Below are 53584 nucleotides of genomic sequence, written 5' to 3'. Positions count from 1 at the left end.
CCCCCCCCCCCCCCCAACACCCACCCCGCCACGTGACCGCGCTATAGCGGGGCGGCGGCCCCTCACGTGATACCGGGCGGGGAGCTGTCCGTGGTGCTGAACGACCGCGGGTGTACAGGGGGCACCTGGTGGCGTGTGGGGAGGGGGGGATGGTGGAGGCACATAGGAGTGCCCAGATGGGAACGTTGGGGGTAGGTGAGGGTGGAGGGGTGAGTGCCTGGATGGGGGGACGTGGGGTGGTGGTGGTGGGGAGATGCCCATGGGAACGCGTGGGGATGTTGGTGGGTGCCTGTGGACACGGGGGCACAAGAGTTGGTTGGTGGTGAGATGCAAACGGAGGCGTGCGGGGTGGGAGGTATTGGAGAGAATTTGTTCGGGATGTATGGAGGTGTGAAGGGTGAGCGCTTTTTATGGGGTCCATAGGACTGGGAGAGTGGAAGAAGGCTGAGTGCCTGTGGGGGGTACGTGGGGTTGGAGAAGAGATCAATGGGTGCCAGGTGTGAGCACTGCAGCTGAGCCCCCTCCACGCTGTGCTCCTGGACACGGACCTGTACCAGGCCCCCCCCCCCCCCAAACAGTCCATGGGCTGCTTCTGCTCTGCACTTCATGGGCGTTTCCATGCGCAAAGTGAAGGCAGCGAACTCCTTGGGGTGAGTCACTGCGTGAGAGCAGCTTACAACTTTACTTCTGAAGCTTAAATACACTTCTGGAGTGCAATATTCCTTCTCTAATAGAGCACAAAAGATGTTCTCCTCCTGGCCTTGTCGCTACACACAGATACGCACCTCTGGCTGCAGGTTGGAGTCATTTGTTTGCCTTTTCCTCCCTCCCTGCTGGAGCTTCCATCAGCAGGCACTTGGAGCTCAGCAATCACTTCATCTTGCAGAAGTGCTGCCTCTAAAATTAAAATTCCTGTATGAGGTATCAATGTTTCAAGAGAAGGAAAGAAAAGCATCAAGTAGAACTTGAGCGCGCAGTGAGAACCCCTTCAGTCACGCTCTGTGCAGAGCTACCCAAAAATGAGGGCTCGGCTGCTTTCGGCAGGTCACCCAAAAGGCCAAAGGATTCTTTGAGGTTGCAATAAAGGGGCTCCCAATGACCCCCAGATGCAGAAAAAGCTCACGGCAGAAGCTGAGCGGCCTTGAGGGCTGGAGGGACGGGGAGCATCTGCTTCCCCCTCACTTTGTGCATGGTGCGTTCTCTAAATTTCTTTATTGAATCATTGAGAACGGCTGCAATGTTCAGTTCTCCACCCAGGCTTGCACCAAGGCTGGGAGCAGACAGAGCTGTCTCGCGCCTCAAAGCACCACCCCAGGGCTGCTGCCGAGCATCTCCCTGATCTGATGGCCACTGAGCACCCCCAGGAGCCCCTAGGAATCAGGCAGTGGTGTTTTGGGGCTGCTCTGCCCCCCAGCCGATGGGGAGTGGCTCAGGCACAGAGTGCTGCACCGTCACAGCCGCGGTGCTCAGCTCGGTTCATCCATCGCCACAGCCCACGGCCAGCACTGGGGCTGGTGATGCTTTGGACCCTTTTTCTTTCAGTCCCCACGCTTTAGGATTCGTTGCTTAATTGTTGGAAAGATGACGAAACTGGTAATGGTGTCTTGTTTGTTTTATTTAGGAAGCTCAACTCAGAAGATATTAAAAAAAAAACAAATAAAAATTATTCTTCCATCATAAGTTACTGACACGTTCAGTGCTGAAGGGCCCCATGTGCCGCCTGGGGACTCATTATTGTCACTCACAGGGATGTCTCTGTCTCTTCCTCCGCTCAGGAGCGATGCTTCAGGGATGCCAGGCTCACCCCCAGCTCCGCTTGTTGCCTCGTGCCGCTGTGCAGCCGTGGCCTCGCAGCAGGGAAGAGGCAGAGCAGCTCCTAATGAGAGGCTCTGGGAGCACTCTGAGCCTCTTGGCTCGTGAGCAGAGAGCCGCAGGTGGGAGCCCCAGCCCTGTGGACCGTGGCAGCATCGGCGCTAAAACCCAGCCAAGCTTCCAGAAGCTTCTCTCAAAGAACGCTGCTGCTTATCTCTGTGTGTTCCTGGTACGTGCTCAGTTCTTTCCCCATCCCCATCCCATCCCCACCCCACAAACGGCCGTGCCAGCGCTCATGCATTTTTCAGCAGCAATGTTCCCTTCATCCCTGGGGCTGCGGGGACGGCGCTGCCCATCCCGCTCTGGAGAAGGCATCTCATGGGCTGACGAACCTGAGATTGACCCTCATGTTTCACCATTCTCAGGTTAGACAGTCCTCGAGGTGCCCCTCGCTCGGGCAGCCACCGCCCCGTGCCCCGCGTCCTGTGTCTCGCACCCACCCAGATCTCCCATCTGTAGGGACTGTGCAAGAGAAAGCAGAGACGCGGCCCCTCAGCTCTGCTGTGCCTCAGCTTCTCTGCATCCGTGCCTGACCATGAGGTTCTTGAGGGGTCAGCTCCTTCCCAAATGCACGCCATGCTTCCTCGTGCAAGCAGTGGTGGTGAAAACCTTTGCACAGCCAGAATGCGGGGTTAACAGCCAGGCTGCTGCATGCTGCATGGACCCAGCATCTCCCCAATAGGCACAGAGCAGCTCGGACCCACAGATACCCATCTGGCCGTGGGCTGAGATGTTGGGACAGAGATGGAGCAGCAGATTCCCTTCCTTTGCTCCCGTTTGCAGATGGCAGCACCTTGGGAGCATCAGAGCGCTTCTGCAAGGCTCGCCCAAAATCTCTCACCCAAAATCTGCAGAGATGCCCTGCAAGATTTGCACCAGGTAACGGGTGGAGTTCAGTTTCCTAATGCTATGGGGTGCTTAAAATCGCTTCTCTGGGGAGGCGGCTCTCATGGCAGAGTGATTTGCCTTATGCGTGGAGGGAGGAATATTAAAGCTTTGACAATTAACTGCATAATCAAAGGGAAGGCTTTTTCAAGTTGGGTACCGTCAATCTTAATGCAAAGCCCATTCAGGCCCAGGAAGCTGTCAGAAAAGGCACCAAGGAATAAGCGATCGGTTTCAGTCCCTTCTGGATTTCTTGCTCCATTTGGGTCCTATCTCCTGTGCTCTGGCATGGACAGAGCCAGGTGCGTCCCCAGGCATGCAAGCTAGGCTGTTCCAGTGGAGCAATGGGGTCAATAGAAGAGAAATCTTTCAGGCAGGAATGAAGGGGACTGCAGAGCCACAGCTTTATCCTCTGAGTTTACTCTATTTCAAATCCATGATCAAGCTTCTGGGACTTTGAGGCTTTGCAGGGAAGGAGAAACCAAACGGAATCCATAGCAGCAAGGCTGGGATGGGGGGAAGGTTGGGCAGAGCAAAGAAGGAGCAGCAGAGCCCTTCCAGCCTGCCCTTCTGCAAGAAGGAGCCCAGCAGAAAGAGGCAGGGAGAGCTTCTAAGAGGAGGGGGAGATCAGCTGTGCAGAGGGGAGTGCTGCCTTACCTCTCACCTGCAGCTCCAGCTCCATCCCTCTGCCTGCTGCGCCCGCGCCGCTTTTATGGCCCTCCCTGTCCTCGTGGCTCGGTGGAGTCAAGCCGGGCTACAGCGAATTGCCACACTTTCTGCTGGCTTCCTGTTTGTGCATCGCGAGCGGCTGTGGTAAAATTTCCATTACACACTGGACAGACACAGGGCGGCAAAGAGAAGTGAAAAAAAATACAAAAAAGACCAAAAAAAAAACCACCCAACCCAATGCAGTGCGATGCTGCTTGAGTCACCCGAAAGCGGCTGCGTTAAGGGGCTGGGGGGGATGGAGGGATGCTCTGGGTGCTCCTTCCCCCAGCCCTGGGGGCACAGAAAGTGAAAGACCTTTATTTCCAACCCTGCCACCAAAAGCTGTATTTCCTAATTGCTGCCCCTCTGAATGGAGGCAGTGGTTGGCCCCGTCAGCCTCATCCATCCACCTCATGCCAGATCCTCCAGCGAGGCCAGCAGCAGAGTGCAGCACGGCTCCTGTTCCTCTTAGCCTTCAGCTGTCGGATCTGGAAGGTATCCGATCTACTGCTGTTCCTGGTTTCCCCTTGGCAGGCCAAGAAGAGCCATGTTGGCCATAGAACATGCAGCCTGCGGATGGAAAACAAAAAGGAAGAGTTGAAAACCTGCTGTGACAATGCTGGAATGTCCCCAGACGTGAAGCACTGCGCTCCTCCTGCGAGGCCACAGCTCTGCGGCCGCACTGGGGACACGTGGCCTTATCCTGCTGCCTCTGCAATGGGCAGCGACCATCCTGCTGCACCCAGCTCTGCTCCAGGCAGCGTTCCTCCCTTGCTCTCCCACCCAAGCTGTGCCCTGCTCCTTCCCCACGTGCCCTGACCCCCAGGTCTTGCTTTTCAGGGGCTTTGGGGTTTTTTCTCCTTTGTGTCAGAGCTGCCCAGGAACCACACGGTTGCTGTAGGGACCTGCTGGTGCTGCTCAGCCCTCCTTTCCTGTACTGTTTGCACAAGAAAGGAACGGAGAGAGTGGAGCATCTCCATGGTTTTTATTTGGTTTGAGTTTGTTTTCTTTCTGTTGGTGGGAAGCAGAGGACGAACACTGCAGATCCAACATTTTCTCCTCGTTTTGATGCCCAACATTTTGGCTGCAGATCCAAGGCTCCTGGTTGCAGCCCAGTGGGGGAACCCCGCTCTGAACTGGGAAGCTGTGGCGCTGCTGAAGGCGTACCAAAACAGGGAGAACCTCCCCAGGGTGCAGCTCTGCGAGATCCCAGATGCTCAGGGCTTGTATTGTGGATGCTGTCCACCACGCTTTCTCTTCTTGCAATTATTCAGTTTTGGGGACAGTGGGGGAAAAATTTGCATTCCTTTGTCTGTTTTTTGCAATATATATATACATATATATATGTATGTATGTGTATGTATTTTAAGTGTCTTTGCTTGTTATAAATGTCTCTGCGGTGAGCAGACAGGACCCAGGGCTGTGAGCTCAATGCAAGGTGTCACTGGAGAAGTTTCCAGTCACTCTTTGTGTTGGTTACAGGTAAACATGTGTGCACAGTGTCTCAGATGCGTTGTCTGATTGCTGTGCTCACATGCACCCCATTTTCCACTGCCATTTTGATGCTGAAAAACCACTTGAGCAGAGGAACGCTTTCAATGCAAGCCCTGCTGCAGGCCGTGTGCTGCCAATGTCCTTGTTTGCAATACACAAAAACTGAGGCTTTGCTTTTTTGGTTCTTTTTTTGCAATTGGATGGAGCTGTTCCTGACTGGAGCTCTGCTGTGCTGCTGGAGCTTGGGGTCGGATGGGAACCCCCACGATGAGTTGTTCAGTTTTGGAATGAGTGGTGGAGAAATGCCCAAATCGAAGCCCTCTTTCTGCACGGATGGGAAATCAATGGGCAGAGAGCTGGAAAGGGAAATGAGTGGTTTGTTCTGACCCGAGAGAGCCCCACCAACGGGCAGTGCTGGAGGGGCCGCAGCCCGGGGCTGGCGGCAGCAAAACGTTTCATCTCTCTCAGAAAAACCCAGGGCCATCTGCTGCAGAAAGAGAAAACACCACCCAAACGCTCTCCTCGCGGGCGCTTCTGCCTCGAAATGAGTGCGTTCGCTCTTTGATGGTCAAGCAGATATTGTTCTCAGGTTGTTTTTTTCTTTCTCTTCTTTTTCTTTTCTTTTTCCCCACTCTGTTCTATTTGCAGTGCTGGGAGGATGGTGCCGAAGAGGCTCTGCTGTCGGTCAGGGTTTGTGGTTTGGGCTGCTCCTGAGGCAGGGCAGGAAGCCCCTGGGCTGTGGGGGGGCTGGAGGTGGGGGGCGCTGCTGGGGGCTGCAAGAGGTGGCAATACACCAATATTGTATGACAGCAATGCAGTTCGTTGGCCGTTTCGAACGGCACGTAGCAGAGCCGAGAGCATGGAGTTGTCTGGGTGTTGAACTGAGAGAAATGGAGATTATTTTCCTCATTACTTGGTACCGCTGGGCATCCGATGGAGGCCATTGGGCTCTGAAGGTGCTGTTCTGCAGAGCATCCCCTGTGCTGCAGGGCTGTGGCCACACTGGTTAACGCTAAGGCTGCCTCTCGCCCATCAGAGCTCGAGGAGCACCTGCAAAAATATCTTGTCCAAAAAAAGTGTTGCTTCGTTCTTGTTTTCATCGCCTGGCCCCACAAGCGGCCATCATGGCTGCCACACCGGGCGGCCTGAAAGGCAGAGGTGGGGAGGAGCCGCCCACCACCCACACGGTGTTTCCGAGGTGGTGTGTTTGCCACCAGCAGCTTGTCACACGCAGAAGAAAGTTGAGCTTGAAGTGATGGCAATGACAGAGTGGGGAGAGGGAGATGGCGGCCTCCCAAGATGGCGGCCTCCCAAGATGGCGGCTCTCAAGGTAGCACCACATCCAGCAGCTGGCCAGCGGCAAGGGTGATGGCAGCAGGGATGGGACAAGGCCACCCGTTGTGGCACGTGCCGCTAAATCTAACAGTTCTGCCGCCAGTGGGGCGGGGTGAGGAAGAAAGGCGCCATGTTCTGTGGGTAGAATTCAGCACTGTGGTGGCCACATGTGAGGATTTGGTGTGCGGTGTGCTGAGGGAAAACAGGGGTCTGGTGGGGGAAAACGTGGATCTGCTAAGGGAAGATGTGCGTCTGGTGGGGGAAACAGGTCTGCTGAGCACAAATGCAGATGTGCAAAGGGAAATGGTCGCGGTGCAGTTAAAGCTGGAGCTGCCCAGAGTGCAGAGGTCTCCAGCAGGTCTGGTTGTTGTGGTTGCCCTGGGCTGTGCCTGCGGGGCAGCTTTGAGTGTTTGGCCCTGAACATGGCAGCCATGGGGCCATGCCGTGCCCTGCTGTGCTGCCATGGTGCCAGCCGTGGGTGCTGCGGCTATGGGGGCTGGGACTATGGGTGCTGCGGCTATGGGGGCTGGGACTATGGGTGCTGCGGCTATGGGGGCTGGGGCTGTGGGGGCTGGAGCTGTGGGTGCCAGGGCTATGGGTGCTGGCACTATGGGGGCTGGGGCTATGGGGGCTGGGGCTATGGGTGCTGCGGCTATGGGTGCATGGGTGGCACTGGGCAGCCTGGACGTGCTGCAAAATGAGATGCGTTGCCTCCCCCTTTTCCCCGAGGTTGTTCTCCACTCCTGTGGTGGAGGGTCCTACAGCTGTCGTGGCGCCCATCAGGCTTGCAGGGGATCACGGATGACAGACACCCTTTGCTGCTGTGGAGGTTCACAGCCCTGCTGCACCCACACTTCTCGCAGCCCCACGGCCGTCCCCGACACGCTGCCTGCTGGGGGCTGTTCTGAGGGAGCAGGAACTGCCGCGTCCATGAGGCCTCCAGGGAACGGGGTGCATGGGTTGGAATGAAGGATGCTGAGTGGGAAAGGAGTGCATTGCTCCCCAGTGGGCCCTTCACCCTTTGGGTGGACCCTGAGAGCAGATCGGGCTCAGGAGGTCTGCAGGAGCCGTACACATGCAGGCTGGTGGGCATTCCTCCATGGGGCTGAGCTGGGCTGCACGGAGGCAGCACTCTGGGAGCAGGCGATGCCCGGTGATGCTCAGCTCCCGGCCGCATGCTGCCCCAGCCCGAAGGCCCATGTCTGCCTCTCCTGTGTTTGTGCTTATGAGCTCTCCTTCCACCTACGCGAGGAGTTATTTTTAGAGGCACTAATCAAGTGCCGGCGCTGGCTGGGAGCGTGGCTTTCAAGCTGAGGGCGTCGTGCTTTCACCGGGCGCTTGCAGGAACTCAGGCAGCTGCTTTCTTTTAAACGCAGTGCAGGTTTACACAACGCGCTGCAGAGCAATGGCAGTTATTTCGGGCTCCTCACTGCCGAGCGCACACCAAGCTGTCACCCAGAGGCCCCATTTTGGCAGCGGCCGAGCACAGCGTCCCCTCTTCTTCTCCCACCCAGGGCTGCCCAGTGCAGAGTGGGCTCGTCTCGGCTCGCTTACTGCCAGCACAAGGATGTGGCATCGGTACTTTGCATCGTGCAGGAAAGGGAAAATGCTCTGTGCTCAGCACAGCCTCCTCTGACTGCTTTCTCCCTCCCACTGAGGTTTCTCTGGCTGCTGGCAGCTTCCTGCAGGCCTGCACCTCCAACAGCTCTGATGCAGCAAGAGCAGGCTGTGCTGAGCGAGATGTGCTTCAGTCCGGCTGCAGAACTGGAAGAAGAGTTGGTGCTTTTTGACCTAGAGTGCAGCAGGATCCAAGCTGAACTTCAGCCTCCTTGCAGGAAGGAGGGATACAGCGGGATCTGGAGTGCAGTACTGCATCCCTAGCATGAGGCTGCAGGAGGAGGGGGCTGGGGAAGAGCGGTGGGTTTTCCTCCTGATGAGGTTCAGCAGGGAGACCTGGGTCGGTGGGGGGGGGGGGGCGGGGGGGTGGGGGGGGGGGGTCACCCTGCCTTGCAGGAAGGTGACAACACCTCTCTGCCCCCAGGAGCTCCCAGGGGGCTCAGAGTGAGCAGGGCAATCCCAATGGGTTATGATTCAGGTGGGACATTAGGAACAATTTGTTCTCCAAAAAAGCAGTGATGCAGTGGCACAGCTGCACAGGGGGTGGTGGGGTCACTGAGCCTGGAGGTGTCCCAGAGCTGCGGAGATTGGCACCAAGTGTGGGCAGTGTGCGCAGTGAGTGAGCTGAGGTTGGACTTGGGGATGTCAGAGGTCTTTTCCAACCATAATGACCCTGTGATTCCTTTGGGGCAGCACAAGGCCATGACAAGCAGTGGCTCCGTTCAAGAAAACCAGAGAAAAAAATTTATTACTTTTCTTTATAAAATATCTCCAATAAGTTATATAGGCAAATAGTTAAATTAAAATAAATTAACTCCACTCTATGCTGGGACACGCGGCTGTCCATAAAGTCACACTAGGATCTGTGTTTGAAAAAATATGCCCTAGATCTCTGATGAAAGATTTGAAAAAAATATATGCTTGGTGAGGAGAAAGGAGAAATCTCTGCAATGGACAGGAGGGGTTAAGGTGCGGTGCTGAAGCTGCCTGGCGCTGGTGGCATCTCCCACCCAGCTAAGTGCTGAGAGCATCCTCATCGTCGCTCCAGTCAGGAGGAGCATCCGTCCCAAAGTACCGATCACCGAAGTTCCCTATGAGGAGAAGGGAGAGAGAAAGCTCTGGAGAGCTTGGACTGGCCCAGCAGGCGAGGAAACAAAACCAGGTTTATCTGACAGCTTGCACGGTAGCGGCAGAACTGGAGCAGCCCGGAGGCTGTTTTAGCACACTGGGGACTGTTTTAGCATTGCCGTGGCAGGGGTGGTTCCTGGCACAGCAGAGGTGAGGACGGAAGGACGCAGTGAGCTTGTTGAGGACAAGCTTCCTTCAGGCAGCAGCTCAGGGAATGAGGCACAGAGCTGCCCCAGCCCAGCTTCTCTACCGGGAGAGGCAAAGGGTCCCTCAGTAAAACAAGGGCAGACTAAAACAAGGCTGAGCTGCTGACAAGCAGGGCTTCACCTCATCTGGTGAGCGGGCCAGAAACACCAAACGTTCCTCCTCAAGTACTCACCAATGCCAGGGATGATCCGGAAGAGGTCATTCACTTTCTTGTCTACAGCTGTGGTGATGATCTTCACCCGGGGGAAGGCGTAGGCAACTGAGTGGACACCCATCTCTGCCATCAGCAGGGAGAGGAGGAAGATCTTGTCTTCTGGGACGTCATGATCCTGCAGGAATGGCAGAGTGTGGGACGGGCTGTGTTATGGTCCATAGTCTGGCACTCGGGGCACTCGAGGACCTTCCTGGAACCACTTTTTGTCCCTGGGTGTAGGGTTTGGTGGGTGTAAGACCAATGAACCACCTAAATCTAAGCTGTTACTATCCTAGGAAGGGCTTTGTCAACGCCTTGGAGACATTCCAGGTCTTGCTGTGACTCTCAACACTCCCCTTTGGAAGGCTCAATGTTAATGCAAGGCCCCCACACACCCGATACCCTCCATACCAGCAGCACCCGCACGGCCATCATGGCTGCAGCTCCTGTGGAGACCGTGCAGTCCATCAGGATGACGTGGTCCTCACTGATGTCCTTTGGCAGCCGCAGGTAGTGGAGCTGGGCAGGGGGAGAGAGGGATCAGCTGAGGGGCCGCAGGCTCAGGGCGCTGCACAGCGGTCTGTCCTCGTACAGAACGGAGGCAACAAAGCAATTCCAGCTCATCTTTAGGAGGAGGGAAGGATCTTTCCACGTTCCCATCACCGCAATCTGAGCTGTTAGCCTGGGCCCAGGCACCGGTGCAGACACCAAACCAGCCCTGCGTGCACATATTTACTGGCGAAACCCACTTCAGAAGCTTTTAAAGCCCTTCCCAAGCACTCACACCACACCCAAGCCAACCCCACGTGGCTGCCCATGGGCAGGAGACGCCATACCTCCGGCTCGCCTGTGTTGCAGTTGGTCTGAATGAGGATGGTCCCGATGCGGACGTCCTTGCAGACAGCTCGCAGTGCTGGCTCCATGGTCTCACCTGCCCGCAGGATGGACACCCCGGTGATCTGCAGTGAGAGCACTTGGGCAGGTGGGGGCACACAGCATTGGGTTTCAACACTGGGAACTTCCAAAGGACAACCCCAAAGTGCATCCCGCCCAGCACAGGGTTGTGCTGCACACCGGTGGCATCTTTGCCCCATTGACACAAGGTACCAAACTCAGGCTTGGTGGGAACCCCAAGATGCCTGTGGTGTTCTTCCCTGCATGCAGAGGGCTTTTAGTGAAGCCCCCCCCCAGAGGTTTGAAAACAACAGCTTTTGCTCCCACTTACTTGCTTCCCACTGTATGTCCTCCCTTCGTAGTCCTGTCCCTGGGGTGTCTGAACAGTGCAACTCTGTAAAAACCCCATGAGAAGCATCACCACAGTGGCTCTCCGTGAGCCCTGCTGCCAGGGAGCCAGGCAGGGGCTGGTCAGGAAAGCTGACCAACCCGTGGAAGCTGAAATGGGACAAAACCTCATCACCAGGTGCAGCCCTGAACCCACCTGGAAAGGGAGAAACGAAAGCGCGTGCTCAATCAGCAACCGCATCAGCCTCTTGGAGTAGAAAATGAACTCGTCCCTGCTGGTCTCCTTGTTTCTGAAAGGCAAAGAGCAGAACTCTGGGGAGTCAGGAACCTGAGGCCAGTCTAGCCCACCCAGCCAAGCCCCCTCTACGCCCCAGGGCCCGTGGTGCCACGCCATTACCTGATGATGGTGTGCATGCCCCGCACCTGAGGGGTGCTCTTCAGCACGCTGAGGGTCTGCGGAAGGGGGTGGTACTGATGGGCAGAGGCCAGGGCGGCCCTGAAACCAAAGACAGGATCAGGAGGGCTCCGGGGAGGTGCCTGAAAGCTGGGGCACAGCACACGGCCGGAGCCGTTCTCCCAGATGTCAGCTCTCAACGCAACCCAAAGCCATGTGGCCAAGCCCAATGAGCAGCCAGCCCTGCCCAGGACCTTCTGAAAAGGCAGGGAAGGGGCGGTCGGTGCAGCCCCAGGATGTGCCCTCCCTGCTGGGTCACTGAGCCATGGCTGACCCCACTGTAGCTGAGTTTCCATGGAGAACTCCAGGAAGAGGACCTGGCGGTGGGACCCCCACTCAGCGGGTGAGGAAGGGCCATCACAGCAGTCTCTGCCCCACAGGACAAAGGCTGGGTGTGGGGCAGGAGCTCAGCACTGTGACGCCATCCCCAGTTCCCCCAGGGCAGTGCTGCAGTGGCGGGCTGCAGTGAGGCTGCTTCTGAGCACATCCGGCCCATTCAGGGCTGGTCGCAGCTGATGCCAAATTGGGAACAGCTTCAAGACTTTGCTGCTGGACGGGGCTGGCTTTGTGTGAGTCATCTCCACATAACTAATAGGGTTGGGAGCTATTCTTGGATCAAGGGAACACCGTTCACGGGGAAGCGCACAATGGGGCCCCATTAGTCACCTCTCTACTTGAGAGCGGCAGTAACGAGATGAAGGTCACATCTTTTTGGCTTCCATGGGGCTGGGCAGGATGGGCAAGTGCCTTCGTCTGGGAGGAGGGCTGGGGTCACAAAGCCACGCATCAGACCACAAATGTGCCATGGCCACAGCTGGGCAGGGAGATGGTGGGGAGGGGGAGAAGGGAGCCAACAGACGGAAGCAGCAGATGAGTAAGATTTCAAACCAAGCAGAAACCTGCGTTAATTGCACACACAAACAGGCACACGAGCAGAGAGGAAGAGAAAGATGACTGGGTAGGAACGGAGGAGGGCAGGGCACGATGGCGTGAGGCCTCCAGCCACCATGGAATTACAGAATGGTCCGAGTTGGAAGGGACCCTTAATGGCCATCTGATCCAACTCCCCTGCAATGAACAGGGACGCCTGCAGCTCGATCAGGTTGGCCAACCAAGGCCAAATGGGACATTCCCAAGGCCTGGGGGTACGTCAGGGCTCCTCCTGGCCAGCAGGCCCCCAGTGCCCAGCACCAGCCCAGCTCACTCCGTTAGTCACCAGAACTCAGGTTAGCTGCTCTCAGAGCTATGCCCACACCACGACCGCACCGCAGCAGCACCGCGTGGCTCTGTCCCCTCCTTCCTGCCACCAACCCCAGCCTGGGGACGGGTCCTGGGGACACAGACATCATCCACAGCCCTGCCTGACCCCTCTGGCCCTGGGGACGCTGACCCACGTGGCGTGAGCCACTGCGCAAGGCGCTGAGCCCTGCCTTTGGCAGATGCGGGTGCCTGCTCCCAGTGCAGAGCCCGTATGCTCTCTCATCCCAAACTGCTGTCCCAAAACCCAGCGCAGCCCTGGGCATTGAGGCACATCCCTGAATTTGCAACCTCTTCCCCCGTCACCGCCACCCCATGCAGGAGGGCAGCTCCATGTGCCCCGAGACCCAGCTCCTGCTCCCACCTCCTGCAGCAGCCCCAGAACACCTCCCCTGCATCTCGAGCTGTCAGCAACCCTCGGGGAATGCTGTCAGCAGCTCCTCACTGCACCTTCTGCACCTCCTGCAACCCCCGCGCAGGGCTGGGTGCGGGATGCAGCCCTGCTTCTTTGGGATGCTGTTCAGCATCATCACTTTCAGGGATGAAGAAAGAGACTTTCGGGTCCCTCCCACCCTATTTTGACCTGTGAAGCCCCAGAGAAGCAGGACCCCGTGTGCAGCCCAGGTTAGTAGCACGCTCACGCTGCACGGCCCTGGCCCCAGCCATGCTGTTAGTGTCACACCCCGAACGCTGCCAGCAGTGGAGGTCTCCTCACATATCCCAGCGTAGCTTCCTCTGGTCACCAGGTGGGAGGGACATTCGGGGAGACAAGACGGGAGACACCAGAGTTTTAGGGGAGAGGGACAAACAGGACATGAAATAAAGGAAAAAGCACTGGCATTAGTCAAAGGGGGGGAAAAAAAGTCCCAGTGGATCGGTGGTTCTTGGAGCTGCCCGAGAATGGCCGCCTGCATACAGACCCCAACGCCCCTTCTGGGGTGACCAAACCGTGTCACCTCTGCTCCCCACTGCACCAGTTCAGCTCCATGCTGAGCCCCATCTGTCACCCAGGGACACTGCATCCCTTTCAGCACCACATTGCAGGGCTCCCTGATGCCTCCAGAGCCCCACAATCCCAAAGCATGTGCAGGAGCTGAAGCCTGCACAACCTCCACCCAGTGTGCACGCAGCGGTGCCCACCTCCTGCAGCCTCGGTGACACCATAAAGCCCAGAGCAATGGGAACAGTGGGAGAAACCCAGCGCTGAGCTGAGCATCACCAGCAGCTGGGAAGACCTCGAGGACCTCCAAGGCCCCCCCTGGACCAGGTGTCCACGTAGAGGACTCACACACCATACATGGACACAGGCACAGCAGGTCATGCAGCCACCAGTGATGCTCCCACCCTCTCCCCAGTGAGGCGGCGGAGCATTCAGACAGGCGGCCATGAGCACGTCAAGAAGACATCTCACTTTGGAAACTTATTTTTTCCCCCCCCCCCAGAACAAAAGGTTTGAAGGTAAAAAAAAAAAAGAAAAGAAAAAGGAAGAAGAAAAAGAAAGGAGAGAAAAGGGGTGGCCATCGCTCAGGAAGGCTTCAGGGAACATCCTCGGCTCTTTGTTGAGCATGCTATCAAACAGGAAGCAGACAAGAGACATCCAGCTACAAAGGAGTGATGCAGTCAAGGCATTTCAAACACGTACAGCGGCTGGCTTTCACAGCTGACATTTCAAACAAGGGCTATCAGACTGCGCCACGGGCTGATATTTAAAGACACAATTGGCAGAGGGCATGCCAAGCTGATCCAGACCTTGGGAGAGGAGGGGGGGAATCGATCGGCGAGGGAAAGTCAGCTGAAACGAGCAGAGGCTCCCTGAGCCAGGCTGATGGCTAAAATGGGACAGCAAACAGGCTGCAGGTGCTGCTGGTCACCTGGCATAGTGCAAAGGGTGGGTAACCACAGCTCCAGCATGTGTGGTTAAACAAGGGGGGCTGGATGGGATGCAATGACCCCAAGACCTGAGCTTCACCCTGAGAGGACGCAGAGCAAAGTGGAGGCTGCCAGTGGTGTGGAACAGCCCATGGGTCTGGGGCACTGCTCTTTTTAACCTCCTCAGAATTCACTCATTGCATAGAATCATAGAATGGTTGGGTTGGAAGGGACCTCAACAACCCCAGAATCACGGTACTGCAGAATGGCTGAGTTGGAACAGACATTACAGCCCAGCCAGCTCCAACCACTGGTTCATGCACAGGGACACCTCCCATAAACCAGGCTGCACAGGGCCCATTCGTGGCTGTGGGCACCTCCAGGGATGGGGCCCCCTCAGCTCTCTGGGCAGCAGTGCTGGGGCCACACCACCTCACCATGAAGCAGCTGAGGTCAGGCAGTGGCACACCAACCTGGCACACAGGAAACAAGAGGATACCTTGAGCTGGGGCCAGGTCTGAGCATCCAGGTTCTGTTCAATGACCTGGCTGCGTCCCCACAGCCAAGAGGCAGTGACACCCACCAGCACTCCAGGAGCAGCAATGGATTTTCACTGGATATTTTTTCCAGACTTTCTGGCAAAGGCACAAATGGGAACCAGGAGCCACTGAACTTAAAAACTTATCCATGGCTGTGGTTACCATGGAGGTACTTCTGAAGGTCAAAGTCACTTCCCTCAGCTGGCTGTCACTGCAATGCTCACACTGACATGCTGCTCCATACGCAGGGAGCACAAAAAGTGCAAAGATCACTTCTACTGAGGGCCAGATTTGATTAAAGCAGAGAATCAGTGGAGAGAAAGGAAATCTGTTGTGGGTATATCTTTCTATATGCACATATATGTACATATGCTACAGAGCAGCTTCCCACCCAAACCTCCAGGCACACGGGGGGCTTACACATGGCACCATATGGACATGCCCCAACGAGTAAGCAAAAAGAATCAAAATAAACCATCCAGTTGCTCAGTCTGGGAAACAAATGGCTTGAGCAGAAGTAAAGAAGAGAGCCTTTCCTGTTCACCTTTGGTATTTTGAAAGCTTTGCCAAATTCAAGTTTTTGGGTGACTTGCCTAAGTGTCTGCATAAAACAGTGAAGATCTAAACGGAAACCTGAGCGCAGTAACGTGCTGCTCTGCCTCCTACACAAATAGCTGTGAACCCAGCTGGCTGCCTAATGGAAAAACGGCCCATCTGGATCCAAACACTGAGGGGAAGTAAATGGCTGCATGCTTTAGAGCATCCACCAGGGGTTGGGAGGTGGGTCTGAACGTTTGTCTTGTGGAAGGGCAATGGGAGCGGATGCCTGAACGCAGAGTGCTGCTGCAGAGCCTCTCCCATGGCCAGGGACGTGGTGGCCTTACACCTGCCTGCAGGTCAGGGTTAGGCCAAGCAGTGCCTGGCATTGGAAATGCCTCGGGCTGCACGGACAGGACAGAGTTAGGGGCTCTTACCTGACACTGAGTTCACGCTGCGGCAGCAACACAAAGACACAATGCAACCGGTATTAAGCATTGCCAACACCAGGGGCGTTTCAAGACAAAAGAAAAGGAAAAATAGGAATATTTTCCTGCATTCACATGTAGGTTTTTTTTTTCCCCTTCTTCCCCTCCCCAAAGAAACGCTAAGCCCCGGCCAAGCCCTTGCTCTGGGCAGGAGCTGCCGTGTTTGCTGGCTGCACAACTCCCAGGGCTCTGGGCTGAGCTCTGTGTCCTAGAAGCAGGGTTTAGATTCCTGCCAGAGTGTATTGCTGTAAACTGGGGAGCCCTGGCAGCAGGGAGTGGGGGCCCAAGGGAAGCTCACACCGTGCCCTAGCACAGAGCAGGCGGCTCTGGGGCTGCATGGAGTTCATCTGGGGCTCAGGAATTTCTGCAGGAATTGAGCCCTTTGCTTATAAAGCCATCAATTTCCCAGAGCATTGCCCTGAGCATCGTCACAGCTTCGACATCAAAGCTACGAGTAGGGTGGGAGGAAGCTGCGTGGCTCAGGGGTGGCAACACACAACCGTGTCCTTTGGTGGATGGGTCACAGGCTCAAGGCCCAGAACCATACAAAATATGGCTCTCTGTGGTCAGCAGTGGAGAAGGACGTGGCTCAGGCTGCAAGTAACCTGTGGCAAAGCTTTGGGTTTTGACACCCGTGGGCTGCACCCAGCATTGAAGTGGAAAACAGAGCTCTGGACTGGGAAGGCTGCAGCAATGGCAGCAGGGGGCGAAGAGAAGCCAGAGCCAGAGAGCAGAGGTGTTGGAGCCAGGCAGGATGCTTTGTCCCTGCATGGCTTGCTGCCCCCAGGGCACTGCACTGCAGTGGGTGAGGTGGGTTTGTTCCCAGCGGACACAGAGAAGCAAGGCACAGAGCAGTTCATGGGGCCGGAGCCAGGACATACCTCCTCCAGCTGGCTGTGCACGTGCTGGACGATCAGATCAATGGCCACCGTGTTTCCACTCCCTGCAGTCAAGCAAAAGCAAAAGTAAACAGTGAGGTGTGGCCACAGTGCCAACCTCCCTGCTGCAGAATCTAGAACCTGCTCTCATTAAACTCCATGCAGCTGATGACTGCCCAGCTCTCCAATCTGTCTACATCTCTCTGCAAGGCCTCTCCACCCTTCATGGAGTCAACAGCTCCTAATTTAGTGCTGTCCCTGGAGGTGTTCCAGAGCTGTGGAGATGTGGCACTGAGGGACACGGTCAGTGGGCAGGGTGGGGTGAGGTTGGACTCAGGGATTTGAGAGGTCTTTTCCAACATTAATGATCCTATGCTTGTCAGCAAGCTTGTTCACAACACCTTCCATCCCTACATCCAAGTCACCGATGAAAACATTAAAGAGAACTGGGGCCTAAAAAGGAGCCCTGGCGGAACCATAAGGAGCGTGGGGTACCTCGGGGCACGACGATGTCGGCCAGCCGCATGGTGGGCTGGATGTACTGGTCGAAGGCGGGCTTCACAAACTTGTTGTACTGCTTGATGACTCCCTCGATGTCACGGCCACGCTCACTGATGTCCCTGCGCAGGCGGCGCACCAAGCGGATGTCCGAATCCGTGTCCACAAAGATCTTCAGGTCGAGGAGCTGCAAGGAGAGCAGTGGGAACGAATCGCATCAGCTGAAGCTGCAGCCAACCCCAAAACCCGTCCTGCTCCACGTCCCGCCCTACATGCAGCCCCAGCGCTTTGGGGGATGTCGTTTCTGGGGGCTGGGATCCCTGCTGCTTGCCCTTGGCTGAAGGATGAGCGGAAAGAAAGCTGCTCGGGGATGCACTCAGCTGTCCACTGGAGGTCATCGTTGCTCCAGGAAAGTGCAGTACAAACGTTCCCTTGGCAGGGAAGGGAACTTCCTAGACTGAGCTTGGCTATGCTTGTGCATGGCTATGAGCCTATAGGGTTCTCACGCAGCTGAGCACTTCTCAGGAATGCCTGAAGTGCTGGACGAGGTCAGCCTGGGAACACCAGGCTCTGCAGAGCATGGCTGCAGCCAGCTTTGCTGCAAGCTGAGCCGGGCAGCACGAAGGTACTTCTGGTCATGTTGATACACCTTTGCTGCCAAGGACCAGGTCACAGCTTGGCTCCAAATTCCTGGGAAGGAATGGCTGACACACGGCCCTCTGCTCCACGTCTGCCCGGGGCTCTTCCCCTGCTGTGGAACATCAGGATGGGGCATGCAGGGTGGGCATGCAGGCGATGCTGATGCAGCATGAGAAGACAGTGCACCCAGTGCCCCACTGCAACCAGGACACCCACTGCAACTGGCACACTCAGTATGCCCACTGCAACCAGGACACTCAGGACAATGTGTACACCCAGCATACCCACTGCACCCAGCAAAGCCCAGGCTGCAGGATGGGGCTGCCTCACCTTCAGCAGCTCCTTGTCTGCGAATGCCATGATACCTTCAAAAATAATCACATTGGCACCATAGAGGGTTTTCTGCAGAGGCAAAAAATCGATGTGGTTGGACAGAGAATGCGTGCAGAGATACCACACTCCAGGGAAGATGATAACACAGCGAATGATTAGCTCCTCTATTTCCTGTGCCTTGCAGTCACTTGTAGGACTCAAAGAGCTCTCAGTGACACAAGCACAACCCATGGGTTTTCTCCTCCGTGCAGCCCGCTGCCCTTGCAATCTACTGGCAGGCTGTACAGAGGTGGCAGCCCCCCACCTCATCCCATGTCCCTCGACATCCCATACCCATTCCTTCTTCCGGCTGTGGGTGGTGAAGTCGTAGATGGGGATCTTCACACTCTTGCCTTGCTTCAGCTTCTTCAGGGTGGCAATGATGAGGTCAAAGTCAAAGGCATCGGGGTGGTCAAAGTTGAAGTCATTGCTGGCTGCCTGCTCCTGCTGCTGCTTGGTCAGCACCTGGCCCCAAAGATGGGTCAGTGAGCAGCCATCCACTCTGCAGCCCCAGATCACCATCACCCCACTGCTGTGCCACGTCTCCTCCTGCCCCAACGCCATGGGGCCAGGGGAAAGCAGGAGGCTGCTGCCTCATCCCCACCACGTTTCCCCATCGGGCTGCGTGGCCTCACCTTGTAGAAGGAATCCATGGAGAGCAAAACCACCCAAGGGACATCCAGAGCCTCGATGATCATGGTGGCCACTGTGGTCTTCCCAGAGGCGCTGCCCCCTCCCAGACCTGCCAGAAAGAAGGGATGGGGCTACGGAGCCCTGACCTGCCTCCAAGGCCGGCTCCACAGCACCCATCACAGAATGCCTTGCATTGGAAGGGACCTTAAAGACAACGCAGCTCCAACCCGGTTGGACCGGATGATCATCTCCAACCATCACGACTCTGTGACTCCACAATTCTGAGGTTGTGGGAGCACAGCGATAGCAGGAACCCTCCCTGGCTCCCCCTGCAGCACCAACAGCCCAGCGGTGGGATGCAGCCACCCATGCCCACCTATGACAAAGGCCTCCTTGGACTGCGTGCCGTGCTCATTGTACCAGGGCGGCCGCCCGGCGGTGTAGATGGTCCTTTTGCTGGTGCGCAGCAGCGGGGGCTCCGACTTGCACTGGCTGGTGGTCCGCTTTCGGGGCGGCTTGGAGGAGCCCACCGCCGGGTACAGCCGGTCCAGAGACTCGGCGCTGCTGTTGCTGGGGAGAAACAGGGAGCAGTGGGTTCAACGAGCACGGCAACCCCACCTGCAGCTCTCCAGCTCTGCCCAAATCCCATCCTATATAGGGCTGAGACCCTTCACGTCCATCCCATGAGCTTCCCAGCACCAGGCAGTGGGGCTGCAGGCAGGAACGCCCCTCCTGGAGCTGCTTGTGCCCACGTTGCTGTGCGGGCTGCAGCCGCTGAGCGCTCCCTCTTATCTGCATCAGGAGGGAGAGGAGCAAATGGAGCCCAGAGCTGGCACTTGGCAGCAGGACACGGCGGCTGCGAGGTGATAAGGGCAGGAGATAAGCTGTGTGTGCACGGCCATGGCAGAGTGATCGACACCCGGAGTCAGAGCTGCTTGTCCTGCTTCTCCATAGCCAGCATTGAAAAACCAGTCTTTTTCTCCCCATGAGACAGAGGTGGGATTTGGTAGGGACAAATTTCTGCCAGGTCCGAGAGCTCCGGTGCCAATAGCTACAGCCTGGCTGGGGCTTTGCTGCCTCTCAGTTCTGTTTTGCTCTTCAGAGGGCTTAAACTGCAGGGTTTGGCAGATTTTGTTGGGTTTTAAGCTGTTTCAGCATTAAGATCAGTTCCCTTCCCTCCCACGGCCCTTTTTGGAATAATGCTAGATAATGACCAAAATTTCAGACCGGCCATCTGCGTGTAGAGCTGCCCAGTGCTCCCACTGCAACCAGGGCATCCACTGCACCCAATGCAACCCAGCCCTCTCCAGAACCAGGAGCTCTCAACCACCGCCAGCATTACTGCACCTTCTGCTCAGAGCTGCATCCCTGCCAGCCCCCAACTTGCCCCCAGCCCATCAACACCCCAGTGATCCCAGGATGGCAGTGGCACAAGTGCTGCTCGTGCTGCCCCATCCCGCAGTGCTGCAGGGCTGCCATCCACGTGCAGTGTGCTCCTGGACCCGGGGAGCCCTAATCCTATTTCCAGAGCCTCTCTGCTTTGCCTCATCTCACCCTCACTCTTATGGACTGCTATGTAAACGTTGCACTCCGCCTCTCAAACCCACGTTCCCATGATTTATCTCAGACAAACAGCACTGAGCCACTGCTCCAGAGCTCTGCAAAGGTCACAAATCCCCTGCGTGGCCTCAGGGCTGCCCCGACCACCTCCTGCTCCTCTCCACTCCCCATTTCCTCCTGTCCCTTCCCACCACTCAGGGCTGCACTCCTGACCCGGTGCAGAGCCCTGGGCCCTATTAATAGCAGCGCTGCTCTGTGCACCGGGTGATCCTGCAGGAGGGCTGCAGTGAGGGCAGTGCTGTCCTTGCCCCGCACGCAGCCCCACGGGGCCCTTCGCTCCGAGCAGCATGACAACAGGAGAAGGTAAATCCAAATGGAAACGTCACCCGGGGTGGGGAACCCTCCTGCAGAGCCCTGCTTGGGGCACCCCGACCTCCTCCTGGGACTGGGGATCCTTTGCTGCCCCCGCTGCCCGTGCATCCCCTTCGCTTTGCTTAGACAGCCCCGTTGTGTTGCAGGGTCCCTTGCGCCCCAATGCCCAACTTCCCATCCCCTCTTCTTGGGAAAAACCCTTAACCCTAACCTCAAACCCACCCCATAAAGGGGAGCTCACCTGCCCACGGGTGCCAGGGTCCGGCAGCCTGAGAAGCGGACGCTGCCGTAGGTGGGGGGGCTGCTCATGGTTGGGGGCTCGGTGCTGCTCGGTGGGGATGAGCCATACAGGGATGGCCCCAAGTAGTGCAGGGGGGGCCCAGAGCCAGGCAGTATGGGAGGGGGGGCACGGCGCCGGGACAGGAGGTGCTGGGAGCTCAGCGTGCATAAGAGGATAGCTTAACACTGAGATTATGTTCATTACCTGATATTAATAGCACTGGCTTGATTAAAGAAAAAACAAGGGGGTGGGGTGGGGGGGTGGGGGGGCAAGGGTGACACCTCCTCTGGGCAGACAAACAACCAACTGCCGGGCAGTGGCTGCTTTGGCTGCATTGGGCACTCAGAGCACGGGGCTGCTCAGCATGGTGAGCATGGGGCTGGAGGGGTCCTGGGGTAGGGATGGAGAGGGGGCACTGAGGGGCTCTGAGCCTCCCACGGCCCACGGCGTTCGGCTCGGAGCCCCTCCGGCTCCACGGGAAGAGTCACAGCAGTAAACAAGTGCGAAACTCAACACCGGCACTAAGAATAACGCTGCTGCTCGGTCGGGTCCCGGCGCCCGCTGCCTCTCCCCCCGTTCCCCCCCCCCAGCATTTCGGCAGCTCTGAGCCCAGCGCAGGGGTTGGGAACCCAAAGATTCATTCTGCAGTGCTTGAGAATCAACTCCGCGCTACGCCAGGTGACAGCGGGCACAGCTTTGGGGACGCATTCCTAGTCACCAAATCACCCCCAGCGCGGGCAGGTGACAGCTGCAAGGGGCACCGGGGACAATGCAGGCACCGAGCAGGGGAAAGTTTGGAGATGGGGCAGGACCTTCCTCCTCCTCCTCCTCTGGGGACATGGGGACCCTGCTGTCCCCGTGCGCAGTGCTGTAGGACTGTGCCAATGCCACGTGCAGCATGGGATGAGCGCGGGACTCCAGCAGTGCTAGCACAGTGCTGGGGGATTTGGGGACAGCGGGATCAGGAGGCGCATCCCCAGAGCCGCAGCCCTGCAGCCAACTCCCCTTCCCAATCCCTGCTCTGGAAAAGCACACTCAGAAACTTATGAATAAAATTCCCTTCCGCAGCGATTTCTATTCTTTCCCAAAACAACAACAAAAAAGAAAGGGATCGGAAACCGGAACGCAGCAGTCCTTGCCCACGTGCCGCCGTCCCCCATCGCGCAGCCGGTGCCTCTCCTGCCTCTGTCCGACAGGGCGCAGCACAGCCCGCATCTCAGCCCGCGCTCAGCTCTCGTGCGGGATGAACGGTCCGGGATTTCATCTTTTCCTACCAGAAGGTTTCTAAGATCCCACCCGTGGCCTCGGGACACAAGGATGGGCCGCAGGAGCGGAGAGCTCGGGCTGAAGGAGAACTGAAGTCGTCGCAGGGGGAAGAGATGGGGACGCCCTGAGAGGTGCGGGATGCGGGACTCCGCTTCTCCCCGGGAGCTCAGCGCCGCTCCGGACCCTCCTCGCGCCCCGCACCGCTGCTCAATGGCCGCACCGCAGCCCGGCTGGGGAAGGCGATCACCGCCACGCTCCCCACGGCCGCCACCCGGTCCCAGCGGAGCAGCCCGCGGCCGCTGCGTCACAACGGGGCTCGCGGGAAGCGGCGGAACCACGGAACCCCCCCCGCACCGGCCGCCCCCATCCGCGGCCCGGGACACCACGGCGGGGCCGCCACCCACAGCCCCGCCCGGCGGGATGGGCGCAGGAAGGGCCCCCGATCCCCGCGGCGCCGACTCAGAGCCCGACCCACCCGGGGACGCGTTCCGCTCCGCGCGGAGCTGCGCGACGGCGGTAGGAGCGCGGATCCATCCGGCCCCGCGCCGCGCCCCGCATCGCCCGTACCTCGCGTCCGCCGCCGGGGCCGCCTCGGCCGCCGGGGCCGCGGCCATAACGCTGCCGGGAGAGGCCGGGCGGGAGGTGCGGAACGGGGCCGGGAGGGGCGGAGCTGCCGCGGGGATCTCCGGGACTTGTAGTGCGGGCGGGGGATGCGGGCGTGCGGAGGTGCGGTGAGGCTCCGCTGGGTGCTGCGGGCACAGGTGGGTGCTGAAGGGGCCGGGGAGGCAGATGTGTGCCTTCCCACCTGCGAGCCCCGCGGAATCATAGAATGGGTTAAAAAGGACCACAACGATCGTCTCGTTTCAACCCCCTGCTGTGTGCAGGGCCGCCAACCGGCAGAGCAGGCTGCTCAGAGCCACATCCAGCCTGGCCTTGAATGCCTGCACGGACGGGGCATCCACAGCCTCCTTGGGCAGGGCTCCTCCGGGATAATTCGGTGCTAAAAGCACAGGGAACACAAGGAAGGACCCCCCCCCCACCTCTTGCAAAGCTCCACCTCATCACAGTCATCACCCACCAAACGACGACGATGACCACAGTAAAAAATCAATAAACATTTATTCGATACAGCTGCTTTTCATACATACAGTACATGGAGTGCTCCCTCCCCGGCGCTGATAGCTGCGTGCTGCGGTGCCCTGCAGCTGAGGATTTGTCGATGATTAACAAAAGAACGGATCTGCACAAATCGGGAGTTCATTATAAGATAGTTTACTGTTAAAACGGATTTTTTTTTCTTTTTTTTTTTTTTTTTTGCAAATAAACACTTTTTTTTTTTTAATATATATATTTATATATTTATATATATGGTTACAAGTGATAAATTGAAAATTCTTAATTTTTTTTTTTTATTTTTTTTTTTTTTTCTTTCCCCCAAAATACACTTAATGCACTAAATAACTGGCATCGACTGACAGAGACATTCGGCTATGCCATGGGATGGGTGCTGTGAGGAGAGAAAGGAAGGAGCAGAACGGGCCCAGCGTTGACGGGTGGAGGAGGACAGTGCTGCTGGGGGGGGGCCTGGGGAGCAGGGCTTATGGCACCACGGGCTTGGGGGGCTCCTTCCTGCCCCCCCCTGTGCCATCAGTGCTCCGTGGTGTGGGTAGCGCCGGTGCTGGATGCTGTCGGAGCCCTTGCTGGGGTGGGCTGTGTGGAGGGATGGGTCCCAGCCCCACGCACGCAGGTGTAGCCCTTATCCTGAGCTGTGGGAGGTGCGAAGATGAGTTTTGGTGGTGCTGCAGGTGTGGGATGTGGGGCTGTGGTGCCCAGGAGCAGGGGATGCCGGTGGGACGGGGATAAGGAGATGCTGAGCTCACCGTATCACACCGATCTCAGCCCTGCCTGCTGGTGCTGCCCCAGAGCACCCAACCAGCACCAACCCAGCGCTGCTGCTCCTGGCATTGCTTTGGAATGGGAAATGAAGGTTGCCCAGAGCAAAGCAAAGCAAAGCAAAACGTTTCTCTGCATTACCAGGATGGTGCCGGGGCAGACCTGGCCTCAAGGGATGTGTGCTCGCTCTGCCCCAAAGCTCCCAGCAGCAGGTCCCTGGGGCTGCCTCCAAACGCAGCCCTGCCCATTACTGACTGGGGAGGAGCACCTCCCTGCACTTCTATGACCACTAGGTTGGTTCAATTCCTCATAAAAACATTCCCTTTCCCCAGGGATCCATTTTCACGCGGGGCTCAGAGTTGCACCCCAGCCAGCTGCAGGCTGGGAGCACAGCCTGGTGCCAGGAGCACTGTCCCCATACCCCGACCCATCCCAGCTCCCCTCTGTCAGAGCAGCCTGCAGGGCAGGACGCCATCCCTGCTCACCTGCCCCCCCCCCCCCCCCCCCTTTTTGCTCAGCTCTGCCTTTTGCCCCTCTTCTGCTGCTGTCCCCATCTGCAGCAACGCAGCATCGGTGGGAAAGGATGCGAGTCGTTCCCAAGCAGGGATGGTGCCGAGATGGGCTGTGAAGAGCAGCGAAGGAAACCGAGGGCTGAGATTTCAAGCAAACACAGTAAAAGCAGAACCTCTTCTCCCTCAAAGGTCGCCTTCCTGAGCCACGATATGGGGAAGAATGCAGGAAAACCAGAATTAAGGTTTTCTGCTCCATTACCGAGAGAAAACCACAGCGAGACGTGTCCACAACCCAGGGACAGAGGTAGCCTGGTTCCTGTCTGCACAAACACATCTCGGTCCGGGGCGCTTCCTCCGAGCCAGGTGTCACAATGACACCAGTGTGGGAACACAGACACAGAATAAAGCCAGGATGGCACAATGCCCTGCAGTGACCCTGCCCCAAGGCTCAGCTTGCAACGTGCCCAGCGGTGGGGACTCACCCGAAAGCAGGACCCATGATTGTCACTTGATGCTGACCCCGTGTCCACATTGCACACTGCCCGCAGCCCAGCACAGGAGCTGGGTGACCAAACACCTGCTCCCCCAATCCCAAATCAGCATCTTTGGGATGAGGACCCCCAAGCGCCCTCAGGCACTGCTCTGTCCCACTGCTCGCCCTTCTATCCCTCCCCTCACCACGCTCACATCGTTCTGCAACTTTCAGTTAAACCCAAAGCCAGACCCATCCTGCAGCAACCCCTCTCCCATCAGCTCTAGCACCTGGGCGCCGTCCCCTCCTGGTGCCACCACAAAAGCCCTGTGCTACACACGTCTCAAAGCATGGCCCTGCTGATGCACGGCCCCCATGCTGCAGCAAAAAAAGTGCCACCCAATGTCTGCTGCCAGGCCCTGCTGTCCCCTGCCCCTTCCCACCTCTCCATGCTGCCTGCACGGGACGAGCATCATTGGGAACACCGTCCTGGGAGGCTGCAGCCATGGGGGTCCAAGAGCAGGTGGGGATCCAATGCCGGCTCTGCTTCTATTGCACTTTTCTTTTGCTCAAGCATCACCAGTTTTGCACAGAGGTGGAAGGTTGGGAGGGGACGTCAGCAGGGCCCCCCCCCGGGCACGGGCACAGCCTCAGGGGTGTGTACATGGGCAGAAGGGGCGAGAGTGGTCCAGCTTGCTCAATCCTGCTTGTTTTCCAGTGTGAAACAAGGTCCATGATTTGCTTAAAGTGGTTAATTGATATTTCCTGTTTTTTTTTTTTTTGTGATTTTTTTTTTTTTTTTTAAAAAAAAAAAAAAAAAAGGGGAGTGAGAGAAGGAAGGGGAGGGGGGTGGAAAACTGGGAGCGACCCCCACCCTGTTACCCTGGGCTGTAAACGAATCCTTGCAGATGAGTCTCTGAATGCTCACTTCTCGGGCACCTTGCTGACTCCCCCCTTGCGCTGGCTGGGAGCTTTGGGGCCACGCTCATCTCCATCGGAGCTGCATCGGGAGCCCTCCCAGTGCTCAGGGCTTTTCTTGTGATTAGTCTTTGCTGCCACGCTCTCTCTGTTCTTCAGGGATGTTTCCAGAGGCCTCTCCTTGGGTTTTCTTCCTCTTTTCTTCCCGTTTGTGCTTTTTTTTTTTTCCTCCTTGCTGGATGAAAGCTGCTCCCTGTTTTTCTTTTTCCGGGCTGTTTCTGAGGAGGTTCGGAACCAGTTCTGTGTCCACGGGTTACAACAGAGATGGTTAGCGACTGGCCTTGGGCTGCCTGAGGACCTTCCTGCCCTCTTTCCCCACATTCTCACCCCCCCATGCCCCACTGCTATCACCTCCCCAAGGGCACACAGACTGGCATCAGCCTGTGGGTGCTGGGGACACAGAGCCCCTCAGCCTGGGATGCCAAATCAGTGCCACGCCACCATGTCACCACTACTGACGGGAGCTGCCGTGCTCTGCTCCTTGCTGGAGAAGGAAAGAGCCAGCACGAGTGCATGGCAGGGACCTGAAAGTGGAGCTTTCTTACCTCCGAGTGAGCCTTGATGATGTGGTACTTGACCCCACTCTCAGAGCTGAACTCCTTCTGGCACAGCAGGCAGCGGTATTTGCCCACCGAATGCTCCCCCTGCAAGACAGAGCGCACTGCTGCACCCCACGCTGAGCCAACGCACCCCTCCCCTTCTCCTTCACAGCCAAAGCAGGCTGACACTTCAACCCAGAAGCAACAGAAAAGAAACATTCCTTTCTAAAGCACCAGAACTGCCACAGCTGTACCTTCTGCTCCGCACGCGGCGAGTGCCGGCCGTGCAGCAGCCATAGCTGTGCTGGTGCTGCACTGACACGGCGTGTGTCCGCATGGCCACGTGGGCTCATTTCCTCACTGTCAGCAGATCTGTGATCTACTGGGACTGAGCCCTCAGCTAATTTATGTCCGACAGGCTCACCTAATTTTCCTTTTATGCTGGCGAGGAGACGCAGCCACTGCTGGATTTCTGTCATTAGAGCCCTTCTGGGGATGACTGATCTCCCGGCTCTGCTGCAGTTCACGACTCGGGGGAGATAATGTGTTCTCTATTGACGAGGGGTTTATGGATGGGCCTCTTCAGGCAATATATCCACTCCGTGGGGATTTCCCCATAGCTGGCTCTGCGCCGTAAATCTGCAGCTAGACAGGGTTCCCATTTGGGAGACAGGCAGGATGTGGGCAGCCTGGCCCCATAAATCCTCATGTAAGGATCATCTTGGCCCATGTGAGGGTGGGCTGTGCCTGGGAGCCTCCTCCACTCTTAGTGCCCAGCTGTGCTGTGGGCCACGCCAGGCTCACCTGACCTGGGGGTGCAGCTGTATACAAAAAACGTTCTTCCAACTGCTGGCTGCTTTCTGTGCACAGCACCGGAGCAGTGGCAACAACGGCAGCTGGAAAAAGGCTCCATTTTCTCCCTGAAACCATTTGCTGGTTCTGCATGCCAGCAAAGGAACTGCTGCAGCCTCCTGAGCTTGCACTTTTATCCTGGATGAATACTTCTTCTGCCGGATCTCTGCAGCCCACTTTCTAAATGATCTCATTAGGGGCTGATGTTCCAGCTAGTGCTGGAGGAGTGCTGGAGTTTGCGTTCTTAATAACGATGGGGTATTTATTGGAGCTGCCTCCTGGAAGCTGCATTCAATGGAAGCTGCAGCTGGAAATGTTTCAGGGTATAAAGCTTTATGAGCTCTTACCCAGTTCCCTATGCTGAGCGTTCCTCCCACAGTGGCTGCAGGCAACCGGAATCCCAGGCCAGGTGCTGGCCCCGGCCACAGATGAGTTGGGAGCTGCAGGAGCTGTGCAGGGGCTGCTATGCGTTGTTCTGGGGTTTGCACAGGAGAGAGCTCTCCTCCAAGGCTCAGGTTTTGGTTAAGTCTTCTCTGTGACTTCCATCGGGCAGGATGTGACACCATGGCTGCGGGTGTGATCCTGCCCAGGACGGTGCTGGGCTCTGCAGCAGTGCCACAGCTGGGCAGTGACATGTTGATGGCAGCGTGTCACTCAGCCAGCCCTCTCTGCAGAGCTCATGCCCTGCCCTCAGCCAGGGCACTGCAGGCAGCTTCCACCCCTCCCAGCGCTGGCTGGAAGCCACAGGGATGTGGTCACAGTCCTTTAACCCATGTCACTGTCCCTAGGAATGCTACTCTCAAATGAGCCGTGGGCATGGAAGGACAAAACCAATGCCACCATCGAGCCAAACCTGTGAAATGAGGAACCTACCTTGTTGCAGTTGGCCAGGTGAGCTTTCAACCCCGAGACACTGGAGTAAATGGCTTCACAGCACTGCAGAAACAAACAGAGGAGGGTTTTTGCCATGATCCCTCATCTCTGTGCTTTCCTCCATCCCACGTCCAGGAGCCTGCTGTGCCAGCAAGGCCACAGGTCTGGGCTGAGCAGCATGAGGTTAATGCTCTGCGAGGCACCCAGGGCTCCGGTCACACGTTTCCTATTAGTGCTAATGGGAGTCATGTGGCCACATCCTTCTACAACGAGCTGAAAAATGTCTCCCTTAAATGTCTCCGTGAAAAACGTACATTTGGGAGCAGTCAGGAGGTCCTGCTGGGCTACAGGAGTTCTTGGAGCCACAGCAGACGCTTAATGAAGGAGAGAAATCACCCGGGCAGCAGCATGACCAGTTTCTGAGCAACGTCTTTTCAAAGTGCCTGTGTATGACATTAATTAGGCAGCGCGTCTCCCTCGGCCTTGTGGTAACAGTTTCGTTCAAATTTCCCATTACCAAGGCTTTGTTTCAGATTATAAATCACTGGCCCAGCACGAGGGTGGAGTTCATCTCCCTGCGAGCTCAGGCCAAGGCTGTGCTTTACAGCGAGATGGAGCACACATACCATGTCCTGGAGGCCTTTGCCTATCCCAGCACTTCAAAAAAAGAAAAAAAGAACATATAAAAAGACTTAAAACCAGCTCCAGCTTTGCTCTGGGAAAAGCAGGTTCGGTGCAGAAAAAGGCTTAGCACAGATTGTGCAGCCTTCCCCCAGTGCTGGTGCTGAGAGCTCCCCACAAAGCAAAGTCCAAAGCACATGGTGCAGCCTGACCCCGGTGCCAGGGACTGAGCAGTACCCAATAAGAACCTGACACTGGTGGGGTTTTGCCCCTCAAACTCCCCCTGCCTCCTGCAGAGCAAAACCAGACTGGTCCAGAGACGAGAAAAGGTGCTCACATTATTGGGACAGTTGATGTGGCCCTTCTCCTTCACTTCATTCTTCCAGCTTTCCAGCAGCCTTGGATTCAGCTTTGGAAGTCCTGGCCGGGTGTAGTTGAGCTGCAAACAATGGGAGATGATTACTGGAGTGGCACGCACCGGTCCCATCCTTGGTGGAGTCCTTAGGCAAAACCAAATGGGTTTTTGCCCCTACCATGGAAGTAAAGAGAGGCCAAAAACGCTTTGGGAAGCTGCCCTACAGGATGTCAGCCCCTGGGAGTGGCTCTCCTTCCACCAGTGAAGGGACAGGACAGCAGGAATAGCAGGGCAAGAACCGTGGCCACCTCTGTGGTGACAAAAGTCTCTCGTGCTCCTGCTCCCTGGGCACATACCCCAGTGCTGCACGGGGCCAGGCCCTGTGCTATTGGTGCCCTGTGTCACAGCTGCCCTTCGGCCATGTTTCATAACCCACAGAACAAACAGCTCTGCACACTGGGCAGAAGGGATGATGCCAAGTTTGAAGAGCCTGCATGGCTGCCTTCCACCCCAATAATGAGCAGAGCCTATTAAACAATGAAAGGCTCTTGTGTCTCTGCCTCTCCTGGCAGGGCAGCTCTTCCCAAGTGCTTTTAATTACTACTTTATTAGTGACTTGGAGGTTTAGCACAGCGGGCTGGCCCTTCCCGCTCTCTTTCTGCATGTTCAGCACACACAGGAGCAGCTGTGGCACCTCATGCCCAGTGCCTGCTGCGGCACATGGCCCTACCTGTGGCTATATGCTCCATGGGGCTGCAGCACAGAGCTGCCCTTGGCCATATGTGTGCCAACAGGAGCTCTGCAGGGACGCTGATCATGTCCTGAACTCCCAGTTTGCTCGGTGGCAGAGCATGGCAGGGTGAGCTTACAGGTCGCAGTGAGTGGGTGCAGGTACCTGAGCAGCTTTAGGGCCCTGCAGCTCTACTGGCACACTGATATATCCCTGCTCTCCAGAGAGGAGACGTGCACAAACCACGCTTGCAGAGAAGTGCAAACCCAAGCTGTTTCATCCAAGTGTGCACATCAAACTCTGCACTCCCGTTTCTGACAATGCAGGGAGGTGGCTGGCTGTATTTCTTTCCCAGTTGTGACTTTTCCTGGACGTGCTGATAAGCAGCAGATTTGCCTTTGTCCAGCTGGGTCGTGCTGCTCCAAAACCTCCTCCTCCTTGCCACTGAGCCTGAGGTACCAGTGATGGCGAGGGTTGGCTGTAGATGTTGTCACATCAACTCAGGAGGTCCCCTCTGCCCTCACCTCGGCACGCAGCCAGGGAAGGGAGAAGGGGCAAAAGGACTTGCGAAACGGCGGTAGGGACGTTACTAAGGATGGATGTGGAAATATGCCCCAAGGCCTGGTGTGCTGTGGTTCTGTCGTGCTCTGCAGCCACGAGGATGCCAGCAGAGCTCTTTGAAGCACTGGGATGGTGCTCGTCAACCACTCGGGGAAGGCAATGCCACCTCCGGGGGAGAACACAGGGCTCCCTTTTTGTCATTGATGCTGAGAGCTGGGATGCCAGCCGGCCTCCTTAATTAAAAGCCAATCAATCCCATGAATGAGCAAACATTAATGGTAACCGCACACAGCCCCAGCAACAACCTCTCCCTCTGCGTGTCCCCAAGGAGGAGGTGGGGGGAGATGCTCAGAGATGCGGATTCCGCTGCTCCGGATCCCACTGCAGAGAAGAATCCCTCCCCGCTCCGCTCCAACAGGCACTGCACAATAACATGCACATCCCACGTCTTCCCAGGGCGCTGCGGTTCTAGGAATGTCAAAGCCATCTTTATGTCTCTATTAAGAAGGAGCCCCAGGCATGGAATATTTTATTTTCTACCATTTATTTTCCTCAAACAGCCCGTAAGTGAAAATCTTCATGGCCAAATCGTTAAACGACTACAACTGGTTTTGGCCACGGCCCATCTCCCCTGAACAGTTGAAGGATGCTAGGGTGGGAAGGCTCGTTCTCTTTGACTGACAGTTTTATTTAATTAACTTTCATATTTCCATCCTCTCTGCTCCCCAGACAGCTCTCCCCTTCCCCAAAATATATTGCAACAAATGAGAACCATGTGCTCTGCCTCGGCCCCAGCCAACATCTTCCCCTCCAACAGACCTGCCGCGGTACGGGGTCCTCAGCCCCTCGGGTCGCCCCGTGCTCCTGCCCCACGGAAACCACAGCTCATTCCATCCTGGAGGCAAAGCCAAAGCACAGTCGACGGTGGGCTGGAAGCTGCTGCAATGCACAGGGCAGCTCTGCCACCCAGCCAGGGCTCTCGAGAGAGGGCAGGGAGGGAGGACAGGTCCCCATGTGGTCCTCACCCGACCTTGCACTGGGATCTGGCTCAGCTCACCAGTGAGATGAGTTTGCAGCGCTCAGCCCAGCTTCAGGACTTCTGGGGGGACTGCAGAGCCATTGTGTTGGGAGATAGACCTCAGCCAGATTTTTCTGGTCTAGAATGTATTCTGGTTCCAGTATGGGGTTTTCTTAAAGACTCGAGCCCGCAGATGACTTTTGCCCTCCAGCTTTCAAACTGGCCTACACCAGCCCTTTGCTGAGAGCAGTGACTCTGCCAGGACTCACAGCCCTGGCCTGCCTGGCCACGTGTGAGAGCAGCCTGGCACTGCAGTGCCATGCAGACCCCGTGCCATGAGCAGACCCCAAAGGCTGGGGATGGGGTGGCTGTGTGCCCCCCTCTGCCCCTCCCTCCCACCACATGAACCCAATAGCTCTGGCACAAAGCTCATCTGGGACCAGACCTTCCCTTCTCGCTGCAACCAGAAATGAGGCACCCCACCTGGAGCTGTCACCGATTAATAACTCATTAACTCAGCAGTCTAAAGCAGCTTGAGTAGAGCAGGCAGGCAGCTCTCTCCAGGAGCGAGCACAAAAGCAAACTGTTCCCTGAAGAGTCCAAGAAGAACCAGGATATGGGGCCAGAGCTCACTGTGGCAAAAAGACATCCTTCCCCTAAAAACCTCTGAGAGCACAAGCTGTTTCACAGGGATGCAGAGAAAGCATCAAACCATGACCTAAGCTGGGTTTCCACAGCGTTTTATCCCATCTCACCTCTTCTCTATGGGGCTGCTTCTCTGAAGCCAGCCTCCAAAAAGGGTCAGGGCATTCCTCTGCAGACAGGGATTGCAGGGCCCAGCCCAGGTGGTAACTCCCAACCTCTCGCCCCTCCTGCCCAAAGCTGGAATCCTCCCTCAGCAGCACAGGGGCAGAGTTGAGCCTTACAGTGGGTAGGTGTATGGTACAGTGAGTAGGGTGCAGGATGGCTCCAGCAAAGGCCAGAGGAGACTCAGAGGATCGGCAACATCTTCATGGAGCTTCTGAAAGGGGATTTTTCCCAGAAAAGCAGCAGGGGTGTGTCCTTCCCCATCTGACATCCTCAGCAAGCGGCCGTTGTGAAATACCCCATCTGTTTCAGCTTATCCAGAGGCAAATAAAGATCAGTGCGAGAAAATAAGACTCCAGTGTATATTTAGAAGTGCTGGATTTGGTTAGTGCAGAATGAAGGCATTGCAGGGCCTGGGATCTGAGCAGCAATCGTTTATTCTGATGCCATTGCTTTGGTGCGAAGGAATCCACCCTCCTGGGAAAAGGCGAATGCATCTCACCATGGGCCACCAACGGGATCCGGAGCCACAATCCCTCCCCAGCCAGGAACAGCTGTGGCATGAGGGTTGCAGTGGGTCACTGGGAGCTTGGGGACAGAGCTCTGAAGCAAACGGCGAGCAGCCTGGGCACATCCAACCATTGCTGGGAGCTGCCTGGAGCTGGGAAGCATCGATCCATCTGGGATGCTGCAGATCTTGCAGAGATGGCATTGGTGCAGAGGCAATCTGCTGCTGGCCCCCAGCATCTCACCTCTCCCTGGGTCCAGTGAGGGGCCTGTGGGTCGGCAGCATACATCCAACAACTGGAAGCAGCCCGTGGGAAGAAGAGGTGGCGGCATGCTGGGAACCATCTGCCCTGGTCATGGTTGGCCTGCATTTGTGTTCCTGCAGCCCCAGCAGCTCTGGGTTGTCAGATCCCTCGGAGGGACTGCCACAGCTTGTGCTCAGCAGCAGTGCTGGAGCAATGCAGAGGGACGCAGGAATACAGGGATGCTGACCTTTGCTCCTGTGCAGCCCAGGGCGGGACCCACTGCAGAACAGTTCTGTCAGCACGGCTGAATCTGATCATGAGGAAACAGCTATTTTGGGGCAGTATTTGGGGGACGCTGGAATGTTTTTCCATACACTTAACTGAAGTACCTTTTAAACACAAGCTGGTTCTGAGAGATGCAAGGTGCTACCCAGCAGTGCTGGACCCAGCAGAGCTCCCACTGTCTCCCACCTCCCCCAGCACTGCGCCTCAAGAAAAGATGGCACAGACTGAGCAGCTGATATTTGAGAATGTTGTCAAGGAAACGTGACAGCCACTGCAAGACGTGCCCAGAGACAGACACTCACAGCTACACACGCATTGCTCCCTGCACTGACCTCAAATTTATCTGTGCAACACAAGCCTGGCACAGCTGGGGACAGCAGGAACAGCAGCACGTGCAGGGCTCAGGGTCCCACTCCTTCAGACCAAGAGCCTCGTTTGCCACCTGGGATCTGGTCCAACTCCCCTCTCTCTTGCTTTTCAACCCCAGTCTGCTTCCACCATCCTCCCTGCGTGTCGTTTTCTTAGCACTGATGTGGGGCTCACATTAAACAATCAGATTCTGAACATGTGAAACGTCTCATAAAAAGCACAAAGGAATGTCATGGTGCAGCTGTGCCAGGGGCTGAAACCCTTCTGATGTCTTTGTACACTCACACATAGGTCTGGTGTCCAATACCCAAAGTCAACAGAAAGGAGGAAAAGAAGAATGAGTGAAAGGGGAAAAGACAGCACAACACCTCTCCTCCCTGAGGACTGCAGAGCATTTTAAATGAAACAGCTCCTTTGGGCTTGGTTATTTTTATGCTATAAATGCATTACAGCTGAAGTCATCTGGAAACACACTGGGGAAATCAAAAGTGTTCAGTGAGCGCTAGCTCTAAACTTCCAGTTCTGCTCCAAGACGGCTGGTGGCACCATGGCCTGATCCTTCTCTAAGCTGGGCACCTCATGGAGATGCCAGGACACATATGAATGATGCCAGTTTGTTCGTGTGCTAGTTTCCTGCCTGCCTGCTGCAAGTCAGTGAGCTCAGTGCCTCTGCAGGACAATGTGCCAAGAGCACACACTGCAGGACAGCACACGACAGGCTGCAGTAGTGAAAAGGCACTTCCACTGCTAGGTGGGCTGCTCAGCACTACATTTACCATCACTGCTAATTCACTGAATACACAGCATACCAGACATGTGAGGGCTCAGCCACCTGGGGCCACGCTGCCCTTCCAGGATCTCTGTGTACACCCAGCCCGAAACAAGGAGAAAGCAAATCCTCCTACCCGCTTAGTTTCGGGCACCAGGTCGTCCTTCATCCTCCGTTTGGTCCAGTCCCTGGCGAGCTCATCCTCTGCTATCTCCTGAAGGTGGAACACGGCCACTTGAGCTGATGTGCGACGGATGCGGCCACTCGGGGTCCTTTCAAAATCCTCTATGGGGGTGGGCTCTGGCTTCACCTCTGGCTCCTCTGGCGGCTGCAAAAGAGATATTGCTATGAGCAGGGGAGAAGAGGTAAGCTCCAGTCCTGGGATGAGGATGCTCAGGCTCAGGTTATGTGTTTGCCAACCTGCTGCGTGCCGGAGAGGACTGCAGAAACACCAGCACGCCAAGCTGGGGACCACAGGCACACACACAACTACCTCCTCCCACCGCCACCCAGCCTGAGCACTGCTGATGGCATTCCTCCATACTCTCAGGCTTCTCATTTGTACAAACATCCCCATTTATTAGTTACAGGGTTATCAGAGTCAGATGCAGTGCCAGCAGGGATCAACAGAACAGAACAGGATGCTCCCCAGGGACGGATCCCACCACCCCAGGGCTTGTGAGTAGCTGGCCCTGAGGACACGGTCTGATGTTTGTTTTGCAACCAGGGATGGAGAGCTGGCTGGAGGACAGAGGAATTACTGGTCACTCCCCTCACTTAAAAACAGCTCCCTGCTTTTTTAGAGGGGCAGGGAGAGCTGTTGCTTGCTCCCCACCTAAACTGCACGGTACAACACACACATAGTAATGTGAATGGAGAGAACAACATCAGTCTGACATCTGCACCTGCCTTGCCTGGCCCGGCTCTGCCTGGCTCGCTCCTGCCCACAGGCTCTGCAGCTCTGCAGTCACCCCCAGGGAGGGATGGCCCCACTTCTCGGGTTGCAGAGGTGTCTGGGGGGCTCACTGAGGCCGGGTGTTCTGACCGTACATGGTAATCGTGGCCAGCCTTGGATTTGTATTTCTTCCCGCAGTGAGGGCAGCTGAAGACAGGCTTGTCAGCCTCGGCGAGTTGCTTCCCACAGCGCTTCTGGTGGTACTGGTAGCCCATCAGGCTGGAGAAGTTGGCTGCGCAGCCCTGCAGAGGTGGGGCAAAGAGAGGGGTGAGGGAGGGCCGTGACAAAGCGGTTAAGGTGCCATCGATCTGGGCACGGCTGGGACACGTCCTGCTCTGCAAACCCCTCTGAGACACGGGGGATCACCAGCCCCGGTGACACGGAGAGGCAGAGGGAGCAGTCCCAGTGCCCCGTGCTACCTGCCCTGCTCTGACACACAGACAGGGCTCCCCAGACAGACAGACAGACGGCGGGCAGGGAGCAGCGAGTGGCAGGCAGGCATTGCCAAGTATGCTACGCACAGAGCAAACCAGCTGCAGAGACAAACCTCAGCCACACGCCCCTGTTACCTGTTCGTGACTTGTCTGCAACCGCCTTGTCACCATTTCGGCGCTGTTCGGTTGATTTTTACACTGTGCCCAGGACACCACCAGCAGCTCTGTGCCCCTTGCTGGGTTCAGGAGGCAGAACTTGGCCTTCAGTGCTCCTCAACCCGCTCTGCTGTCACCCTCTTACTGGGAGCCAGAGGGACGGGGATGGGGACGGGGACAGGGACAGCTGAGCTAAGGCAGAACCGTGTGCAAAGTCGAGCACACCGAGGGTTGCCCAGAGGACACACGTCCCCTCTGCACTGGGACTCGCTCCTTCCTTCTTCTGAGAGAACAAGAAACAGGAATCGTTCTTATACCTCATTGGGGCATTTCAGTTTTCCCATCTGCTTTAGCACTTTCCTCAGCCTTTCCCGCTCTTCCTGTTCACCAAGGGCAGCGGTTTCCACAGGAACAGGCTGGAAACAAGGAAGTAACAGAATCGACAGAGTCAACAATTTACTCATGTCCTCTGTGCCAGGAGTGGGTGGTACAGCCCTGCCTCACTGCAGCTGTGAACCTCGCGCTGGGTCTCCCACTGCTTTGAGCCTTTGCTGTTCAACACCAGATTTGCTCATGCATTTTCTGTGTTTGCACTGAAAGGGTTAATTGAGAAATGGACGAGCAGTTCCTGCACCAGCCAGGCTAAAGAGCAGGAGATGAAAGCACAGGTTAAAGACAAGTCACAACTGGTAAGCATGGGACATGTAGAAATATGGTTATGCCTTGCCCTGGTATCTCACAGGCAGACACAACTGGCTTGTTAAGCACAGCACCAAAACAGCTGCCTGCCAGACTTTGTTCACAAGCAATTTTATTGCTATTTCTCACGTAAATGGTGGAGAGCAAAACATCGGATTTTGAGACCTGTGCAAAGCAGAACCCACCAGTGCTGGGTGTGCAGGCACAGTTTTGGAGGCAGAGCTTTGCCACTCAAAATCCACCTCACCATACTCTGAATCTTCCGCCATTCTGGGATTTCAATTCCTGTCTTATTTTTCCATTCTCTGCTCTATTCCCAGGGATCAACATTAGTTTAACCAGCTGCCTGGGAATGAATGGCTTTGCTTAGCAAGGGTAAGGCTATCACCTGGACTAAGCAGCATGCAGGACACTGCAGAGATGGTGTTGTGAATCCTTCCTTTGTAAAGATGGAGGAAAGTGGACAGCTGATTGCTTTGTCTTCTGTATGTGCATCTTTAGGAAGAGAGGAGAAATGAGGTGTGAGATGAGAGCTGCCCAGCTCTCTTACCTTGCTGACGTGTTCAGCCATGGTGTGGTAATTCAGCCCAGCTTTGGACTTGAACTGCTTTTTGCAGTGCTGACACTTCAAGGCGTCCTGCAGCTGAAGGAATCAGAGGCAAGTCACCATGGAGGCCCCGACACCTTCAGTTCTCCAAGGGTTGCTCATCAGTGAGCCCCATGGGCAGCCGCTGCTGCACCAATACCAGTGGTGGGACCCAGCAGACAACTCAGCACCCCGTCCTCCCGACCCACTTTGAGCCTGCAGTTCAGTTTTCTCTTTGTTGGTGTGGATCTCTCTGTAATTTGGATACTGTTATCAAACCCATGTGTCCCAATTTTTGGAAAACGTTCAGTTTTGCATGTAGATTTAAACCCCACTGGCTGGAAGCATCTGGACCTGATGTCTTCCTGGGAGAGGGTCAGGACAGAGAAGCAGCTTTGATCTACTGACATGCGGGAAGCTTCTTCTCTGCAGCCCTATTAACCGTGACAGATGCTGGTGTATGATGTGCTTTCTGGGTGTCCGAACTGTTTAGAATTAAGACACTGCAGGACACAGTCACACATACACTTCTCATGTTACTCCACTGTTTGACCCAGCTTGGTCTCCTGAATGATGCACACACTGATGCAGAAGGGGAACTTGGAAAGTGAGTAAGCGAGTGATGACTTTTGCTGGGGCAAGTACAAGAATTTATTGACTCAAGAGGGGAATGCTCTGAGCTCTAGGAGACAGGATGTCTCAGCAGGGAGACTGCATTAGGATGGCTGTGGCTGTTCCTGCTCTTCCTGCCTGGAGGATGCTCCATCTTCAGCACAGTCCATTCACTCAAACCTGGCCTAGCAGCTGAAGGGGAATGCAGACAGAGCTGCAAATCCCTCCTCATCACGGAGCTCTTGAAAACGAAACCTCACAGCAGCCAACTGGAAATGACTCACTTGCACCTCTGCTCTGATGGGTTAATCTTGTTCCAGATCGCATCACCAATCCTAACAAGGTCAATGCTAAAAGAGCCTGAATTCAGCAGATGCCAGTGCCAGCCATTGTAGGGCTTACTGCTCTGGTTGACACTGAAGAACACAATATGTTCACATCTTAATAAACTATTTCAATTGGGATGCTGGCAGGATATACCTGCCCTCAACTCCTTCGGATCCAAGCATGTTGCAACCCTTCCTATCCCTTATTTCCTTTCCAAAATATAAGGAAAGAAGGCAGACTCCAGCTAAGAAATACTTCAATCTAATATTACAACAGAGAACAAACGGAGAGGGTGCCTGCACTCCAAACTCCTTTCTGATGGGAGCAGCTCAAGGCACAGCTATGCCATAGGCTCATTGCAGAGATGCTGCTGGGAAGTGGAACTGCAGCCACACGCAGGGACTGAACTTGTTGGGCCACAGACTGCTCTAGCAGAGATGCTGTGAAGCACCCCAGCTCCGTGAGTGACAGTTACCTCAGGAGGGACTGTGCCTCATGGCAAAAAGGAGCAGCACAGCCGTTCCCACAGCAGGAGCCTGCACATCCACCAGGGCTGGTGTGTCTGTTCTCACAGCCAGAGCACAGGTATGCCCTTTGGGGCAGGTCTGGCTCTCAAGGCCATTGTGATTCCACTTCGCCGTAAGCTTGGCAGGCTGTGCAAGCCCCAATTCCTTGGCTGAGCACCCACAGGCCTATTTATAGAGGGGAAGACAGACCTGGTGGCTCTCAAAGATCTGCATTCGGTAGGCTGGCTAGCCTTGCAGCCCACACGGAGCCTGCTTGGCTAGGGAGCTGCTTGGAAAGCACAGAGATAGGAGATAAAATGGCCAAGATCCCCATTCCACCGAAGCCAGGACACTAGCAGAGGCCTGGCATCAATGTAATGCATGGTTTGGAAGGGATAATAGCCTCTCACTGCCATATAAACAGTGAGGCACAGGCTGAGGAAGCATTTACAGAAAATGAATGTGGAATCAAAGCTGAGCAAAGTATTTTCAAAGTGGGAGGCATTGATCCCACGTTGGCTTTCTGTGGCAATGGCTCTGCACCACACCAGGTGACGGATGAAGACGTAATCCTTTGCTCTGATGGATGCTGATGTGGCAGAGAGACAATTTTTCACTGCACCATTACTAAACTTCTGCATCTCGACAGTCTGCTCGAGCACACTGAGGCTTGGTATCTCACTGAGACATGCTCTCATTCAACCACAGTTTATTTGGCCTGATGCAAGGCATGGCACAGAGTGAAATCCTGCAGCCAGGGCTCTGTAGGAGGCCTGATTAGAGACAACCCCAACAATCTCTCCATACTTGAAACTATTCATTTAGCTACTAGAAATACCCAACTCTGCTGGAGATATGGCAACAAGGGGCCAAGACCACAAAGGGATTCTGAATTGATGAGAATTAGGTGTCCATATCCCCCTGTGAATTCGTATCAAAGTGAGGCAGCCAGCTCTCTGAAGACGACTAGCAAGTGCTCTATCAGCCACAGCCCAGAACTGGTTTTAGGAATACCAATATGCATTTAAAAGCAGCGCATGCACACAGCCAATCCCCTCCAAAATCCAGATCTGTGTGACTGAGTATGGCAAGCTCTTACTTTCTGGCAGACATCCATATGCTTTTTGAGCCCAACGATGGTTTTCCTGGTTATAACACTGCAGGTTGGACAGGCAACTTCTCCCTTCTCACTGATTTCCCGCTGCCACTGGTCCTCGGGATTTGCTGGTGAGAGAGAGGAGGGAGGTGTGACACCCAGAGACAAGCAGAGAGCACCTCTTTCACAAGCCTGGGTTGGTCATGTTGAAAGGCACTGAAGCAGGAAAGTTTGTGATGTTTAAAAGACAGATATTTATACGCATGGGCCAAACCAAAGCTGGACACAAATCATGCACGTGTAAACCATGCCAGTCCCTCTGCTCCTGCAGGTGCAGCAAACAGGGCCAACGGGTCACTGATGTGGGTTACCTGACCTGCTGGCATTTGGTGGCGTTTCACATTTCCAACTCCTGCTGGTATTCTGCATACTGGGAGTTACAGTGCCCCTCATCACCTGAACTTGCCCTGCTCAGAATGACTCCCTCTTGCCAAATAAAACAATTAGTGGAAGTGAAACAAAGGTGAGAGCCTCGGCTCCATTCAGATGTGTGCCTGGAAAGCTCCTCTGGCATTTCTCTTCCCAGCAGACAAACAAGCAGCTAGGGGAGTGTTGTCTTCCAGGCGTGTGTTTATTTGAATGGCCAGGTCCAGCTTAAAAACACCTACAATAAGAGACACACGCAGCCAAAACCTGCCCCCAGATCCAGATTTCATGCCGTGTTCTCAGCAGAACTGTGCTGGGTTTCATGCAAGGGAAGCCCCATCTGAATAAAATCCGCCAAGTCTGTTTATTTGGAATCTTTTGCATGGCTGTGAGATCACAGAGTTGTTTATTTGAATTTGAAACCAGAGCAAGGTACTGCAGCTGTATTTATCTTGCACATCCTGCGTTCCTCCTGCTGTCAGAGCTCCCAGAGAAAGTCAGCCTGTGCTAGGTTGTAGGCTGCACCCTGAGGGCTCCAGGAAGATGCAGTCATAGTCAGTTATATGTTGGCATTGCTCATGGAGATGAAGTTACAAAAATGCCAGTATCCCAGGAGCTGCTTTGAACTGTGGTCACACCGAAGCCAGGTGGAACCAGGATCTGGCTGCTAACTCCCAGCACTTACAGCAAACCCATCTATCCTCACAGTGACCCTCTTTCAGGATGTCAGCTGTGATATTATGGTCAGCCTGCTACACCTCAAAAGGACAGAAACTGTCTGCTCCTATTTGTAGTCTTGTGCTGGGTCTAGCTTCTGCTTTTGCTCACAAACCTTCATGAAAACTCATCCAGCACAGAGGCTGCCGGACCAGGAGGGAAGCAGGGATCACAGGCTGTGCAGGTGGGCAGGCTCAGTGCAGAGCAGAGGACCGAGCTGCTAAGCAGCCAGGCTGCATGCAGAGCTGCTGCCCCTGCTCTGCCTCCACCAGCCTTACCTGCTGGTAGGTGCACAGCTGCTTCCTTCTTCACACCAGCTCCTGGAGGTTTCTTTTTCAGCTCCTCCATGTTGGTGCTCCCCTCCAGCTTCTTGGCTCGATGGGCTTTCGCCTTGTCCTCTGCTTTGACGAGACCTGTAGTGAGGAGGGACTTTCTTCAACACTTGCTTTAATAGCATCCAACCAACTTACACATAGCAGGAAAAATACTTCTGACCTAGGAACAGTGAGATAGGTGTAGGTCTGCCAAGGCTGTATGTGTGGGACCACATTACGACAGACAATGTTATAAATAACTGGTGATGCTTTGTAAACTGAAATAATCATTTCCCTCAATCCTCACAATTTAGGAACTACAGAAACACCATGGCAAAGCAGGTAGACTGCTTGTGGCAAGGGAGACCGGGAAGAAGACATCCTGGAGAGAAGGCAAAAGGGCATTCTGCAATAAACCAGAAGAGGCAATTGAATAGCAAGTCCAAGATATAAAAGGGATGCTCCTGCTGGTGAACTTGCACTGGAAAGGCTTAATGCTTCCTCCAAAGAATGAGGATTCCTTTTAGAAAACTGGACAAACTGGGTTCCCAGACACCATATCCCACAGGACCTCTCACCACTGGCTCTCTACACAACTGCCATGATGGACACAGGTCTCTCCTGGTCCTGTTGGCTTCTGGGAAGGTGAGGAAGGACAAAAGGGGAGCAGAGGTGACCTGGCAACAGGTGCACAGGAAGAGGAAACCTAGCACAGTCCCCTTGGCTGATGGCAACCATCACTGAGCTGCCTGCAAACCAGAAAGGGCTCTGAAAGAATGAGCTGGTAGAGGAACTCGAAAGCAGGGCTCTCCATACATGCAGAAACAGCACCCCATGACCCTAGAGGCACCTTTGCCCCCAGGGAGCAAACTTTGTTGTGTTACAGATGGTATGCTGAACCACAGGGACACTGGGAAATGCCTGCTCTTGTTCAGTTTCCATTTGAGGCAGTAGGCCATGGGGGAATGGGTTTATTCACAAGGAACCCACAGCAGACATTTCAGTCTGTGACAGAGTCTCTGTGGGGAAGTTAAGGGAAACAAACCCAGACTTCCCAGGAGCCAGAGGACAGGAAATCACAGAGACCACATCCCATCTGCTCTTTGGTAAGTGTGTTTAATTCCTTCAAAGCCATTAGTGCTTCTCCCCCAGGACTTGTACTGGAAGGTGCTGCCTCCTCCAGTGCCTAGAAACGCATGTTTTATTTCCTCAGTTGAATGAGTTTCATAGCCAGCATGAATCCAGTTGCTTTCAAGCTGGGGGTGTTCCAGGTTTCTTCCCTCCATACCCAGCTGGGTGTGCTGATGGAGCACGACCACAGTCCCACTCACTCTTGCTCTGTCAAGCTGAAGAAGCCAAATTCTGAGTCTCCTCTCAGAAAAGATCCCAGTAATGCATCTCTTCACCCTTGAATTCATTTTCTGTAACGTGGGCGACCAGCACTGGAGACAGTCTGAGGAATGGATGTGTCACCATTCTACTCAGCAGAAATAATTTTCAGCTCCACTGGCAATACTGTGGCATCCCAAGCCAGAGATCGCCTGCCTCACGGCTCACTGGTGCCAGCAGCTCTTTACTCTGTGTTACAGACTAAACCAGGTCCTTCCCTCTCTTCCCTCATTTTCCAGGAAAGGCTCCCAAGAAGAGCAGATTGGATTGGTAGCAATGATAACAATGTCACTGCCTTTCTTTTCCAATTTCCTCTCACAGTCAAAGGCACCAGTTCCTCTGCCATGACATCTCTGTGCACAGTGGCTCCCACTTTACTTCTACCACAGGGAGGGCTCTTGGGGAAAGGGCTTGAAATGTCCCTGTAGCTTCTCCCTGAAATGTCCCAGAGTGAAGCTACAAACCACAGCTGATCCATCCATGTTACCTTTTAGTCCAAATGTTCCCGAGATGGACGGCTGCTCCCCCGTAAACTTCTTAGGAGTTTTCTGTTTCCTTCCTGACTCAAAAGAGAGAAACAGAGAGAGAGATTTGGTCAAATACCCTTACTGCCAGGTGGATTTCAGCTGTCCCAGGGCCAGGGCTGTACACACACTCCATGTTAGGAGGAAAGGGATCATTCCAAGGAGGCCTTTACCACTATGAAATAAAGGAGATGCTGAATGCAGCAGGCAGCCTAGTGAACACTAACAGGATTCTGCTTCACCACAAAACTAGAAGTCATAATACCTAAGGTCAATTCAATGACTGAAGCCACGGTTCTGTCCAGTGCCAAGAGCCTCACAAGCTAAGGTATTTGGTGCTGGTTCACTTGGGGAGCCGCAAGAAGTGCAAACCCATGATACGACAGGGGTAACCATGGCCTGGCTCAGCCCAGCCCTGCCTGCCAGCCACACAGTGCTAATAAGAGCTTCCTGACACCCAACAGGTAAGGAAAATGTGTTTGTCACTCAGCCTGGTTTAATGCCACACTCAGGATAGAGAAGCTGACTAAGCAGCTCGCTATGCTGCAGGTAATTCAGTCCACGTCCAACCCCACAAGTACTAGAGAAATATCTCTACTATAGCTACTACCTGTTCTTAACTCACAGTGAAACTCATTGCTGCAAGACACCACGGGAGCAAATTAGCAGGATGTTAAAAAAAAAAAAGGCTTAATTACATCCGGAAACCTTCAGCAGCATTCACTGGATCACAACCCTGACCCTTCCCACGGGAACCCCCTCCCCTGGGCTCCTGAACCAGCAAAGCCCCAGGCTCTCATCTTACTGTGCTTCATCCTCTCCGGGTCCTCCTCCTGCAGTGATGCCTGGCTGCCCCCCTGCTGCCCGCCATCCTTGCCACTCGAGGACTTTGCTGTGGGGGTGGCAGCTGCAATCGCCTCTGCTGCGGCGATCTGAAACTCCTTGCTCTCCCGGCTCTCCGCCGGGCATTCGCCATTCTCAGCATGATCCTGGGACACGGCTTTTTCCGTCTTTGCCTGTTTGGGATGGATGGTGGGGCAAGCTGAACTCTCAGCAGCTCTAGGGCAAAGCACAGAGGGCTTGTTTAAAGAGGGGTTGAAAGACAAATGTCCTGACACTTCTCCCCACTCCCAATCCCAGACCATGGGAATGGAGGCTTCCAGCCATCCCTATGCCACTACCGCACAGCCCAGCCGCAGCCCGGTACCTTTTCTTGCCACTGCTCTTCCCAATGGCCTTGTGCACTTTGCTTTCTGTTTTGCTGGCTGGCACTGGTCGGTCCAAGTGATTCCAGAGACGATGTTTTTCCAACTGGGTTTTGGAACTGAAGGCAGCTTCGCAGTACGAGCAGGAGTACGTCAGCTTCTCTGAGATTGCGCCCTGTGTGGAGAGGGAGAGAAAGGTGGGCGTGGATGTCAGACCTCAGCAAGGCCAGCATTTTTCTGGTGCAGTTATGGACACAGTCAGTAATAATACCCTTCCCCTCATGACAGCTCCCAAATGTCCACGTTCCCTCCAAAACCACGAGGGACCCACTTGTAAGCACCTTCCAGCCTGTCCCTGTGTCCTCCCCATATTCATCCCATGTTTCTCAAAGGGTATAAGGCCTGAGAGCAGCTTTACCCTGCAGACTGCAATGTAAAAGGCCACTGGGAATGATCCATGGCCCTCCGGTCTCCTTACCCCTTGGCAGCGCTGATAGTGGTACTTCAAGCCATAAATGCTGGGAAACTCCAGCCAGCAGCCTGAATTGGGGCATTTCACCCTGGAGTGGGCTTTGAATTCATCCTTCCACTGGTTCATCAGTGGGAGCTGGGAACAGGAGAGATGAGAGACGCAGCTGAGCGATGAGCACCTCGTGCCTGGGGGTGCACCGCTATGTTCTGAGAGGTCCAGGGGCACAGACGGGATTTCTGATCATCCCTGTCCACTCCCACTCCCCTCCCAATGGTTTCAGTGCTCCCTCTCACCTGTGAAAGACATGGGGATGGAGCCACGCATTGCAGGCTCTGCAGACTCTCAGTTCCCCCTGAGAATTTACCTTGCTGTGCCTCCTGAGGCACACAGCGTGCTCCCGGCCAGGCTGGGGAATAAATCAGGCCAGAAATTGCCTGGGTGATTTAACTACCCCACATTTCATTCAGGTGGTAAATCACACTGTGCTCATTCCCTCACGACTAACTGCTCTGTGTGTTGTCCACGCCAGTGTGCTGGAATTAAACTGCAAGATTCTAGGGGGAATAAATCAACCAGTGCTCCCTGATCGTTAGCCAAACCTGAGGTGGCTGCAAGAGAAATGAGCTCATCTGGGAACAGCACTGGGAAGGAAAAATTGGAGGGGGTACTGCTCCCCACCAGGGTTTTTGTAGGGTGCTTAGCGATGCTGTGCACTCGCACAGAGGGGATACAGGACCCAAGATTCTGCTAAGCTCATTAACATGCTGCTTTGAAGACTAAACCACCTGAAAAGAAGGTTTAACAGAGCAAGGCTGACTGTAGTGGGTGGTGCAGGGAGCAAGGCAGAGGCAGGGACCTCATCTGGGCTCTTACAGGGATGTCTTTCAGTGCCTGGTTCTCGGCCTTGGGTCGTCCTTTCTTCTTGCCCTCGGTTTTGTCACTGGTTGCATTTCCTGCAAACAAATGTAGCAAAAGTCACCTTCTGCCCATCCTACCCCATGGTGTCTGCCCGGCTTCAGGCTGCCCTGCACAAGATGCAGATCCCCCTCTGAAGGCAATTCCAGCTTCCCTGCAACTCAATGCAAAGTCCATGCACCTGCAGACACCTGTGCAGGAGTTGATTGAGCACAGTCCAGCTTCTCCTGCAGTTTGCAGACTGCTCTCCTTTAAGAGCAAAGCATTGAGCATTTTCAGCTGAAAGCCATACTCCCGTTTGAGTCAGATGGAAATCCTTCCATAACTATGCTACTTAGCAAAAGAAATCTGTGTGCTGAACCAGCTGTTGAAATCCCCTGTTCATTCTGCATGGTTGGTGGGACTGAGCTGCCCTGGGGCTGCAGGACACTGACTTCCACGGGGAGCAGCAGGAATGGGAATGGCAGGGGGTGAAGGACAAGTAAGGCAGTGCCTGGAGGGGCTCAGACCAGGAGGAGAGGTGACACGGACACCTCTGTGAGGGGCCATGGCTGTGTGTGCTCACAGCAGATTCTCACTGTCCCATCCAGAAACCTGCTCTGTTCAGCCAGATGTTGTCACCACTTCCAAACAGCCACAGAGATCATGAGCTTCCCAACGTGGTGGTGTGGGGCACAAGCACAAACACAATGAACTGTGCCAAGTCCTAGACTGGACACTGAGGCTCACAAGGACAGCAAAGTCCCGATTTCACCTAACTCACAACCACAAGAGACTGAGCCAAGTGGAACAAACACCACGACAACTTTCATCAGGGTTTGTATGCAGAGCTTGAGGAAGTTTCTCAAGTCAATCCATTGTAACACAAACTTTAATCCTTCCTAGCTGGAGCAGAGTTCTGCTGTCACCCTGTGGGTCTGGAGAGCCTTGGTGAGGTGCTTCTGGGCAGGAAATCTATTCACTAGGACAGTTTCGGTCTCACCAGACACATGGTCAGGTTTATCTTCACCATCAGAGTGCTGGCAGCCAGTTCACACCCCCTTGGCTCGGAAGAACTCCAGCACAAGCAGCCTCTCCCAGAGGACCCAGCCGAGCTGATGGTGCTGCATGACTGCCCTGGCACCATGGGTGCTCTGTGATGCTCAGTCCCTCTCTTGTGCTGTTTTTAGAGTCTAACAATTGCTAAGAGAAACATTCCAAATCAGGGCAATTTCTGAAAATAGAGGTCAGGCAGTTGAACTGAAGTGATGGAAATAGCAGGAAATAGAAATGGCAATTTTCTGACATAGATTTCGGCACGACTCATAGCTTGGCTGCAATTGTACAAAAGCCAATACATGGACAAAGGAAGGGCCCGGGAGCTCAGACCGTGTTGTTACCCTGCTCCCTACTGGGGCATGTACAAATCTGCCTGCACAAGCACTTGTTGGCACAGCTCAAAAGGAGGAAGCAAAAGTAACAACCAAGAGGAATGAAAATTGCCTGTTCAAAAGCAAGGCGATCAAAGCACTGCCAACTCCTCCTCTGGAGGCAAGCAGCACACGTGCAGAGCATCAGCATGGCTGTAAGAGACCCACCTGAATGGAGAGATTGCTGCAAGGCTCCTTAAACTGTCACGCTTTAAGCAGTGCTGAGTCTCATGCACGACATTCAGACTGAGGTCTGAGGGGGCTTAATGAGAGGGATCAGGAATGAAAGCCATTTGCTATGACAACAGAACCAAGCTGAAAAAGCATCCCAGAGAAGGAAACCCGAAACAGCTAGCAGAGGGCAGTTGAGATTAAAAACCTCAACTAACTCAACCTATAAACACCCTTCCCTGGTGAAAATCAGACATGAAGAAGAGGCCAGAAGGTGCATCAGCAATGGCCCCACCTCCTGAGCAACCAGAGCTCAGCTCCAAGCCTGGCACTGGTGGCACTCTGAAGCCAATTCCAGATTTCTCAGCAAGTGAGAGAGATTAAACAGAAAGCCAGTTACCTACAGAAGCCCTGCCAAAACCATAGGCTCTCTTCATTTTCATGCCTTCTGCCCCAGCGGCCAGAGGTAAAATAGCAAGCAAGACAATTTCCTCATTTATTTCCCAGCCCTCAGAAGCTGAGCCAGCTGGTTTGCTTCATTTTGGTACCCATAAAAGCATCATTTGGAGATGCTGTATCCCTTGGGAATCCCACTAACTCAGAAGGCCTCATCTGCAAGAGCTGGCTGTTCACGTACAGCACAGCAGCAACCTCTAAGGAACATAAAAACTCCTAAAAAACCTCCCATTTGGCCCTGCAAGGCAGCCTCACTGCTCCAGAGCTGCAGGGAAGATCTTGCAGGCTCACTCCCCCAAACTGCAGGCTTTGGAGCAGCATTGCAGGGCTCATTCCAAAACTCTTTTAGAGTGGCTGTGAGGACTCCTGCTCACCACACCTGCCTTATGCCTCTTGCATTTTCAGTTTGCTCTTATGTGCACGCTCAGACCACGCACCCAGCTCTTCCTATGTGCTTATGCAGGGAAGGACCTCATCCTCCACGTGAAATGGAGCTACTGCACATCATGGGACTGTATGAGCTGGGAACCACATAATCTCACAACACAGCAATTACCTGCTACTCCTCTCCTCTCTTTTCTTCTGCTCTCTCTCCTAAATGCTTCAAAATAACCCCAATTCAGAAGATCCCAGAGCAGCCAGAAGAGCACACCCCTATCCAGCAGCCCAGCATGCCCATGGCCACAGCTTGCCTTAGGGACAGCTCTTCTTTCCTTTCTACAGCTTCCACAAGTTTCAAAACTTTTGGTAACGCTGCACATCAATTAAGTGGATGAAAGCTCCCAGTCCAGATGCCTCTCCATGCCCTCACTGACCAACTGCCAGCTGGGGACAGCATTAAGCCTTATTTACCCTGACAAAGGGAATCCCCATACTTGTTTCCACTCTCTCGGCACTTTCCCAGATATTGCAGCAAGGTATCTTCATCATTCTTCACTGCATCACTTTCAGTCCACATAAATCAGAACGAAGGGCCGAAACGAAGTCTGCTCTACTTCTAAGGCGCTGATAAGATGCCACCAGCCCTGGGTGCATGTACTCTCCACGATCAGAGCCACATGTGAGCCCAACAGAGGGGCTGAGAGCGTCTCTGCTCAGCAGAAGCAGACAGGAGAAAATCTCCTTCGGTCTGGAGATGCCTGAACAGTGAAACCCACCATCGATCAGAGCGACAGCGCATGGGTCCCCGAGGAGCTCCATCCAGGGGGTACGACACGGGAGGCAGCAGATGGCTGAACTCATTTCAGCCTTTCCACCCTTTCACATAACATTTAGCTAGCACCATGATAAACAGATTTAGAGACACCCATCTCGTTAGCCAGATGCTTGGTGAGATCGTCCCCTCCAGCCCATTCACAGTCAGAGACAGAAAAGCAGTTCCTTACCCAGCCTGGGGAGCTCTGCTGGAGGGTTCAGCCTCGCCTCTGCCCTGCTCTCTTTGCTGGGTTTGGTGGAACCTGCAGTCTTCCTTCCACCTTTACAAGCATAGGAATCCGCCATCTCTGAAACAAGCAGGGGATGCGTTAGAAGTCACATGGAGCTGGGAAGAACACATGCTGAAAGCAAGGAGAGCTGCTGGAATGGAGGGAAATTAGAAATCTGACAGCTGAAGCATTGTCACAAAGGGCAGAAACAAGATAGGTTTCTGAGTATCTGTCCTCTGGCTGAGCAATGCAAAAGACATGGTTGAAAAGCTGCTTTCATGATGAGCTGGTTTCCTCTCCACGTATAACAGCAAGGACTTTATTAAAACTTATGGGCTGGCTTCGTCCAGAGAAGTAACAGAGTAAATGGCTTTTCCTCTTCGTTTATTTCTATGCTTTCATTTAAGACACCAAAAGCAAAAAAAAATAGTGAGTTTTAATGAACAGATGTAGTGATAAATTTCCAATTTTCCTTATTAATGGGAAACTGTTATAAACCGAGAATTGCTAATGTTATCTAAATTTTCTGTATTAATAATTCAATTTGGTTTCTCTATAAATAATGAACATCAGAAATTATCACGGAAGGCCCGGTCATGCTCCCTGCAGAAGCAACCAGCAGGAGACCCCTCTGCTTCAGGAGGATTAAGGCCATGGAGTGGCTGCTTCTGCCCAAGTTCATTTCAAGTATCCTCAGACACTGAACCCAAACCTCACACTTGAATGAAGGCAGATAACACAGCTGCTTGGAGTGAGCCACCCGGGTGCAGTGCTGTGGGCTGTACAGCCCGGTACAATGCAGCACGATGAGGGATGCACCTTGCAGGAGGGGCTCAGCCTGTCTGGTTTGGAAAAGTTTCTTGCAATGCAGACAAAATTCACTGCTGGTCTGAGCAAGTGTGGGACTGGGGACCAGTGAGCAGCGTCTGGATGCAGCACTATAGCCCTCAACTCAGATCTTGCTGCAGAGCTCAGCTGCATCAAGGGACCAAACCTGCCCTAGGGGTGTCAGGGCTTTGGGAGCAGGTCCTGCTGGCCCCCATGGTCACATGCAGCCTGAAGACTATGGACAGTGCCAGGGAAGTGATGCTGATGCTCAGCCAGACACGAGCAGTGCGACTGCAGGAAGTGCCACCTGCTGCCTTCTTTTCACCTCTGCTTAACACTTCTCTCCCACGTGCATACATTTTTTAAAACACAGATGTGTCTTGTCAGCCTCTGATGCCTCTCACATAACCCTGTCTGCATCGTTCAGCTCAATCCAAGCCAAAGATGTGCCCCCTGAACATCCCCACTCACCCTGCCCAGGTGCCCGGTGGGATTGCGGTGCTCGGGGAGCAGCTCCCCTGAACCCACACCATGGGGAAAGGGGCTGCAGGCCCCCAACCCCAGAGCACTGCTATCACAGTGTGGGACGCTGTGCTGTCCCTTGAGGTGTCCTTTCAGAGGTGACAACAGGGACTTCCTGCGCAGGAGAGCATAACTGTGCATGGCATGCAGACCAGATGCTCCCAGACGAGCTGGCAAACTCCTCCAGCAAGTGTTCAGCCAGTGACAAATATTGGGTTGTTTGTGCAGACACAAAGGTTAATCAAATCAAATGAGAAATTTCATTCTTGGCAACAGGTTCTCTGGCATTCAGTGCCGAACGCAGGAATCATTTATTCCACTCCTTTGAACTCCTGAAGCAGAAGATCTGGGTATGAGCTGCAGCGGCTCTGGGAGTGGGCACCCAGTGGGGTCCCTGCAGTCTTTCCCCAAATTGCAGCTCATCCACGGGAACAAATGGGCCAGTGCCCTCCCCTCCTGTGCTACTTGTGAAGGACAACATGCAGGGAAGGTCCTGCCGGGGAGCAGACACCCAGCATGCTCACACCCAGCAGCAGTGCACGGGCAGCAATGGGAGCAAGGGATGAGCTGAGCATCGTTTCCTAACGCTCCATCCTGGGGCTGAGCATCGCTCCTGAGCGCTCCCATCCTGGACCTGCAGTCCCACTATCACTGCTGATCACTTCTGTCCCATCAGTGAGGCCCTTTCTGGCTGGTTTTGGAGGTTTGAAACTTCTTTGCTTTCCCCATCAAATACTGCTTTGATTTTTTTCCCCCTCTAATTTTTAGCTCATACGAAAAATAAAAGCCAATAAACCTCCTAGCAAGAGCCAAGTGCCACTCCATGACCATCAATACAACCCCGGGGATCCCAGAGGAATTGCCCCAGAGCCAGAGAGCAGAAATCAGCCCATTGTCTTCAGTCATATCCAAACTTCTTACTCGATTTGAGTCACACCCGCTGACACCAGCCAACAGCCTGTGCCGTGTGCCTTTCCATGCTTCCACTGCGTTTTGGTGCATTTTGCAGCCGGTGATGAGAGAAACAGACATTGGCAGGTCCCAGCTGTGAGCGGCGCTGGGATGCACTGGAGGAGGCCAGGACAGCCACAGCATCTTTGCAGGTCAAGCTTTACTCTATCACAACTCCTCCCAAGGAGGTGCTGGGCACAGCCTGACCGCTGGCACATTTGCCATGAATTGGAAAAGGGGAACTGATTCCACACTTCAACACGTATCAGTCACTGTGGACCAGGTCAGCAGCAGCACACACACACTCCAGCAGGGAATGCTGCGTGGCCCCAGCACTTTGCAATCATCTCAGCACACATCATCCATTGATTCGCTCCGCTTATTGTCAATAATTAACTGATGGCTCGGCGTGATGGAGGTAATGCCAAAAAGGCAAGTGAGCTGTGGGGTGAGTGGCATGGGGGGCAGTAGGGGTGCAGCGAGGCCATCACAGGTGACAGCCATCAAAAGGAGCTCAGGGTTGTGCGCTAAGAGAAACTTTTGGGCATGGGAAAAGGCTCCTCTGGGAGAAAGGGGAATCAGCAAGAGGGAAGCACCTGGCAGGTGACATGACCACTGGGGTAAGGATGGCCACCCTGTGCCAGTGGAGATGCCATGCATGTCGCTGCCTCCCCTGCCCCTCTGCAGTGCTCTGAGTGCAGCTGGTGGCTGCAGGGGATGTCCATCTGAGGTCCTTCAGCATCACCACCATCACCCAAATCCAGCAACACCCGCTGGCCAGCAGTTCCCCTTAGTACCCCTATGAGTCCCTTTTGCAGGAAATCACTTGCACCGAGCAGAAGTAGCACCCAGCCACTGCACTTCACCCAAGTGCCTGTTTCTGGGCGCGGGTGAAGCTTTTGATGGTTTGAAAGTTTCTGTCTGAAACACATTAGCAAGTCCCTCCCCCTCGGCCATCCTCAGGCACAAAAGCAAATGGGAAAAGCACAAACACAAACACACACAAAATCCCAGCAGTGAGCGGCAGCAGCCCCGGCCGGAGCCACCACCCGGTGTCACCACTGCCCGGTGACCTGCGGGGCCGTGCGTCACATCACCGCTGGGCTCCGCCGGTGCGAGCAGAGGCGGACGCCCGTCCCGCTGTCACTTCCTTGGGCCTGCCCGGGTCACGCCATCACCTGTCACCTCCACGGCCTGGGCCGTGCCATACCCGGCGGCCGGGTCCCTCATCCTCCTGCCCCGGCCGACGCATCTTCCCGTCACCTCCCCGGCCGGGATCCGCTCGTCCAGGGCCGCCTGTCACCTCGGTGCCCCGGGCCGTTCCACCCTCGGTTGCTGCGCCCCCCGTCCTCCCTCCCGGCTCACCTCTCCCGTCACCTCGCCGACCCGGCCACGGCCGGGGCCGGCTCACCCCGCGGCCCATCGACCCCTCGGACCCTCAGCCCGCCCCCTCCCCGCTCCTCCCCGCCCCCGTCACCCCGCTTAGGGCCCCGCCGCCGCCGCCGCCCGCCGCCCCCACTCGGGGCCCGTTCCGGGCTGTGCCGAGGCCCCGTCCCGCCACCGGCCCCGCGCTCCCGGGAGGGGAAGCGAGAGGCAAAATGGCGACGCGGGCTGCGGCCGGAGGAGCGGGAACGGGAGCGGGGGCGGGGGGTCCCCGCGGCGGGGCCGGGCCGGGGCCTCGCTCGGTGCTTACCTCGGCGGCAGCGGCTGCGGTGCGGGGCGCTGGGGCCGGGCGCCCCCCGAGCGGCGAAGCGGCGCCGCCCGCGGCTGTGGGGCCGCCG

The 53584-nt window shown here is 55.2% G+C and overlaps 2 protein-coding genes across 11 annotated transcripts; both read right to left on the bottom strand.

Moving 5' to 3' along the window:
• Nucleotides 1–8628: 8628 nt before the first annotated feature.
• UCKL1 (uridine-cytidine kinase 1 like 1) lies at nucleotides 8629–22948 on the bottom strand. 3 transcript variants are annotated; one of them, XM_042894358.1, is made up of 15 exons: nucleotides 22891–22948; nucleotides 19222–19415; nucleotides 18848–18954; nucleotides 18507–18677; nucleotides 18171–18242; nucleotides 17199–17388; nucleotides 16707–16768; nucleotides 13108–13127; nucleotides 11079–11177; nucleotides 10878–10971; nucleotides 10665–10727; nucleotides 10276–10398; nucleotides 9851–9958; nucleotides 9419–9575; nucleotides 8629–9002 (listed from the first exon to the last, which is right to left on the bottom strand). In XM_042894358.1, the coding sequence occupies exons 1-15, from the start codon at nucleotides 22935–22937 to the stop codon at nucleotides 8926–8928; spliced, it is 1584 nt and encodes a 527-aa protein (XP_042750292.1). In that variant the 5' UTR covers nucleotides 22938–22948; the 3' UTR covers nucleotides 8629–8925. The 3 variants fall into 3 exon arrangements, with proteins under 3 accessions (XP_042750292.1, XP_042750291.1, XP_042750290.1); XM_042894357.1 differs by lacking the exons at nucleotides 13108–13127; nucleotides 22891–22948 and adding exons at nucleotides 15775–15791; nucleotides 21019–21145; XM_042894356.1 differs by lacking the exon at nucleotides 22891–22948 and adding an exon at nucleotides 21019–21145.
• An 880-nt stretch (nucleotides 22949–23828) lies between these two features.
• On the bottom strand, nucleotides 23829–53536 carry ZNF512B (zinc finger protein 512B). Of its 8 annotated transcripts, XM_042894335.1 has the most exons (17): nucleotides 53497–53536; nucleotides 49464–49580; nucleotides 46001–46080; nucleotides 45134–45262; nucleotides 44658–44830; nucleotides 44256–44509; nucleotides 43414–43485; nucleotides 41502–41636; nucleotides 40084–40208; nucleotides 37504–37596; nucleotides 36572–36670; nucleotides 35619–35906; nucleotides 34846–35037; nucleotides 29401–29502; nucleotides 28443–28505; nucleotides 26724–26822; nucleotides 23829–26418 (listed from the first exon to the last, which is right to left on the bottom strand). In XM_042894335.1, exons 2-17 carry the CDS (start codon nucleotides 49576–49578, stop codon nucleotides 26125–26127), a joined length of 2313 nt encoding a protein of 770 aa, XP_042750269.1. In that variant the 5' UTR covers nucleotides 49579–49580; nucleotides 53497–53536; the 3' UTR covers nucleotides 23829–26124. The 8 variants fall into 8 exon arrangements, with proteins under 8 accessions (XP_042750269.1, XP_042750271.1, XP_042750270.1 ...); XM_042894337.1 differs by lacking the exons at nucleotides 36572–36670; nucleotides 53497–53536 and having other exon boundaries at nucleotides 49464–53049; XM_042894336.1 differs by lacking the exons at nucleotides 37504–37596; nucleotides 53497–53536 and having other exon boundaries at nucleotides 49464–53049.
• Between the last annotated feature and the right edge of the window lie 48 nt (nucleotides 53537–53584).

Source organism: Lagopus leucura, unplaced genomic scaffold (assembly GCF_019238085.1).
Source record: "Lagopus leucura isolate 7727_CA_CO unplaced genomic scaffold, USGS_WTPT01 130-3_obj-0_obj, whole genome shotgun sequence".
Taxonomy (NCBI): domain Eukaryota; kingdom Metazoa; phylum Chordata; class Aves; order Galliformes; family Phasianidae; genus Lagopus; species Lagopus leucura.
This window is presented reverse-complemented; position numbering and strand designations above follow the sequence as displayed.

Bases quoted from the DNA above. Each gene is read 5' to 3' on its own strand.
- ZNF512B (XM_042894335.1), bottom strand. From the start codon at position 49,578: ATGGCGGATTCCTATGCTTGTAAAGGTGGAAGGAAGACTGCAGGTTCC. The intron at 40,209-41,501 runs GTAAGGCTGGTG...CTCTCTCACCAG, and splicing joins AGCTGTGCACCTACCAGCAG to CAAATCCCGAGGACCAGTGG. The intron at 35,907-36,571 runs GTATAAGAACGA...CCACCTCTGCAG, and splicing joins AACTGAAATGCCCCAATGAG to GGCTGCGCAGCCAACTTCTC.
- UCKL1 (XM_042894356.1), bottom strand. From the start codon at position 21,086: ATGAGCAGCCCCCCCACCTACGGCAGCGTCCGCTTCTCAGGCTGCCGG. The intron at 18,678-18,847 runs GTGAGGCCACGC...CTTTGGGGCCAG, and splicing joins CCATGGATTCCTTCTACAAG to GTGCTGACCAAGCAGCAGCA. The intron at 16,769-17,198 runs GTACCCCACGCT...GCTTGACTGCAG, and splicing joins CGACATCGTCGTGCCCCGAG to GGAGTGGAAACACGGTGGCC.